This window comes from Carassius gibelio, chromosome B17 (genome assembly GCF_023724105.1).
Source record: "Carassius gibelio isolate Cgi1373 ecotype wild population from Czech Republic chromosome B17, carGib1.2-hapl.c, whole genome shotgun sequence".
NCBI classification, from domain to species: domain Eukaryota; kingdom Metazoa; phylum Chordata; class Actinopteri; order Cypriniformes; family Cyprinidae; genus Carassius; species Carassius gibelio.
Genome location: NC_068412.1, coordinates 11,428,755 through 11,500,843, shown reverse-complemented (window position 1 = coordinate 11,500,843; position 72,089 = coordinate 11,428,755). Strand labels below are relative to the sequence as shown.

General features: G+C 36.2%; 4 protein-coding genes across 9 annotated transcripts in view; 2 read left to right on the top strand and 2 right to left on the bottom strand.

Annotated features, from left to right (window-relative positions):
- Positions 1 to 12,228: 12,228 nt before the first annotated feature.
- LOC127976016 (doublecortin domain-containing protein 2C) lies at positions 12,229 to 31,449 on the bottom strand. Its single transcript, XM_052580109.1, has 13 exons — positions 31,181 to 31,449; positions 30,775 to 30,823; positions 29,107 to 29,183; positions 28,697 to 28,828; positions 28,472 to 28,618; positions 27,709 to 27,763; positions 22,042 to 22,135; positions 18,117 to 18,217; positions 17,822 to 17,926; positions 17,616 to 17,714; positions 14,221 to 14,290; positions 13,012 to 13,062; positions 12,229 to 12,820 (listed from the first exon to the last, which is right to left on the bottom strand). The coding sequence occupies exons 1-12, from the start codon at positions 31,447 to 31,449 to the stop codon at positions 13,019 to 13,021; spliced, it is 1,242 nt and encodes a 413-aa protein (XP_052436069.1). The 3' UTR covers positions 12,229 to 12,820; positions 13,012 to 13,018.
- Positions 31,450 to 33,605: 2,156 nt separating this feature from the next.
- Positions 33,606 to 37,233, bottom strand: LOC127975965 (collectin-11). Of its 3 annotated transcripts, none has more exons than XM_052580030.1 (7): positions 37,090 to 37,233; positions 36,516 to 36,646; positions 35,805 to 35,876; positions 35,356 to 35,427; positions 35,212 to 35,265; positions 34,992 to 35,087; positions 33,606 to 34,773 (listed from the first exon to the last, which is right to left on the bottom strand). In XM_052580030.1, exons 2-7 carry the CDS (start codon positions 36,643 to 36,645, stop codon positions 34,349 to 34,351), a joined length of 849 nt encoding a protein of 282 aa, XP_052435990.1. In that variant the 5' UTR covers position 36,646; positions 37,090 to 37,233; the 3' UTR covers positions 33,606 to 34,348. The 3 variants fall into 3 exon arrangements, with proteins under 3 accessions (XP_052435990.1, XP_052435991.1, XP_052435992.1); XM_052580031.1 differs by having other exon boundaries at positions 33,606 to 34,758; XM_052580032.1 differs by having other exon boundaries at positions 33,606 to 34,740.
- Positions 37,234 to 52,367: 15,134 nt separating this feature from the next.
- On the top strand, positions 52,368 to 55,109 carry LOC127976031 (5-hydroxytryptamine receptor 1B-like). Its single transcript, XM_052580127.1, has one exon. It carries the CDS (start codon positions 52,746 to 52,748, stop codon positions 53,901 to 53,903), a length of 1,158 nt encoding a protein of 385 aa, XP_052436087.1. The 5' UTR covers positions 52,368 to 52,745; the 3' UTR covers positions 53,904 to 55,109.
- An 11,281-nt stretch (positions 55,110 to 66,390) lies between these two features.
- LOC127976419 (interphotoreceptor matrix proteoglycan 1-like) overlaps positions 66,391 to 72,089 on the top strand; it is a 23,998-nt gene continuing 18,299 nt past the window's right edge. The window contains exons 1-6 of one of the 4 annotated variants that reach the window (XM_052580825.1): positions 66,391 to 66,938; positions 70,326 to 70,550; positions 71,248 to 71,414; positions 71,543 to 71,571; positions 71,966 to 71,994; positions 72,078 to 72,089. The exon at positions 72,078 to 72,089 is cut by the window's right edge and continues 32 nt beyond it. In XM_052580825.1, coding sequence (XP_052436785.1) covers positions 66,872 to 66,938; positions 70,326 to 70,550; positions 71,248 to 71,414; positions 71,543 to 71,571; positions 71,966 to 71,994; positions 72,078 to 72,089 — 529 coding nt within the window. In that variant the 5' untranslated portion in view covers positions 66,391 to 66,871. The remainder of the gene's footprint in view (positions 66,939 to 70,325; positions 70,551 to 71,247; positions 71,415 to 71,542; positions 71,572 to 71,965; positions 71,995 to 72,077) is intronic. The other 3 variants (XM_052580824.1, XM_052580822.1, XM_052580823.1) reach the window with 3 other exon arrangements.

The following is a 72,089-nucleotide window of genomic DNA, read 5'->3' as shown; positions in this document are numbered from 1 at the left end:
AACAAGTTAACTACTTGAATTGCCACTTTACCTCCAATGTTATTGGGCTGTCAGAGGGACCGTAGCAGAATATGATGAGTCAATGATCATATCCATGGAAATAATAACAGCCTTTGGTTTCAGCCAGGCACCAGCGGAAGCATTTCCCACAGTGCAAACGAATCATTTCTCATTACAGTTGCTGGAAAGAAACACTCTGCACCCTAAAACACTATCCCTTGAACTCCTATAACAGGTCCAGAAGGAGTTTGACGCTGACAGGGGCTTATTTTAATGGAGTGACTCCAGGAAGCCCAGTGATAGAGTGCTCAGCATTGCACCCTTGAGGGGAAAGGTAAATTTGTGGAGTTAATCACTTAATGAGGCCAATTAAACATGGAGAGCTCAGGTGTAATGAGTGCCACCTCTGAGCCTGCAGCAAATGAGTCCGATTACTCTCTCTGGGCAAAAGGACAACAGCAGGGTCTTCTCTGTTATCTGCCCCACAACCAAGAATGACCCACTTAGGTCATTCAAATAAAGATCCTAAGCAGTAATAGGATATGCCAGTGTGTTTTGTCCAAAAGTGGGCCTTCAGGCCACAGAATCATGCATAAAACAGCAACACATGGTTATCATCACTCAGACATTCACGTATTTTAAAAGAATTGTACTGAATACTAACGCTGGGCTAACGTTAAAATCTAAACAAAAAACTAACTTTTCAAGTTCACCTACATCATGTCATTTTGTCTTGCTATGCTGTATTATTTGTAGAAAGGCTTAAATAATTATGTAGACTATACAGGTCCTTCTCAAAAAATTAGCGTGTTGTGATAAAAGTTCATTATTTTCCATAATGTAATGATAAAAATTAAACTTTCATATATTTTAGATTCATCGCACACCAACTGAAATATTTCAGGTCTTTTATTGTTCTAATACTGATGATTTTGGCATACAGCTCATGAAAACCCAAAATTCCTATCTCAAAAAATTAGCATATCATGAAAAGGTTCTCTAAACGAACTCCCAGCCTGGTTCATTACTCAAAACTGCAATCATGGGTAAGACTGCCGACCTGACTGCTGTCCAGAAGGCCATCATTGACACCCTCAAGCGAGAGGGTAAGACACAGAAAGAAATTTCTGAACGAATAGGCTGTTCCCAGAGTGCTGTATCAAGGCACCTCAGTGGGAAGTCTGTGGGAAGGAAAAAGTGTGGCAAAAAACGCTGCACAACGAGAAGAGGTGACCGGACCCTGAGGATGATTGTGGAGAAGGACCGATTCCAGGCCTTGGGGGACCTGCGGAAGCAGTGGACGGAGTCTGGAGTAGAAACATCCAGAGCCACCGTGCACAGGCATGTGCAGGAAAAGTTACTTCTTATGTTTAATAAAAGCTATTTTGTACTTTATCATGGGCTATTATTTACCATATTATATGATCTCAATCATAGCATCAAGTACATTTTGATAAAGATGAAAAAAAATTTAATTGAGTCACCCATAATGCATTTCAAACAGAGAGGGTTTTTTCATCCGATGATAATACATCCTAAATTCATCCTAAAATACAGGCTGTGACTAAAATACATCTTTGATTTACTCTTATTTTATTATTAGCCTGTCTTTGAAGGGACCCGAAAGCACTCGCTAACTCTCCTCATTACACAGACAGAAATTAAGCTCTATAGCTGTAGAGGACTTTGATGTTTCCCGACACCCATGAACCTGGGAACAAAACATTGTACTCTCTTACATCAGATACAGTGTTCGTCCTTTAGGGCAGTACATTCATTAAATAGGAACAGATAAAAGACAATGTCCTTCTCCTTGTCAAGATTAGGTTGAGGCATTGGGTCATGTTGCAGGGCGACTAAGACTGAGATTTTACAGACCGAAACATACCTTGAGTATATTCACAAATGCATAAGCTGCAGTTATTGACATTGCTGCTGTCTGATGAGATTTATTAGTCTGCGATTTGCTTGATTCTGACAGATCTCAGAAACAGGGCATTATGCGTGGCAGGTAAATGATGGCCTTCATAAAACATTATATTACTGCAATGAAATGGCATAAATCTTTCATAACATGGGTCATCATTATATGCAAAACAGATTCCACCCTGGCAGGATGTTCAGAGGAAGGGCAGGACTTGGACATGTAGAGACATCAGTCTATACTAAATGCACTAAAAGTATAGTATGTCCTTTTCGCAGCTTTGTAGAACCAGTAATTCTCTGTTTGTATAATTTTGCTGATCAGCTACACAATTTTGTTATGAAGCTATAATTTGGGACAAACAACAAAACAAAAAGTCTAAATAATACAAAACAAAAACAGATAAAAAAAAAATACAATTACAATTAAAACACATTTTAAAATGTAAAAACATAAAAACTATAATTACAACTATAAAAAAAACCAATAATAATAATAACTAGAATTAAAAGTTAGTGAACTAACTTTGATGTTGGCTTGGCCATCTTGGCCATGGAGCAAAAGAGCCACAGTACTTGTGTGCCCTACATTCTTGAGTTGCCCTGCTGCAAAAAATTAAAAAAATAATACCATAAAAAATACACCTGCAACAGTCTTTTTCCATGGTCCCTTGCTGTTTTCTTTTTTAATAAAAAGCCTGGGCTATGATAACAGCTACGACAGGGTTGTCTAGCTGGATGTGAAATAAGTCATGCCTATTTTTCTCGTGTATGTATTTCACAGTCCTGTCACCGTCGCGTTGTGGGCAACGACACACTCGATAACTGAAACAATGCATTTTAAATCAAGGAGATCAAAAGGGGTCCAAGCACAATGGTGTGTATAGATGATGCAGTTACACAATGGACATGTATCTTTTCAAGTAAATTATGAGTCCTTTTGTTAGTACTATTATATGCACAACATGAAAATAGATAACTATCAGTGTCCCTTCTTCACTTTTTCAGTAATGTGTGATAACTTGATAAAAATATTGGCAATACTATTAAAATATGTTAAAATTTAATGATATCTAGGAGATGATGTTCAAGTCTTTGAACAGATGAGGTGTGCTATATTTTTTCTAACTTATTGGACTTACGGTTTTAATAAAAATAAATATTAAAAATCATAAAAATCCCATAGACTTTAATTGTCAGGATGTTCAGATGAGCCAAGCTCCAAATCCCATTAGACTCAATCAAAGTTAGCTTCTATGAACTATTTCTAATCAATTTAAACTCATTCAAACTCGTGTAATATTTCAAATTTATTTATGTGCATAAATAAAACATTTATAAATATTCATTATAATTTTTTATAAACTTCAATAAGGCCCAATATAGTAATAATGCTAAAACTATAATCTCCTAAATACCATTCAATTTGACTCTATTTTCACGTTGTGCATATAATAGTACTCATAGAAGGAATCATAATTTACTTGAAAATAGGATATTTATGTATTTATTTGTAAGAACTGCTTTGTCTCTAAATATATCTTGAAGTATTTAGTATTTATCCTGTGGCGCCATCGTGTGGACAACATACTGAAAGCAGCTGGTGAATGCAATCTCTTTTAATATTCAATCCAGCATCAATACCTATTTTGCACACATACACAGCTCAAAAACACCTGAATTCTGCTCTTCTTGTGTTCTAATGGGTGGATTGTGTGAGACATAATTTATTAATGAGATCTGACCCGATAATAATAACATATGTTGGTTTAGCTTGTCAGTGTGAATGAAATGTGTATTTATTTGTCCGATCTCGCCCCAAAACACGGCTGTCATGTAACTTTTTTTCCCTTCACAATGTCAAATATTGCGTTTTGCACACATACACGGCTCAAAAACCCCTGGATTTTGCTCTCGTTGTGTTCTAAAGGGTGGATTGTGTGCATTCTGAATATATATTTTATTTTAAGATGCTCTTAAAAAATATATATAAATGACTTTACCACAGGGAACTACACTAACTTTTTCCACTGGTGGCTCTTATCAGTCACCACTTTTTCAGTTACTGGCACAAAACATGATTTGGTCGCCCAAATTATTTATAGTAATTACTGGATAAAAATCAACAATAATGAAACTGTATTGCATACAGATGTGCTTTTTGTTTTACTTGCCATCTTTTAAACCACATGCCTTGTTCTATTTCTTACAGTAGACACAGTGCATTGCTCTGTCTTGTAGCTGGGGTTAGAGTTGTACAGAAAGAAAGTATACTTGTAAAGAAAGAAACACTTAATCAAAACATGGTCAGGTCCCTAATTATTATTATTTTTTTAATAAATTTCACTGGTAGCCTACAGTATAAAGAATTTTTGGGTATAATATTTCACAGATTTCACACACTATTTTGCCATACTCACTTACATAAATGAACTAGTGGCCTGCACCCACTAGTAAAACAATTCTATCTGATTTTTGGATTGACTTTGGATAAATTCTTGTACTACAAGGTAATTCAATCAAGAGCAGTGAGTGATTTACTTTCATTTTCGTACATTAAAGAAACTGCAGCAGAGCTAGTGAATTAGGCGCGGTCACCTTAAGAGACAAACGCATCCATTATAATGATACACATCCGGTTTTTTTGCAACTCTTTACTTTGACTTAAGACATAAACACATAATCTTTCGAACACATTTTCCAACACGGGTATTTCGACATATTTTGTATGTACTTGTTGTCGGTACAAAAGCAAGAAGACTTTGAGACGAGTCTCTGCTTGCTCCCTGAACACCAGAACACCGCGCTGCTGAATTGAGCTCTTTCGCTTTTCGCTCTTTTTTTCTGTTTATTTATACTGCGATTCGTATTTGTTCGTTCAGGTGCAGGAGGACGTGAACGTCCTGAACGAGAGCTCTGTTCAGTGTTAATGTCCGTGAGACGCGGCTCTCTCTCGCACCTAACACAGCGCGAGTCACCAGCTGCTCAGTTCAGCTTTCCCGCAGCGCGGGGCTGAAGCCAACTCGATGTGTTGAATGCTCGGAGCACGTTATAAAACGTATTCTTAAAATACACATTTCTGTTTTAATAAATGCTCATATTAAATCATAGCATAACACATAAGTAGGTACAAAAATAATCAGTGATGCAAATGCTGATGCATTTTTGCAATGATGCAAAAAAACATTTTTGTCGCAGTGTAGCTCTGCTTTACCATGTTATGCAACGCTGAGCATCGCAGACTTTCAGTCTGACAGAGAAATCTCACAAGCACATATAAACACTCATTTTCATGTGTATAATATATTCTTCTAATTGTTTTGTGCCGTTTCGCTGCAGTGTTTTCATGTGAAGGCTGTAAATGTGGACTTCAAGTGTTCATACATCGCGAGCTCCCGGACATTTGGCTGCCGCGAAAATATCATGTTATTACTTTAAACAGTTCAGAAACATCTGAATTTAGCTCTTGGTGTGTTTTAACGGGTAGATTGCGTGCAATCGCCGATATAATTTAATAATAAAAGGTCTTAAATAAGAATAAATTCGCTCGTTGTGAGCTCCGTGGAGACAGCCTGAGCTGAGCAGCAGCTGATTCTTCTCTCGTCTTTCTGATTGATCTCTGCCCAGAAATAAATTATTAATGAGCCCTAACCCCTGTAATAATCAGATATGTTGGTTTAGCTTGTCAGTTTGAGGGAAATTGTATTATTTACTTGTATTTTTAACCGGTTTAAAAGTGAAACGAAACCCGACTCCGCCCCTAAATCTCATTGCAACTGTAGGGGCGCAATTTTTCTCAGACAATGTAAGTCTATGGGTAATGAATTTTGACATTTAAAAATTAATTAAAAAAAAACTTTAAGTCTGATCAGTCTGAAAAGATATAGCACACACCACCGCTCTACCCCGCAGGTGTCTGCCGAGTTTGGGGCTTGTGGCTTTAAAGCCCTAGGAGGAGTAGCGTACAGAATTTCTGTCAGAAAAATAATAATAAGAAAAAGAAGAAGTTTAAATAGCATAACAGTATGTTGGCTTGTTGCCAAGCCAACATAATAAGTTTAAATAGAATATCAGTAAGTTGGCTCTCTCAAGCCAACTTAATTAAAAGTTAGTGAACTAACTTTGATGTTGGCTTGGCCATCTTGGCCATGGAGCAAAAGAGCCAAAGTACTTGTGTGCCCAACATTGAGTTGCCCCGCTGCAAAATTAATACACATAATAATGCCATAAAAAAATACACCTGCAACAGTCTTTTTCCATGCTCCCTTGCTGTTTTCTTTTTTTAATAAAAAGCCTGGGCTATGATAACAGCTATGACAGGGTTGTCTAGCTGGATGTGAAATAAGTCATGCCTATTTTTCTCGTGTATGTATTTCACAGTCCTGCCACCGTTGCGTTGTGGGCAACGACACACAAGATTACTGAAACAATGCATTTTAAATCAAGGAGATCATAAGGGGTCCAAGCACAATGGTTTGTATAGATGATGCAGTTACACACTGTTTAAAATTGTTTAATTTGTACTGTATGTTCATTCTATTTATTTATTTGTGCTATTTACATAATGTTTACTTTTTTTAAGTTTGTTTTTGTTAATGTAAAATAGCACTGCATAGTCTTCACTGTAAGATAAAATACACAATCAAACCAAAATGTATTCAGACACCTTCAACATTTCTCACATAATAACAGTTTATTTGCTGTAGTTTAGAAACTGGTAATAATATATGACAATAACTCAGAACAAATTCATCTTGATAACTTCGGATAACTTTGATAAAAAGATATGTAATGGAATCAACCAAAACTTCAGACTGTCAGTATGACAATATTTACACAACTATCAATACTTTGTTGAACAGTTACCAAGCAAGAAATGCTTAATTTGGTTCAGTCTGTGGTGTGAAAAGGTTGCATTAACAATTAAAGAAAGAAACACTTAAGCAAAACATGGGCAGGTCCTTAATTATTATTTTTTTAAATCAATTTCACTGGTAGCCTACTGTATGAAGAATTAGTGGGTATAATATTTCACAGATCACTATTTTGCCATACTCACTTACATAAATGAACTAGTGGCCTGCACCCACTAGTAAAACAATTCTATCTTATTTTTGGATTGACTTTGGATAAATTCTTGTACTACAAGGTAATTCAGTCAAGAGCAGTAAGTGATTTACTTTCATTTTCATACATTAAAGACTCTGACAGCAGAGCTAGTAAATTAGGCGCGGTCCCTTTAAGAGACAAACGCATCCATTATGATGATACACATCCGATTTGTTTTTTGCAAATCTTTACTTTCACTTAAGACATAACCACATACTTATTCGAACACACTTTCCAACACGGGTATTTCGACATATTTTGTATGTATTTGTTGTCGGTACAAAAGCAAGAAGACTTTGAGACGCGTCTCTGCTTGCTCCCTGAACAACACCGCGCTGCTGAATTGAGCTCTTTTGCTTTTCGCTCTTTTTTCTGTTTATTTAAACTGCGATTTGAATTTGTTCGTTCAGGTCCAGGAGGAAGTGAACGTCCTGAACGACAGCTCTGTTCAGTGTTGCTGTCCCTGTCCGCGATACGCGCGGCTCTCTCTCGTGCACACGCGCCATCAGCGGCTCAGTTCAGTTTCCCGCAGCGCGGGGCTGAAGCCAACTTGATGTGTTGAATGCTCGGAGCACGTTATAAAACGTATTCTTAAAATACACATTTCTGTTTTAATAAATGGTCATATTAAATCATAGCATAACACATAAGTAGGTACAAAAATAATCAGTGATGCATGCGACACTTTTGGTCTCAGTGTAGCTCCCTGCTTTACCATGTTATGCAACGCTGAGCAATTGCTGCGACGTTAAGCCTGACAGAGAAATCTCACAAGCACATATAAACACTCATTTTCATATGTGTAATATATTCTTCTAATTGTTTTGTGCCGTTTCGCTGCAGTGTTTTAATGTGAAAGCCTGTAAATGTGTACTTCAAGTGTTCAGATAAATACATCGCGAGCTCATCTGTGACGTTCAGCATGATGATTCAGTTAGAAACCAGCTAAGACCAGCGTGACAGTGGCCAAAACTACTTTAAAACCATATAATATATTATTCTAATTGTTTTGTGCCGTTTCGCTGCAGTGTTTTAATGCGAAAGGCTGTAAATTCTCTGTGGACTTCAAGTGTTCAGAGAAATACATCGCCAGCTCGCGAGCAGTTGGCTGCCGCGAATATATAATGTTATTACTTTAAACAGTTCAGAAACATCTGAATTTAGCTCTTGGTGTGTTCTAACGTGTGGATTGCGTGTAATCGCGTTTTTAAAAGGTCTTAAATAAGAATGAATTCGCTAGTTCTCGGCTCCGTGTAGACAGCCTGGGCTGAGCAGCAGTATTTTTAACCAGTTTAAAAGTGAAACGAAACCCGACTCCGCCCCTAAATGTCATTGCAACTGTAGGGGCGCAATTTTTCTCAGACAATGTAAGTCTATGGGTAATGTATTTTGACATTTAAAAATTAATAAAAAAAAAACTTTAAGTCTGATCAGTCTGAAAAGATATAGCACACACCACCGCTCTATCCCGCAGGTGTCTGCCGAGTTTGGGGCTTGTGGCTTTAAAGCCCTAGGAGGAGTTGCGTTCAGAATTTCTGTCAGAAAAATAATAAGAAGAAAAAGAAGAAGTTTAAATAGCATAACAGTATGTTGGCTTGTTGCCAAGCCAACATAATAATAATTAAAACAAATAAAACAATACAAACAAAATATAGTCATAAAATAACAATAAAACCAAAATAAAAACAGAAACAAAAATAATATAAAATAAACCAAAAGAAAACTAACAAAAATACAACAAAACAAATTATCAAAACCAACTAAACAATACAAATACAGAACAAAATGAAGACAAAAACAAAAAAATTACAACAATAAATCAAACCTAAAAACAAACAATAAAACAAATCAAATGCAGCAATCAAAAAAATCTACACAATACAAATACAAGCATGGCAATTAAATAAATAAATACATTAATTAATTAATTAAAATGTCTCAATATTTATAATGCAGGATTACATTAGCTAATTCAACTATGTAAAGATAATTTTCATGCAAAGAGGAGCATAAACACTACACTGTATTCCACTAAAATTATATACTAACGTTTGCAATAACACTCAAAAACTTCAGAATTTAAAATTTAAGAGGCATTAACATTCAAATTAGTGGAATGCATAAAAATGCTTGTTCCTATAGAAAAAATGTATTGAAAGCAGTCCTGAGGGTTGCACTCCTACACATGTTTGTGTTCAGGATTCACCCTCTAACATTAAGCATGAGAAGCAGCGTGGCCATCCATGCAGCTAAGCAGTAAAGCTCAAATGCAAATGGACGCTCTGCTCCAGTGCTGCCTCATCAGTTCTGACACCCTGCTGGAGTGGTAATCTGTGAGCCATATGCATAGCAAAGCATCATGGCCATCTGCCCTGGGAACACACACATCCATCTTCCTAAGGATACAGGTTTGTATACATGTAGGTCCGGGGCATGTTGGGAGGGTGAGAAAGACAAAACAGAGAGTGAGTTTAAATACCACTGGCTCCCTGTACTGTGCTAAATACTCTTCACTAATAACAATTAACAATTAATAAATTCATTTTTAAAGGTGTCAACATGCTCCATACCAAATGTCTACTTGACAATGATGCAGTAAACCTTACCAGACCAAGCTAAGAATGATATCATCACAGACCAATCTGTTCTCTTTTATTTTTAGAATATTTCCTCAGAGCATCTAATCAGTGCACAAACCCCAGCAACACCAATGTCTCCCTGCCTAGCATCTTATCATACACTAGGGGCTTTTATCCCTTCTTCTAGTCATTAACAAGAAATAAGTGGATGGCAGTCTGGAAAAAACAAACAAAACAAAAACAAAGCCATTCTAGTGGTTCTGCATGAGGTCAGCATTTTCAGAAAGAGAGACTTGTACATTTCCAACAGTTCCGAGACTCATGGTGTTTCAATCAAGAAAGGAGATTCTGTTAACCAAAGGAACAGGGTCCTTTCAGTTCAGCTGGGATCAATTTAAGAACTTGCATAACTCTAAAAATGTCTGGTTTCAAAGACTCTGCTCAAGGTGAAGGAACATAAACTGGGTTTTGATACTTTGGGTTGAACATTTAATTAACTGAAAGTGAAGCTGTAAAGTAGGTTTAAGATGACAGCTACACAATGCTCTGAGACAGGTTGTCTGAACTCCTGCTAATAAGTGGCAAATATATCCCAAAGGTGTGTGACATGATCCTGTACCATCTGGCAGTCATCATAATAAAACTTTTAGGGCAAACTTGTGAATTTAAAATTTTGAAATGTGAGGTATTTTATTATTTCATTACTGAAAACATTTTTAGACACATATTATGGCTACTTATGAATGGACATCAATGGAAAAAGATGCTTTTTCGCTGTCAGATCCCATCAAGGGCTAACAAGGCCATGCAACCATGTCAGACTTTTGATTTGGGCAAATTTGGATTGAGAGATAAGTATCTGTTGTCTGACCAATGGCAGAGGCAGTATTTGAGGAAACCTGTTTGAAAACACTCATTATAAGTATTAGAGATGGGGACCAAAAACCATTCTATAACCTTTTCTTGAAAATAAATAAATAAATAAAAAATAAGCTTATGCTGGCATTTGGGATTAGTTAGATTTTTTTTTTCATATGCTCACCAAAGCTACATTCACCAATAATACAGTAAAAATAATAGTAATACTGTGTAAATTTTCTTATTATTATCAATGTTATGCCTAATAATTTGTGGAAGCAGATCAATTTTAGGATTCTTTAATGCATTGGAAATCTAAAAAGCATCACTTATTTGAAATAAAAATCTTTGTAACAATGTAAAACTTTTGAACAATTTAATGAATCTTTGCTGAAATTAAACATCTTTAAAAATAAAATAAATGGAAACCTACCGACCACAATGGTAAAGAAAACATCCTTTAAATACATTTACCAAACACAGAACTACATGAGGTGTATTTTATGACAATTTGAGTTACAAAAACTCAACGGCAATTTAAAAGTTAACACATTTTGCAAGAATACATTTAAATTAACAACTTATTGATTTATTTTCAATTGGTAATAAAATTACTTTTTTCACATATTTATTACTTAAAAGTTCTAAAATAATTGTTAATTGATCCACTAAGGAACTGCAATCATTAAAGAGTAATCAGACTCAGAACAAGAAATAAATCTTAAAATAGTATATTATCTGAGAGCATGATGTTCAAAATACTAAAAGCATCAGACCAATAACTTGATGCAAAGCTATTTTAATGTCTTAAAGACCCAACCAAGACATGCATGTCAATTTAAATTAAATATGTCTTTGTGCATTATGATATCATTCTCAATAACCATTGATCTTAGAGCAGAGGGCAGACTATATGTGACATATAATAATGTATGTTGTCCTTGCAGTGCCAATGCAGAGCTTGTATGATGTCATCGGCCACTCTGACAATGATGTGATGGTACATTTTATCAATCACAGAGTAAGTTATCTATACCACTATCTCACAAATGAACAAAGCGAATTAAACCTCGGCTTCTTGTCCATTAACACAGGGGTTATCCCAAGGATTTAGGAAAGGATGTGTGTTCCTACACTTCATCAAAGTGCTTTTAATAAGAGCATTCGGTTGAAGGCCAAGCATTGTTCTTCTAAAAGTGCCACATTTACATAGTGGACAATTACAAAACCAAGAGCCGAGGCAGCCCGAGAAATGATTTTACATTCCCCATTGTGAACAAAGATATAAACCATAACCTGCAGGTCAATCATTAGTCCATGTTCTATACTTGTCTGATACTTTGCAAGCCACGTGTTTAATTTGTTGATTCATGGCACAGTGGCAGTCCATCCAAGGGATTAAAACCTTAAGCAATAACCCGTTATTAAAATACTGGTTTCATAGACTTATAACCTCCCACCCTCCACAAAAAGTTCATGCGATTAAAAACTAATTGCGTAAAATAATTGATCAAAAGCGCCACGATGGTTCCTACTCAAGACCTTTGCTTCTTAATTATTAATTCCCACAATTAGGCAACTCACTATGTACTGAGTGTGAGGGCCCATGCAATATTAATAGTGATGCATAATTATGTAATACAATCCAGACGTAAGAAGATATATATCCACAGCGGGCTTCGTTGAGATAAAGACATTTTTATTTGCTTTATAAGACTGTTTCATCTCCAAGAGGGTCTTGGTGGATAAAAGAGCCACAACTGCAGGGGTTTTAGTGACCTCTCATATTACTTCTATCAAGTTTAAGACACACGAACATTAGGGAAATATTTCAACACAACAGGCAGTCTTGCTATCAAAGTGCACAGAATGCATCAAAGGCTTACCTCAAAGAAAAAAATATGGATGAACCACAGAGTCTGTCAACAAGGGAACAAATAGTGCCCCTGAATTAGGCTGTAGAACGCAGTGCATTGTGTGATAAATTATATATTATGTTCATGCCAGTATTGGAGGATTATTGAAGGTCTTCATTGTGCCTGAAGCAAATATGGAATCCCAACTACAATGGACTCGCTGGAGAAGTTTGGCTTTCATCTCGAGATATGCTTCAAAGCTCACTTCGAACAGAGCAAACTGGCAATCAAACTAATGTGTAACCGGGCAGTTGTGCACTTCACAAAGCCCATCATCAGAACCGCAGCTGAGATCACACAGAGACAGTGCTGTCTCCTCATACAAGGTCTTCCGAACATTATGTTTTTCCATGTTAGAAGCTATGGCGAGATGCTTTGAAAATCTTTAATGTCTTGCTTGTGGCTTGCCAGTGAACATCCTCATCGACCAGAAATCTTCATATATATGAATAAAACAGAAAGCTTCAGAATAACTCTTCATGTTCAGATCTTCATTATGGATTTCTAATTTGTAAGGACAGCACATAACTCTTTGATAACATTATATATTCACATCTTATCTCACATTAAATAGAACAAACTGAATATACTTCTAAATGCTCAACTACTTTTCGTTAAGTACATACCTGATACTTAAACGCCATTAGGTCCACAGTTCAAGGTTACTTTTTTCTTTTCTGAATAAATGCAACAAAAAAAATTGACATGAATTAGAAAATACAATATTATTAATTCAGAGCGACAAGTTCAGATTGAGCTTGACATAGCAACCCACTCCACGGGCTGTAATATATTACAGTAATATTACCATACTTCTCCAGTTAATTGAATATATTAAGAGTGGAAAACATTTATTTTTATTACAAGTTTTCTAAAATGTTATGTTTAAATATGCAAGTCTATCTAATTAAATATGTACTAATCTGCATCAATTTCCAGAACAGAAATCTGAATATTGGATAAAGCAAGATTCAAAATGTTTCATCGCTACTGAAGTGGAGATTTGTGGCTCAGTGCAGGAGAAAAAAACTTGCTCCTTTAAAGATGTGGATTGAATGCAAAGAATGAGTCTAATAAAATACACTCTTGTATTTTGGATGTTCTCTTTCCTCTAGTCTGAAACATCATGTTATGTACTGTAAATCCAAATACCCCTAAATCTCAAATCTGACTAGTATATGAAAAAAATAATAATAATAATACGTTTTTCCTAGTGTCTTATCTAAAATGGGAATAAAGAAAGTTAAACGGTTCAAAAATCATTTTGTGGAAACTGTTTGATAGGACATTGAAAGTGACACAATAACATATGATACACCCACACATTACACAACTACTGCATATTACATGATTGATGTTCATTATTCCTGTAGTATGAAAGAAGATACACAGTGGTGAGGTGCACATTGCAGATAATGTAATACTACACAAAATGAGCGCTAGGCCCCAGCCTCAATCACAATCCAAAGAAAACATGGATGTACTTTTACATCTGTGAAGAGTTTCCTGTTTCCAATGGACACTGGAGGGCTGCCATCTATTTTGAGGTCTGGTATGGGTTAGACATTTTGATATTAAACAGGCAGGTTTCAGAAGTCTTCCTCTTGAGTACAATGCTAGATTTATTTTAGAGCCAAAAAGAAAGAACTTAAATAAACTAAAGTATTTGAAATACAAGAAATCACAGCTGTGAAATTCAGATGTTTAGGTCCCCATATCTAGTGCAGAACTTGCCATGAAAACATCTAAATTACTTTATCTCTTCCAGTTATTTCATGAGAGATAAAGCTATTAAGAGAATTGGAAACAGTTTTAGCAGTTGTTTAGGAACTTACCCTTTAAAAACTTAGACGTATGCGATCGTATTCCATACTTCTTTGAGGATATCTCCTCCCCCTTGGTGTCCTGAAAACATAAATCAGATTCTCATCCTTTGATCTAATTATGTTTCAATGCAGTACGATCCTCATTTAGTGAAGCTGTCAAGTAACACCTTAAAATGATATATTAAAGTCAGGCTAATGCCTCTTGAAGTGAAAAGAAAGAAATATGGCTTTTACTCATGCACTGCCACATGAGTACTACATAAATGATAATCAGCTCAATTAGGATGCTTAAAGTGGTTTGTGTTTCTTCAATTTCGCTTGCATTTTATGAATGCATTATGAGTATATCTTTAGAGACTAAGTGTAGATTGTTCATCAGAACATATTTGGAGAAATTTAACATCACTTGCTTACCAGTGGATTTTATGAAGCTACACTTTTTTCGCACAAAAATAACTTTATTGCCCAATTTCTTCTCTTCCGTATCAGTTGTTTTCTTAAGTGGTCCAATGGCCCATTGGACAAAACTTGTGCATCTCCATCTAATTAATGACTATTCACTGGCTTATAAACAGTAATTGTATGGTCTACTGCAGAGGCCTTGAAATCCTCGGAGAGCCACTCGCAGCCCATGCTATCGTCTGGGGTTGATTATGGTTGACCTTGTGTGAAGCACACTTTGAAACAGTGAGTCTAAGCTGGGGAACTGTAGCCAGAGAGCAAAGCAGAAGATAAATGAGCAGATACTGTATTGACACTGCAAAAGGAGATCAATAATGTGATCAATATCTATTTGATTTTTATCACAAAACTCTGTGGAGGAGGAAGACAATTGATCAAACGTGCCAGGACACATTGGCATATCTAACAATATTAATTAAGAAAAACTGCTTTGGTGACTGATTGCTAAATCAGTCAATATTGTTCAAATCAAAACAAATGATTTCTGCTTTCAATGTATAGCCTAATTCTTTCTCAGGATGGATTTACTGTAAGCTTTGTACTACAGTAATTGTCTTAACATGCTAAATGAGTCCTTAGACATGGTTATTATGATAAGAGTTCATAGAAGTTTGAATAATTAAATATGTTATAAATTAAATATAAATATAATATAAATATAAAAGAAAGTTTTTTATTGTTATTTGTTCCTAAAACAAATTGTCATTCTAAATAGCATTTGAAAGCACAAATACATAGTACACACCCAGGGTTGAAACTTTATTTCACTAATTGCAATAAACAAAACAAAATTTTAATATTTGATGAAAAAAACTTAAACTTGCCTTAATGAAATACTAAATAAAACTAAATGAAATACACAAGTTCGAGTTAAAGTGCTAAAATGAATTTACTAATATTAAAACTGAAATAAATAAAAACTAAAATAAATATATATAATACAAATAAAACTAATATAAATGACAAAAGCACATAACAAAATTACTAAAAGTTCAATTAGATGTAAGCTAATTCAAAATATTAATAAATGACACAGTAGTATAATGCTAAAATAATTGTTCACATCCATAGAAAAGTTATATATATATATATATATATATATATATATATATATATATATATAATAAATAATTCCATAATGAGGACTGATTTTTTTTCTCTTTTCCCATCTCCCAGTCACAAAACATACTTCAGCAGATTTATTTGTGATTTATCTGTAAGCAAATTCTATATAAATACTAAATCATTGCATACACTTTACTGTAAACAATAACTGCAAACAATCTTGATGTCTTTATGACAGCTCAGCTTTTTTTTTATCTATGTGCTGGGGTTCAGTGTGTCGTAATGCAAATCAAAAATGGCATCATTTCTGTTAAGGATGCTGCTGACTAAAACACTATCATATAATTAAATCTGTTCATCAATAAAAAGCGCAACTCTAGTAACAGTAGCAGGCGATATAATTCAAAGGCGCGTCAACGATGAGGTCATATTTATTTTGAAGTATGACTCATATATAGTGAATGAAATGTTTTAAGAAGCTTTCAAACATATCAAGCTTTTAAGAAGCCTTCTTAAATTACATGCTTTTAAACATCAGAGGGTCTATGGATATGAGCAATTTCTCAACAAAGCAGCATTTTAACATTATGATTGCTTGCCTACTTATCTCAGGTTCTGTTGCAACAACAAATTTGTTATGCTTTGTTCTCATGCGAACACAGTAAGGCTGCCGTTGTAAAATATATCAATTCAGTGACAGCAGATTAAAACCGTCACCTCGATATGAAATGCACAGCAGCTTCATAATAACTCATTATCACAAAATATCTAGGCCATAATGTACACGTTACTGTCAGAATCTTATGAAATAGATCTGTTCGAGGGTCATAAGCAAGCGTTACGATGCTGGATAATAAACACGGCCGGACAGGAAAAGAATTGCATGCAGCTATGTGTGCAATGGGAATACAAGCCTTCAGTGTGTGAATATTTATTGGACATTGTTGAGTGCTGGGGAACATGGTTAATGGTTAACATTACGCAGTCCTTCTGAGCAAGTCCTGCAAGATTAGCACTTACATGTCTTTAGTGCCGACACAGTGAACGGTCATAAAAAGAAGCCCTCATCCGCTCTTGTAAATCAAATCAGGTTTTGAGCGGTGATGATGATTCTGCCAATTAGTTGAGGCTGGACTGGTGAGAATTACTACTCACTATTACACATGGTCCATTCCCGAGATCTATAGCCACCCTCGATTTGGCAATCTCCTACAGGACTAAATGTGATAAGGAATGAATTATACTATTGATGAGGTCCTTAACAAGGTAATAACCGGGCTCCCCAGTCAATAATTATTCCGATAAGAATATCTTTATTATAAAAATGCAGACTACGGCAGAAAGTCGCAGCACCAAAACAATACCCAGAGGTGTAATTGCCTTTGTCTGAAATTATAGTTTTCATTAAATGGAATGCTGCATGTTATTGATTGTTTAAATAAGACTCGATATCTTCCGGTTTCAAAGCACTTGTGAAATTGCATGGCATTGTAATATTCCAAAGCGCTGTTGTGTCTGTTCATCAATGTTATGAGATTCACACTATAACGAGTCAAGGACTATTGGCCACAATAACTGCTGTATCTAAATGGGCTAATTTTATGGGGTTAGATCACAGACCAAAAAAAAGCGAATCACTGCCTCTCTCCTTATGACCTCATCTACTTTGTGAACAGAATAGAGAGGGAATATGACAGTCTTGTGCTGTGTTCCATGCAAGGTAAATGTGGGATATTCCCACTGATTGTTTATTATTAATAAATATTATCATTTTGTTTTGTGGCAGACAAAAGTTTTAGCATATTAAAAAAAGGTACAAATTAGATATATTTTATGTTTCATATGTTCAGTTGCATTTGCAGTTGTGAGCTTCATACTTTTGGTTCTTGTTGATCTAATGACTGGTCCTTGCTCTCTCCATGGCTGTTGGGTTGGAGGTCTCTTGACTCCTTCATACTCGAGGTATATTCTGAGATCTGTTGAAAGGCATTGTGATTAAACTAACTACATTGCAGTCTAAGAGAAACATTGGTCAAAGCACAGTAAATAAGACACAAAGTGACACATGTTAAGTTTATTTTACCTTATTGGTTCTAGAAGGGGATGACCTTGTTGATAAAGCTGCATTTTGATGGTTTTTGAAGTCATTGTAGGAGTTTGGTTCCTCCTCAACTTCTCTTACTTCCATCTGTGGGAGAAGAAAGCATTCAGTTTTTTTCCTAATTTTGGTATTCAATAATCTTCATGACTGAAATGTGATATGATGTATATTGCTTGTTAGGTAAAAAAAAAAAAGTTAGCCTGAATACACTGTAAGGCGCTAGGGTAAAAGCGTCTGCTAAATGCAAAAATGTAAATGTAAATGCTTTTGTTTTCACCTGTTCAATCGGAAGATCAACCTTCATATTTTCATCTTCCAGTACTTCAGATGCTACTACTGCCTCCTTCGTTTTGTTTGTGGCTCTGAAGACACTTTTTTCTGGAGAGGGCAATAAATCCTAATTACATGCTGACCGTATGTTCGATGCATCCATTAGTACAGAAAATTCTCTTCGTTTTCAAAAGCATCCAAAGTTTCATATTAAGAAAAAAATGAGGACTGCAGCAACTATCATTGTAAAAATTTTATCTAAAGCAACCATTAAAGGAATACTCCACTATTTTTGAATATAGGCTAATTCTCCAACTCCCCTATAGTAAAAAAAAAGTTGAGTTTTACCATTTTCTAATCCATTCAGCTGATATCCGGGTCTGGTAGCAGCACTTTAGCTGTAGCTTAGCATAGATGATTGAATCTGATTAGACCAAATGACCAAATAGTTTCAATATTTTTCCTACTTAAAACTTGAATTTTCTGTAGTTACATCGTGTACCAAAACTGACGGAATATGAAAAGTAGTTTTTTTATTAAGTTGATGATATTACACAGCGCCTAAAAATACGCTACCGTTGAAAGATATTTTCAGGCACTGCATATATTATTGCGCCTGATGCACCTATGGAACAGCCGCAAAGTTCTTTGATTATTAGACTGTAATATCACAATTTTTGTCGGTATTAGTACGCAATGTAACTACAGAAGAGTCAAGTTTTAAATATGAAAAATATAGAAACTCTTTGGTCATTTTTGAGCGAGATGCTCAACGTTCTAATAAGATTAAATGATCTTTACTAAGCTACAGCTAAAGTGCTGTAAAACGCTCAATATCTTTTCTCAAAACATAGGCTATTAACACAGACAAAAAAAAAACCTGTCTAGAGATGAAACGTCTTGTTTCAGCAGACAAGACATGAGGGTTAAAGTGATAAACACCCTTCAGCATTACACAGAACACTTCACCTCACATCAAATCAAGTCCGTCCAAGCTCAGCACTTCACTGAGCATTTAATGGGCTTTCTTGATCCTGAGATGCAAACTGCATTCACCAGTGCCTTTGACATTCAAAGGTAAGACAATCTTGGCTAATGATAGGCTGACAGCAAATGCATTCCTGCTCCAGTAGGTGATGGGAATGGCTCTCGCAGTCATGGCATGTTTGATTACCCCTCCGCAGCGACTGATGTAGTTAAAAGGAGGTTTCTTGTTTTATTTATTTTTTTCTGTTTCTGCCATTAGGAGTGGCATTATGTGGATCTTCTGTCCCATGGGACATGATCAAGTGTCCAGAGTAGGTATGAGCCTTCATTGAGGGGCTTTTATAAGCATGGCTGCAGACATACCGTCCAAGGCTAATGCAAGATCTGCATGAGTGAGGGAAACTCAACTCCATCACAAGGACTGCTGGCTCGGCTCTTATGAGCAAAGTGATGGCAGCTCCGGAGCGCCTACAATTACTCACTGAATGACCTCATGGCATGTAAAAGACACAAGGCACTTGCTCAGTCAAAGTCTTGTTCGGTTAATCCAGTGCACAAAAAGTGTTAATCTCATTCATGTGTGCCACCTCAGATTTGTGAGCAAAATGGATTTTGAATACAACAAAATATATACACATATAAACAACAAATAAGAACAAAAACAAAAAAATACAAAGTTGCACAAATTTTGTAAAGAAATAATAAATGATTTAAAATATATAACATAAAATGAATCATTTAAATGTTATTGTATATTAATATATTAGATTATCATTCAAAATATTTGTTTTATCTTTCTAAGGGCCTGGGACACACAAGACAGTTTTAAAATCTTATCCAAACCAAGACAGTGAACTGAAAACAGCACACAACATCCGGTTGGTGATGCTTGCTCACTCTCATTGGCTGTGTCACATCAGAGGCAGCCCGACCAAGAATCATAAATATCAAACATTTGAGTTTCAAACAGGAGCAGTTAAATACCTGGATTATTTGGACAGAAAATAATTTACAACAAGCCACAAATCAGTCGTTTGGGGGTGTAAATCTGTCTTAAAATCATCCCTAACATTTCAAGCCTTATGCTCACCAAAACTGTGTTAATTTAATCAACAGACTGTTCAAAAGAAACACAAATATTTAAAGCATAAATGTTTTTCAACATTATAAATTTCTTTACTATAACTTTTGATAAATTTCATGCATCCACGCATACTGAATAAAAGAAATAATTTCTTTAAAAAAAATGGCTGACCCCAAAATATGATATTATAATGTATGAGCAATCACACGAGTAGCAGTGCAATATGGCTGTGTAAACTGTAGGCACAGCTGTGATTTGGGTCGAGTGCCATAGGTAATCACAGTGTACCGATATACAGCCATATTGCATGGCTATGAGTGCGATACTGCATTTATATACAACTTTTCGACAGCACAAGTGTGTAAATACATAAGAAACAACAATGAAGTGTCTTTGAAAACCCTCTTTTGTGCAGAACCACTTCCTTCCACCATGGATTCAAATCTCAAATTTATAGCTGAGCCCAAGCCTCTGTTACTAATTCGAAAACATCACTAGTAACAAAAGAATGTCAAGTTCTTTCATCGAAAGCTCCTTGTATGCCTGTATTAAAAGCGCTCTTTATTATGTAGAGTATTATGAGAGAGATGTACTGAGAGAGTGTGATTACCTGCATCTGATACAGCATTCTTTCTTCAGCTCAATCTCATATTCACAATTAAACAAATCCACTGAGGAAAGCGTTATCTTTGTCGCACTATCCTTTAATCTGGAAGTGAGCCCTGGAGCTAATATCTCCTTAAAAAAAAGTCAAAGCAAATTTTTCAAATGGACATTATCTTTATTTACTAACTGCATATTTGAAGACTAAAAAAAGTACTTTGTATTTCTTGTACTTCGTGAAAAAAACAGCATTATTTATAAAATGAATGTATTATTAGATTATTATTAGAAAATTTGGGAATCCGCCATGACACTCGCTGTGAGAAATACCGTAAGCGAAGAGATACAAAGGGTGAAACAGTTGGAGTTCCGATATCATTAGAATATCACTCTCCTCTCAGCCAATCAGATTCGAGGACAAGAAAAAGCAGTTGTATATATTATATTATATTATATTATATTATATTATATTAAACAGTTAGAATATGAATTTGCATGCCACCTTAAAAACACTGGTGAGTAACGACCATGTATAAAATATTACGCAATAATGGTATCGAAAACGGTAGTTATGATGTAAGTCTTTATACGCAACAGAGTGAGAGGAACTTGGTGAATGAAAGCGAAAGAACAGAAACTAATATAGAGAACCAATAAAGAAAAATCTGAGAGAATGAGAGAGAGAAATTTCTCATGAATAACTTATGAACATTTTGTTTACTTATCAGAAAAAAATGGAAACATTTTGTTTTCCCTGGCATAGCTAACAAGACACTTGCATACATTTTAAACAAAATGTCCTGATTGAATTTATCTATGATTTAAAGCCCTCTGCAGCATTTGAATCCATGCTGAGCTTTAATATTCCTCTCACAGGACGGCATTCTATCCAAGAATGAAAGCGTATTTCCCTAATGTAGGTGGGCTTTAGAGAACAGCCTGTCAATTCAAAGCAATTTGTGGTGCACACACACCCTCGCTCACTGTATTGCACCGCACACATGCAAGAGTACAAGATCCCTCTTTTTTTGCCACTCTCTTTCACTCCCTTAATCATAAATGCTTCACAATCACACAGCAGAGATGGTATAAGAGAAAGACTGAGTGCAGAGAGCCAGAAAATAAGGCTACTACTAAAACAACAGCCACAGTGCCTATCAGCAATTATGTAAAACGCCTGTATATGGCGAAGGAAGAGGCGGGAAACAGAGCTCTAGGGAGACAGAAGGAAAATCGTATCACATCTTGCCACACTCACCCGCCGTAGCAAAGAGATCTGGGATTTTCCATCCCTGCCTGGGCTGTTTGGCGTAAAAAACGGAGCCGGTGCTGTCCACTCCTGGTTTTGCAAACTATGAGGGTACAAAAAGCAATCTTCAAATAAAGACCATACATGGCTTTGATTCGATCTGATGCTTAAAGTGTGTCTACAATCCTTTGATAACAAGAAACAACTGTGTTTCAAGCACAGCTCGTTCTTCCTCTTTTACTCTCTTTTTCACATTTTCCATTGACCTCAATTTTTCATGAGCTGATATGCTTTGTGGCTCCCCAGCGACCGGCACGGTATTGAATTCATCTGGTTCCAATACATCCCATGCACAACCTATCAATCACCAGAGAGCACAGCAAACTAATCATTTATTGATGAAACAGGGCAGCCATGAATTTCTAACTGCAATAGTCTTATTTATCAAGCCAGATCAAACAATGAGGATCCAAACAAGCTTTAAAAAAGAGACTTGGAGGGAATAACTTATTCTTCAGCAGACTGCAGACAGTTATTGATGATGAAAAGAGAAGACTGGGGCACTGGAGACACAGAGAGAGACAGAGCAGTGGGAAGAGGAGTTTAGAGTGATGCTTTGACAGCAGGATGCATGTCTGAATTAATACTCCCACAAAAGGTAATTTTCTTCCAGCAGTCAGTGCATACCGGATTTACCATTGGGAGCAAGGTGAGCCATTTCTGGCACAGTGAGGGAAAGAGAAGGCTTAATACATTTTTCTCCAGCTCTTGCCACTGTTAGTTGGCTCCATAGAGAGGCAGCATGGGGGTACTTCACTGATCTCCGTCTTCCACTGGTACACACTTCGGGCAATGGTGTTTGCAAGCCCACTAACATGGGGCCTGGGGAATAGCTGGATATTTGTTCTACTCACTTGCTTTTTTAAAGCAAACTCTGCCTGACATGTCTTTGAATTTGAACAGACTTTGGTGGGCAACGGAGTAATAAAACAACAGAATGGCCAAAAGTTCTGCAGGAATATCCGATTCATATAGTTTGAATTCATTCAGAATTCAAGTTCATAAATGACACTTTCAGGATGAACGTGCCAAATTCACAATATAAAAACTAAAAGGCATAAACTCAAGAAGAAGATGTTAATGTATTACAATATTAATGAGAGTAAGTGAGTGTCTGAGTAGTTCAAGATCGCTTTTAATTCAGTCCAAGTTGCAGACAGCCTCCCGGTGGACCATTCGCAGTCCATCCACTGATTATTTGACTCATGCTGCACAGAACTGGCAACACTTCTTGAAAATTTCCAATCTGACTGGGTGGTTGTTCAATTTGACTATAGGCTGTTGTGATTCACAGGTCCGCCTGTAAACAGATGCACATTCAGAAGGTGCTTGGTTAATACAATCAGTTAGAACTAATCACTGGATTTGGCTGGATGTGATGCCAGGATAATGCCACCCAATCACTGAAAACATTTGGCTTTTCTACACCCTTTAATTATTGTGTTATCTATGTATCTATTTCAAACAAAACCACTCCTAAACAGCATGTAAAAACAAAAACTCCGGATGGTCACTTTTTATGTCATTATGAGGATTCTCTTCCCATCGAATTAGGCATCTTGACCAGAACGCCTTGTGCTAAAAGTTCCTACATTTTGTAATTATAAGTTTATCGGGTTCACGTACCTTGGCAGAAAAAATACGAATTATGGAGGATACCAGGTACATTCTTGACTATTTCTAGGGGAAATCGTATTAAAGCCAAAATGGAAAGTGAACATCAAATGGATATTTAATCAAAATTTATGTGGCATTTTTTGACAACCATATAAACATTAACCACACTAGTGTATACATTCACTGCACTAGGAATGCACACGGCATCTAGGAATTTCGGTCAAATAAATGCTGTTTGCACAATGGAAAATACATACAATATGCATCAAATAGTTATACACATATATAAATGACTGCAACAGCAAGACTGTAACTGTAACTGTTACAACTGTATCTGTTGTAACGGTATGTAACTGTAATAAAACGTAACAGTCACTACAGCAATAGTTCTCTCTTCCACCATGTCTAAAATTTACGGCCTGTTGAAATCAGAAACTCAGGTATCAAATACCGGGCTTACATTTTTGGTATTAAGATGTGTTTCATCAAGATGATCACATGTGGACGACTATAAACACAAATGTAAACAGGGTCTAAAATGGTTTGCGCTTGTCCAAAATTGTCTGAGTTTCCCAGTCGTAAATACAACTTGAGGGGTCATTAATGTGCACTGTTCAACTATTACTGATAGCAAGCTACAATTTGGACCAGACTTTATGTTGACAGTTAAGTCTGGCTAAGTGAAACAAGTTCTCATTTAACCAAGGCATTTGGAGGTGGAAAGTCTGAGTTCAGTTTATTAAATTCTTCTATAAAAAAAGTAAAAAACATAAAAAAAGAGGTTTTTAGGAGCCAATTAAGACATTTTCCAATAATCACTAATTTAAGGTCCATTATTACTCCTTTTATTAACATCAGTTTTGGTGTATCATTTCAGGACCAAATACAACACCAAATACAGGTGTTAATAAAGTACAATGCTTTTTGCATGATAGTTGCAATAAAATCAATGTGTCTTATCTGACCACTTCTGATGGAATCCCCTATCTCAACACCAGATCTACACTGGACCTAAGAAAGGGTTGTAGTGTCCTTTACACTAACTCAAGCATGGAAGAACGTCGAAAGCTGGGGGATGGTAACTTCAATCCAGTGCAACGTGATAATGATTCTAAAAACAGGCATGGAAGACCCCCCGCTGTATTAGCGAACCACTCCTCCTGCCTTTACAGGACAGGCCTGACAGAGAGCAGCTGGATGGGTGTCTTCACCAATCCCCTAGAGAAACCAATGCTTTTCCAAAACAGGAAGCCACTGCAGCAGGTCTGACATGAGCAAGTCATGGGAGTTATGAGGGGACAGGTACACCCTACAGTGCAACGGAGAGGGTCTGAACAGCTTTACTGCCTCTGCATGTCACAGTCATGGATGTGTGGCCTCTAGTACAAAAGGGTGTGATCGTCTCTGTCCCTGCTGCACTTTTCCACCCGTGTCAACTTTGCTGACACCTCGCTCAACATCTGTTAGGCCAGTAGGAGAATAAACACCTAATGCTGTGCTACTGCTTTCATCTGCCAGTACAGTGCCAGCTCTGTCACATGAAAAAAAAGAGAGAGAGAGAGAGAGAGATTTCTAATAATACACTGGCCTGTCCAAGCAGTTTACATGACAATAAAAATATAGGTTTAAGTATACTGTATTGATTTCTAGGGGAAGATGAGAACAATTCTGTAATTCAATTTCTTTATCGAAATGTTTACAATGAAATGACATCATTGGATAATGTAACCAGTGAGCCAGAGAAAAAGAAGGTGTTTTGGAAGAGGAGCTTGGTGCAGGCCATAGCTGAATCTTTGTCTCCCTCATGTGATGAATACCAGAACTAAAGAAATAACGGTTTGAGATGGAAAAATCCTGCGATGGATTAAAAGAAAACACACATAACATGCTATGTACTTGTTTTTTTTACAAATACCTTTTTATGCTTCATTTAATTTTTTAGTACAAATGAATACAAGCAATTTATTAATTTTGAATTAATCATGTCCTTTCACATGTTCCTGTCAGAAATCATTCATTCTGATTTGGTGCTTAAGTTCTTGTGATTATCAAACTGAACACTTTTTTTCCCCCGAACTCTTCAATGAATAGAATGTTCCAAAAATAAAAACATTTAACTGAAATAGAAAACTTTTTTTTTTTTAAGATTTAGAAGTATCAATGCCAATTTTTTTTTTTCATTTAATTCTTGCAGAATAAAAATATTAATTTCTTTAAAAAAAAAATACTCCAAATTTATGAACAGAAGTGTAATTAAATTCATTAAATCACAATTATATTAAATAATCTGTAATTTAATATTTTTTTATATGAATGATACTTAACATAATTAATAATAATAGTAAATGTACTGTATGTGAAATATATTATGTATTAATGTATTAATTAAATTTTATGCACACACACACACACACACACACACACACACACTTTTGTTTCTGTAAATTGTAGGGACTTTCCATAGACTTCTATTACTTTTATACTAACCAAATAATATCTTTTATCCTTTAACCTAAACCTACCCCTTACAGAAAACCTGATTGCATTGTTACACTTTCAGGTAATTTACTAATTTTCACAGGCCGGTCCTTACAATGTCAAAAATATTAGGTTTTACTATCCTTGTGGGGACTTTTGGTGAAGCATAAACAAATACACACACACACACTCATACATATATAATAATAATTGTATATATATATATGTAATGTGTATAAATGTTTATTAAATATTAGTTTGTAAAGAAGTTCAAATTTATAATATAAACATTAACATAATCCTTCTGATCTAAATCAAGAATCTCAAGCAAGATTGTGAGAAACAAATATAACAACATTTGTCAAAACATTTTTCTGGTATTGTAAAGCGTTGAATTACTACTACAGATTCTCTGCAGGGAAAACAAATACGTGATTGTTTAAAAGTGTTTGTTCTCCTCTCAACAAACACAGATTAGAGGTAAATGTAAACAGATTATGGAACGGCACCTTGGAATTTAATGACACTTTGATGAGACTTTGATTGCTATTCCATCTTCATTGTATCAAAGATAATTGGCCACTTTCTTCAAATTATTTCCTCGACTCAATGAAGCTGATGAAGCATGAGAAATCAATAAGAGAACAACAGACATGGAACAACCACAGGAGCTTTCCCTTCTAACATCAACAGGCAAATGGTTTACCATAATTTTTCTTATTCACAATAACCAAATGTCTCAAACTTTACTTTGGAGAGCTCCGGGTCCCAGTCCACTAAGTGTGTGTGTTTTTTTTTCTCCATCACTTATTTGCCAGGTCTAGCTCTTGTTTTAGTCTGGACCATCCCAAAGCATTAAGTGAACACGCGCACTATCACAAAACAATTTATCCTCATTCCGTGGGTACAGGGGAGGGTTTCAGCGCCTTCCCCCGGTGAGGGAGTTCGGCTCTCACTTGATCAAGTAACACAAACTATGAGTGCTGGGACAGTTTGAAAAAGGAGAGGTGAGAAGAACTCAATACCTCCTCCAGACATTGATTGATGAGGGGAATGTACCCACTCCCAACTCACACTGCCACATATCAGCCTGATTGGAGACATTGAGATCCTGTGACAGTAACATTTTTCTCAACTATCTGATCTTCAACACTAATAAACAGTAGCAAATTTATATCTGGGCCAAATTGAAGTTTTTTCTCGCTAACTGGTTTCGGTCCGAGGGGAAAGGGAAGGGTGCTGATCAAGATCGGTGTCTTGTAAACTAATTCATGACATTAGCTCTGCGCAGTTTAATCTCCATATTACAGTTCAAGAACAGAGCAAATAAGAGTAATATTGCATTCCACAGCGCAAAAACAGGCTCATTTGCTTGTGTTCATGCCTGCCTTCTGAATAATTAGCCTATTAGTCTTTGACCATGCAAAATCAATACCAGCATTTCCATTAAATATTTACTTAATGTAATCACCATTTTATCTGTTAAATAGTTTATTAAAGAATTTTTTTCATTATCCTTACCAAAGTTCGGTCTTCTTTATCTTTTTTTAGAACTGGATGAATGCCATTGTTGACCCTAAGAAAAAGAGGAAGACAAAGAAATAATTTAATAATTAAAAATAAAAATCTGTTATCATGTACTCTGCTTGTTCCAAACCTGACTGCTTTCTTTATTCTGTGAAGGACATGTTTCGAAACCAAAAATCTTTTTTTCTTATGACAGTTCTGGCAATGTATTATTCATTCTATAAATAAAAACAAACAATATAAATTTAGCTTATTGTATTGTCTCATTATTTTATATTTAATATACCATACCAATCATTCAGTTAAGGGCCAGTGTATGTATGTATATATATATATTTTTTTTTTTAAGCAGCAAACCAGATTATTAGAATAATTTCTGAAGGATCATGTGACACTAAAGACTGGAGTAATGGCCACTGAAAATTCAGCTTTGGCATAACAAGAATAAATGACATTTTAAAATATATTACACTACATTTAAAATACTTTCAAATAATTTTAATAATAAGTTATAGTATTACTGTTTTATTGTATTTGTGACTTCTTTCAAAAAATATTTAAACTTTTTAACAGTAATGCAACTTTTTCACATTTCTTTTGTTCTCCATGGAAGAAAGAAATCATACAGGTTTTGAATGGCAAAAAAATTTAGTTAATAATGGCAATTAAACTAGAGTATAAGAAAGTTCAACAAAAGGGCATTATACATCTGTTAATTACTGTATTTGCAATTATCATGTCTTATAATCTTTCTCACACATCGGCAATATCGTGGATTACTCCCTGGCTTGGGGCCAGATGATATGGCAAAGACCGGAACCTCTCTCTCCCTACAGCAACATAATAGTGGTTGTTCTGCAGATCATACGATCCACGTACAGGCCTCCCATTCAGCATGCACAATCTGAAAGATAATGAGATCACTCAGCATTAACTATATGTACATTTTACATATGTTCCTTTGTATAGATATAGCTCATACCTGTGCACAGCTCCAGTGCGAAGGTGAACTCTCTCGGTCACCATGGCCAACACGTTTTCCCAGCTACCAAGCGTGTGTTTGGGAATCAGCACCCGTGCTGGAGGAACCAAGATATCTCCATTGGTAAAGATACTACAAGATATAATCAAATTTAGCACTTAGGACCTCACTCCACACATGTATGCTTACAAATATGTTTTGTTATCAGAAACAAAGCCAATATACACTGATAATTAACAACATGAGGATATTAGATGCCATTAGAAATAAACAATTAAATAAAGCAAAGGACATCGGCCTGATTTTATACCATTAGACAGTATTACAGTTTTAAAGAATTAGACTTTGCCGTAGCCTGAGGCTTTGCCATTGAAGATTTCCAATAGGGACACATTAAAAGCAGGGCTCACTTGATGATGCACGACTCATTACTGATTCTCTTCCATCGAGCTGGGACAATTATTCTGCTGTGAACTACAGGTTGGATCTGCAGTGGAGAAAAATGAACAGGACCCCGCTGAGCATCACTGACAATAACTGTTCCACTGCTCATTTAGGGCACTTACACATCTGGTTTTCCTCAATCAGCCATCTTAAATGCTACGTTGGTTGCTGTTCAGATGGAAACAAGGAGCTAAAAGGGTGACAGACAGTGACATATACTGCCATAACCTCAAGCAAAGTCGCTCTAAGTGGCCATTTTTATGATTATGGCTCTATTATGGTCCATTGCATGTTGGTCTCTGTCCTCAGTTGCAAAAACAATTAGCTTAATACGTCACTTAAAATAGTCTAAACTTGAAATAATACGAAGCCGGAATCTTTTGACTCCTTATTTGAATCCTATGCAAAACAGATCATGTGACACCGAAGAATAAAGTAACAGCTGCCGGAAAATGCAGCTTTGAAAATTACATTCAAAAACAAAACAAAACAATTAGTTTAAGAAGCAATAATATTTCACAGTATTATTGTTTTTATTCTATTTTTAGATATCAAATAGTATAGTATTCTGGTAAAGTTGTGCTTATATTGTGCTACTGCTGAATAGTTCACAATCCTGCAGAGTTTAGCTCCAACTTTAACGAAAAACACCTGAAGCAGATCATTGGGGTGTGCGTGAAAATTATAGACAGGTGTGTGAGCAGGAGAGGAACTGACTCCAGAGCAGGGCTTTAACCAGATGTTTTTTTATTGTTCATATTTTAATACATGATATAAATGGTCTCTGCATTTGAAACAACTAGGTATACGAGTGAAAATAACAATATGGCTGCATCTGAAAGTGACATATTGCCATGTTGCCCTATGAGGAATTGAATTTGTAAACAGCATTTTTTCACAAAGACAAAACTGATTTGAGACAGGCTTCTGAGGCAGCAAAAAGATTTAATGGTCTACATCAAGTCTTCATTGGTGATAACTAAACTAATATACAGGCTAATAGAGTTCTTGTGAGTAAAGGAAGGAAGGAAGTTTTTTAATTTGCTATTATTTTACTGTATACACTAAAAACAATGACAGAAATTAGAGGTAGGAGTCTTTAATAAGTAACACAAAGCCGCATTCGTGCAGTACTTGCATTGAATGCTGATTAATAACCTAAAATAATTTTATGAGCAGTCAGAAAACACCCCTAGTATACAGAGACTGTCCTACACATAGACTACCTGATAGTTTGAAATGAAGAGAAACAGCTGACTCAAATGGAGATTTTATAGTGAAATCAATACACATGTGCACTTCATGTTCTTTCACAACAAGGGGAATAAAATCAGTCATCCGCTACAGTCTGAGTAAACCCTACACGGATATTCTGCTGGAGAGATGTATCAGTCAATAACAGAAAAATGTAGGATGAAGAACATCAGTGATAATCATACTGAAAACATGCTATGATTTACCATGGACACTTTTTCCTCTTGACCTTACTCATGTACAAAACATTCTCACAAATCCACACATACAGAATAAAGTTGCCTCCATTTATTTATTTATTTTTTCATGTCTTGAATGAGTAAAGGTTTTATGCTCTTTTATCATTCTATCAAAAATGATGTAGTAACTGTGACTCTTACCGGTTCACTTTTCTTTTTTGGAGGTTTCTGTGTTGTTATGTGACGATAGCTATCAAAGAAAAAAGAAGAAAGAAAGTATAAAGTCAATATAATATAACATAAGCATATTATTTTGATGGTTTTGCATTGCAATGTAAAATGTATATAAATAATAATAATAGTAATAATAATAATAATAATAATAATAATAATAATAATAATTCAGTTAAAATGTATTTCTGAACACATTAATGTAAGCCTATTAGGCTATTCTACCCTGTATTAGGCTGCTAATGTTTTACATTAATTTAATTCATAATCAATAGTTTTCTAAAAATCAACATAATACAACAGCAGTGTAGCTACTCTCTTGTAAATAACGTAAACTGCACCGTTACCATAATGTGGATGAATAAACTTAACTTACTCCATCTGTTTGAGTCTCTCTGCTCCGGCTGCCACATATATCTCTCCATGCACCAGCTTCTCCAGATTCGCCACCCTGTGACCCTTGTTAGGGGTGTAAATATTTCGCACTGCCCCAAAGTGAGCTGTGATGCCTCGAGTGACAGTGTTCAGAAAGCTTTCAAAAGTGTATGACTGGCGTTGATTGATAACAAACTTTCGGCCGGGGTAAAAAGCATCTCCGTTCCTGAACACAATGACCGTTTTGGGCGGCGGAGGATGCGCATACATCATGAACTAAAATAACTCTTCGGTAATCCACGGGGAGGTGCTGACAACACCTAATTAAATATATAAATAAAACACAATTTTAGTAACCGCAACCAAAATGTTTGAATCGTTGTCTTCCGCGTTACTGGAGGCAGCCAGATGTTGTTTGGTCGAGTTTCCACAGTAACGGAGTGAAACGCTAAGAAATGGCAAGAGTGCTACAAAACTATTTGAGCAAACAAAATCGGTTGTATCGATTTATTTTTATTTTAATAGCTTGGGTAAAACAAATACATACATTTTAAAAAATAAATAATAATAAAAGAGTTTTGTTCTAATTTAGTCCGTGCTCTGAGGTAACTGGAGATTTAGTTGCCGCGGTCGGCTTATTTTAGTCAACCGTCAAACAATAGATTAAATTTTAATCAGTGTATTGTTTACTCCTGTCTCGGAGACAGTGTTTTGTAGGTCAGCTTTTCAAAAATATCAAATACATCAACAGGTGTCAACGTGATTTGTCCATTTTTGTTTTAGAGGTTAATAGTCTTTGCAATGGACGTTTTTTATTACTATTATTTTTATTTGTTAATGCTGCCTTCAAACTCGTACTGTAGTACTTACTTGAAGGCGGCATAAAACTACAGCCTACACTTACTAAAGCTTCTTTTTTTTCAATACTTTGCAAGAGGAAATCATGCACCTTTGAACGCCATCTTCTTCCCATGAACTTTAACCTTTTCCTGAACTTTTCCAGAAACTTTCTAGTATTAGCAAAAGTGACTTGAAAAGCAAGACTCGGAATTTGACTTGAAATAATGGGACAAATGCATGTGAATGAAGGGAAAAAATAAATAGGCCTACATAAACTAAAAAAGAGGTAAATAAGAATTTTGTCTTATTTACCCCTTTTTTTAGTTTATTTAGGCCTATTTCTTGTCCTGCATATGGACAAGAAAGTTATAGGGTAAATTATATTCATTCAAATTATTGTTATTATTATTATTATTATTATTATTATTATTATTGCTATTATTATTATTAATAAAGCTGAATCATTATGTATAATTTAATGAAACATTAAAAGATAGCAACCTAAAAATGGTAACATCATAAATTACATATTCATGACAAATGAAATGTAACATCACCGAATCAACCAAAATATATTAATTCATATTAACAAAACTCTTTTCTATGATGAAATAAGGTAGAAATCAAAGGTAATGCAGGTTTCTTGTAAACCAGAGACAGTTTTAAAGGTTTTAAAGGACTTTGTGTAAACTCACCACAGGTTTTACAGCACAGAGTGACACATTTTGTAGGCCTATTTATTTATTTGTTTTGTTTTTTATTAAATAACATTTATAAAAATAAAATGTATTAATATATATATATGAAAATATTTATATAAAATCAATAATGTATATATATATATATATATATATATATATATATATATATATATATATATATATATATATATACATACATACATACATACATATATATATATATATATATATGTATATATATATATATATATATATATATACATATACACACACATATATATATATATATATATATATATATATATATATATATATATTCATTCACTAAAAGGTCTAATGAAAATGTCAAGATACTTTAATAAAGACAATTTGCCAGTGCCACTAGTCTATTACTGATGAATAGCAGATTTATTGTTTGAGTATATAGTTTCTTATGCCATTGTCTGTTTGGTGTAAGGCCAGTGTAGAATAACAGATCAGTTTACACAAGCAGGTCGCTTGATTATGTTTGTAAAGTTCATTCTAAAGACCCATTATGAAATTCAAGTATCCTCCATTTTTAAAGATCTATCAGATTCAGAAAAATACTGTTATACATGCAACGGAGGTGCACAGATTGCCACCTTGCCCCAAATTAATCAGATTTCCTGCCTGCTGTAATATTTTCATGCTTAGTTAATTCCAGGACGGCTTGACCTCGTCAGCCAATACAGTAAGCGAAAATCATCAGTGTGTAGAGCCACACATGACCACCAGAGAGCGACAGGTCACTACTTTAACATAGGCCTACTCACTGAGAAACCTTGCAAGAGTGATGGAATTTTATTAATGCTTCAGAAAAAGAAATACTATAAACGGACGATGAATGACTTCAGACAAAGCCTGTTGATCAAGATATACAAATATTTATTGATTAATTACTTAAAATACTAAGATCACATAAAGTACATGTACTGTAGTATAATGAATCCTTCGAATATCTATCATGCTTTAGAAATAATTTACCATATTTACTACCATTACACAGAATTAATAGGAGCAGTTAGTAGGAACAAAAAAAAAGTACATTCTCATTAAACCAAATAACTGTATTATGTCTGATATTAGCAATATGGGGGCAACTGCTATGGGATGGGATGACAAAAATCATTTCATAGGACAGTTCATATCACATTTATAACCTCAAAACATGCTAAGGTTATTAAATGATTTAATATGATGGATAGTATACAATAAATACCATCTACTGATCCTTATGTGAGCTTGACTCTGTTCCATTCTGCTAATAATGTATTCACTAAATGGGATGATGACGTACTACTGATAAACTAGAACAGCTATTTCAATCATTTTTCGGGGGAGAATAAAATGTTTGACCATTAAAAAAAAAATTAACCTCTAGAAGACTGATATGTAAAAGTTTGAACTGCAGTGTATAATAATAATATTAAATGTTGTTTTAAACAGTTTTACATGACCCCTAGCATGTCTCACTGCTGTCACCGTTGCCAAAGATGACAAAATGTAGAAGTGCGTCACCTTGTTATTGAGATTTCAGCCTTCTTCAATGCCGGAGTATTTTAAACATGTCTTAAATGACTTTTCCACCTATAGATTGGCAGTGAGGCTCATATTTTGTCCTTGTCAAACTCACACACAAAGTACATAGTGAGATGGCAAGCCACATCAATCCACTCGCCTGAAGACACCATCTCAACGCAATCCTCGTCATCGTAAGCGTTGTTTGGCTCGCCCTCCCTCCACTTGCTGAAAGTAGTCATGGGTGAGCGCTCCACATACACAAAGTGGCCTTCTCGCTCCAGGTCATTAATGCCGATATACACTCTACTGAGGCCAGCTTCAGTGACGTAGCCAGCGATGGCTCTGTTAGCCGCCGCGTCTTTAGGCATAGCCAGGTGTCCACCTCGCCCCTGACAAAACACCTCCGCGTCCCTGTAGCGTTTTTCCTCCTTCACCAGCAGATAGACCTTGCTGTCTGTCTCTTTGATGCCGGCGACAGCTGCGGGGGAGGGCAGGGCTGAAAAATGAGGATCTGAATTTCTATAATCACACGGCAGCAGCCAGCGTTCACACAAGTGCATTCTGACAGTCAAACAAAAGAGCTTCTGGCTTATGGGTAAATACTTTTGTCTGTGTGCAATCACCCTGCATATCAAAATGAACAACTGTGTGAATCAACTTGACAACATCACATTATTGTAATCTCATAAACATTGGCAGACTGATTCATCCTTTTTCTTTTGGACATACCATTTTTAATGAACTTCAGCTCATTGGTTAATTGCGCCACTTGAATATCCATTTCACCAATCATTTTCCGTAAGGGTGCGCACTCACAGGGGACGCCTGAGGAGATAAATTAAATACGAGACCATTCACATGAGCAGTCCAAGCATTAAACTGGTTCCTAATGAGTTCAAACCAATTATCAACTGATATGGACTGAATTCTATTTCGGATAGGCCTATACCTGGCTCTCCATTTGGGCCCTTGGGTCCTGGATCTCCCATATCACCTTTTATACCTAGAAAAAAAGAAGTCTATTGCATTATTAAACCGTTAGACAAAACAAGCCTGATTACTTTCAGAACTACAATTTCTTTCTCAAGCTTACCTTTGAGTCCAGCGGGACCCATCTTCCCGTGATGTCCAGTGCTACCTTTTTGGCCTTTGTCTCCGAGGGGACCTGTAAAATAACGTATAAGCTTAATATGTAATAAGCATGGATATAAACCAAATAATGCAGTAATTCCCAGAAGGAGTTTAATTTAGTTGTTTATCAGTATGGTGAGGCATTTATAAACACAATGATTGGTCAACACTGGCTCAGATGAACTCAGCTTTCTAAATGCAAGATAAGGGGAGTTTTAGGGGAACTTTTAAATGTACACATTTGGCAGCTCCCTGTGTGGTCACTTGGATTGAAAGTTTCGTAATTCTTTTAACACCTAAAACACCTTTACAGGTTCGTAAAAAAGAGTCATGTTTCACCATGTAAGTGGATAGTAATTAAAAAGCATTGTTGGAATTGGAATAAGCACTCAAAAAAGGGTTTCGTGTTACCTGGCTCTCCAGGTGGCCCTACTTTCCCAGGTCTTCCAGGTGCTCCTTTCTCTCCTTTCTCTCCTGGTTCACCTATATGAATACACAGTCATAGACTTGCACAGACAATGCTTTTCAGAATAACATGTATTTACTTTTACTGCAGTATGAGTATATTGTGGATATTTTCTGTTTAAAGGATTTTCTGTTGTATTTTTACATTTAAACAAAGCTTTATATGTCAAATTACAATATATACCCTCAGTACAGGCTACCATTCAAAGGTGGTCAGTAAGAATTTTTTTATTCTGTTTAGCAAGGATGCATGAAATGTATCAAAAATGACTGTAAGTGAATTTATAATGTTACAAAAATCTATTTCAAATAAATGGTCTTCTATTGAGCTCTCTAATATATATATATATATATATATATAAAAAAAAGGTATCATGGCAGGGTTGCCAGATTTAAAAAAAAAAAAAAAAAAAAAACACAATTGCTACTCAAAACTAGCCCAAAAGTAACTCAATGGCTTTTATTGGTGGTCCTGTCGGGGGAAATTCCATTCTGTGGGTAAAGATACACATTTTGGCAAGGATCTCTTAGTAAAATTTGCATTTGCAGGGGATATTATAGTTTTACTGTATTTTTTTATCACATAAACACACATTAAAGTGAGTGAGCATAACATTAGTGTGTATGACATAATGTGGTGAAGTTTGTTTGCAGTACCTTTGAGTCCAGGGACGAGGATCTGGACTGAGCACGCTTCTTCTGGCATGTGCTGACCATAAACTGACCTCATTAGTGTCAGACTTAACACAGTGACCAACATGCAAGCCACCAGCTTTTCTCCACCCATACTGGAAACACACCACAATATTTATAAGTTCATCTACAATCAAATACCAACATATTTCAATGCCACGTTGAACGGAAAGCATAGTAGCAGCTGTTATTATGTAGATCCGCTAAGACTTCAGTGTTCATATAATGCAACAAAAACCATATTAGGGGATTCAGTGACAGAAACGTCACCATAGTCAACTGGCCTTGTGACGTACAAGCACAAGCAATCATAGTCAACACCATTTGCAAAGCAAATACACAAAAGCACACAGTAGGGTGTATCCATCTTTCTCCAAAACGATCCCACCGTCCACTTTCATTTCAAAGTCGATACTAGAAAGTAAACAATCACACTGTGATGTCTCCTATAACCACAGACTTTAAAGGTGACATATGAGTTGTCTCGTTGTTTTCTGTGCCACCTGCCGGAAACAGTATTGCTATGAAATGGACTTACCTTGTGTTGAATTTCAAAGCCCACTATATGCAGCAGACTCGGCCTGTATATGGGTCCAAGTGAGTTAATGGTGGTTTCCTCACTGGTGGTCTCTCTGAAATTGTTCATTTCACACGCCCTGCAAGAGACAGGCCTGAGAGTGAGCAAGTACATGTAAACACAAAGATAAGAGCGGCTCTGCAACGCTCCTCTCTGATAACTCGATGGGAAACATCAGGGTCAGTGACAGCACGACTCTTAACACATGCCTCACTATTACACATCAAAAGCATTCCCAACATTCACAAGTTTTAGTTAAGATAATGTTGAAGAGCTGAGGTAGAAAGGGGAATTAATATATATTGTTTTTCTATAGGTTTAAGATGCTAAAGCAAATTTAATCTTCACATGCTGCAATGTACTGCATTATAAATTAGCAGAAAACATGGAGGTTACATACGAACTCATTTAATTTTGAGGTCATCCAGGATGAGAAAAACTTCTGAACAGAAATGCTGCAGTTTGTGCATCGGTGCACAAGGTGGCAGTAAATATTTGCCGGAATTTCATCTGGAAAAATCCAGAAAACTATATTTTTCCTGTATAATGAGATTTTTTTTTTTAATATAAAAATCAAATGCATTTTGCTAATTTTTTTTAAATATTATATTATATTATATTATATTATATTATATTATATTATATTATATTATATTATATTATATTATATTAATTATATTATATTATATTATATTATATTATATTATATTATATTATATTATATTATATTATATTATATTGTATTATATTGTGGTTGTAATGTTCTCATTTCTTAGTGTTGTAATTATTTCGTTTTCATTTATTTGCAACTGCAATTCATTTTGTTTTTAGTAAATAAGTTTGGATTTAAATGAAACAACCTGAATTATGAAATGTTTTAATGTTTTGCTCTAGAAACCCTACAATTAATTTCCCCTAATTGTATTGTACTTACAAATGAGTCACATGACAGTAACCGACAATGAGGATCAGATCTACATGCAATGCTATTCATATTCACAGTAATAAACAAGCTTAATAAAACCATTAAGGTGTCATTCATCTCCAGAGCTCTGGGGCTCTTCTTGTGTGTTGCTAAGGAATATCCTTCCCTTGGTAACAAAAACTAACACGATAAGGGAATGAGAGAAAAAAAAATCAATTCCTTGAAATTTAAATAGTGCTGCCGCACAGATCTCAGTCTGACAGCTCTTCAGCAGAGCCACAGCATGCTCAAGACAATGATCTTATATCTGTATGTATGGGGCCACATGTAAATGTGCCAAAATATCCCATAGTGACTAAATAAACTGCAAATATACTACTATTAAAAATGCTGGGTCAGTAAGATTTTTTTACTGTTTTTGAAAAATGTCTCTTTATGCTCACCAAGACTGAATTTCAGTTTTTTTATATATATTGTAAAATGTCATTTATTCCTACGACAAAGCTGAATTTTTAGCATAGCATAGTTTCCCCAGTCTTCAGTGTCACCTGTTCCTTTCAGAAATCACTCTAATATACTGATTTGATACACACAAAACATTTCTTATTATGATCAATGTTGAAAATAGTGGTGCTGCTCAATATATTTTCAGGATTCATTGATGAATAGAAAGTTCAAATAAACTCAAATAAAATAATAATAATAGAACAAAAAAAATATATATATATATATATATATATATATATATATATATATATATATATATATATATATATATATATATATATATATATATATATATATATATTGCAACATTAGAAGTCTTTACTGTAACTTTAGGGTATTAATTTATTTAAAAATAAAAAACAAACAAAACAACAAATAATGCTGCTACTAATAATAATAAAAGTGGATTGAAATAATCACTGTTTCCTCAGACTGTGACATTTAGAGAATACTCACCTATAATATGCGTATAATGCATGTAAAAAAAATCAAGAAAGAAAGAAATGTACTATTATATCTTTAAATCCTGAAAATAGATTGAAATTCTAATGGAATAGAGTAAATGAAATAAAAATGGTTAACCTTTTTGTTTTCCATCAACGATAGCTTAACCCCCTCTGTTTTGTCTGACATTGTCCTGTCTCTGAACCAGAGAGGACGAGGATAAAGTCTGAATTTAAAAAGTGTGCTGTTTTGCTCCTGCATTCTGCTCCACTAAGGCTAAAAGCACTCTGTGGATCAGAGCCCGGAGAGGACGAAGCCTTGACCACCGGAGCATGACAGCCACGGAGGCCTGTCTGACTTAAGGGCACCTTCAGAAGGATGGCACTGTGTGCTGTGTCAGGATCAGGAGGTTGGCAGGCGGCCGTCGGACGTAACACCCATTCAACCATCTCAGCTCATTAAAGGCACATATTTTGTGAAAGATGAGTGAATAAATCACGCCGTGCAAGGGTGCCAACTCCTACTTGTTAATCAAGGGACGGTTCAAATAAATCCCAGTGACCTGGACGTCATGCTTTTAGAAGCCCTGTTTTGATAGAAGTAGGATGGAAAATATTTTTCTTATGCCTTATATAAGTTATTAATCCTCAACATATTTTAAGTTTACTTTTTAATACAGACAAAAGACTTTACATGTAGCTTATATGAAATACATATGCATGATAGAATGTTGACTAAGAATTAAATCATTAATAAAGCATGAATTAACTGCTAGATACGAGTATCATTAAGTTCCTTGGCACATCTACATGTTTCTCTTTCCTACACCTCCACATTACGCTGGTCTCTTCATCACAATATGCCTTGTGTTCACAGTCAGACGTGTATAATATGTGCTGTGAGGGCTATTTCAAGCACAAGAGAGAAACAAAAGCCATTATGAAAGACAGTGAGCAATAATACAATAACACTTATAGCTATTAATACATGACATCATATTGCCCCAGATGTGTCAAGCTAAAGTAGATTAATTGTTTACATAAGACTAGTTATTTCATAATATGTCTGTGGTTCAGTTAGGGTAAAATATTTATAAATTATAAGTACTAATAATTATGAAAATATAGCGCGTGTTTGTACATACAGTAAGATTGTATTATTATATTCATACAATTTAGATAAATGAAAGTGAAAGATATGACACACTCGTCCACCATAATAGCTCTATTAAAGCTGTCCTTTATTTTTTTATTATGATTGTATTTTAATAACCCACTTTTGCCATGGGGTTATTAAATATTCCATGTACTATTTCAACTGTATACACAGATCCTCGTCGTGTCATCAACTACCAATAAAACTACCCATAAATATGAGCTTTTTCTCTTCAGATCTTCTTTGTCTTATTTTGATGCATCGCTATGATGTGCACTGGCATGTGAAACACTTTAAGACATGTGTAAGTGTGTGTGTGGTCACTGGTGTGTGTGTGTGTGTGTGTTCACTGAAAGCGCTGTATTTTGATATAGAACATGATTACTCACTGACTGCATTTTCATATTACTCAGACGCAGCGGAAAAATCATCAGAATATCAATGAAGTCAGAGTCCTACAACCTCACACCAGCCACAATGCGAGCCACGAGCCATTACATGCTCACACAGAAACATCCATTTATTTGAAGGAACGGAAAGGACTCTTTCATCTGAAAGTGTTACCTCAGAGGCATGCCCTCTCGTTCATGAAAACGGCATGCGGTGAATTTTGATGCCTTGAAGAATTGCTCATCAGCTCAAAGTTTATTTCCCTCCGACGTGGTAATGGTGTTTTATTGTTGCATTGTAAACTTTTCATTTCAGACCTTAGCGCTTATCTTACATCTGATGACTCGACACAAAATTACTTTGCAGTGTAGACACAATACCTAAATCTGGAGCCAGGATATTAGCTGCTGGTGAGCCGCGACAGATCTGGGGGACCATGCGTTTGATATATCATTTCTGCAAAAACCTTCAGGTGAAGCTGTGCCTTGATGAGTCATCATATAAATAAAGAATAGAGAAAGAACAAGGGAGAGGGATGGAAAAAGAAAAGGGGCAAACAGCAGGGACAGTGAACATATGGAAAAGATGACTTTCAGATTCTGGGTTGAATACGAGTTATGCTCAATCAGCAGCATTTACGGCAAAATGTTCCCTCGTAACACAAGGTCACGATGAGGCACTTACAATGGAAGTAAATGGGACCAATTTATGGACAATTTAACAGCAGAAATGCGAAGCTTATCATTTTGAAAAAGCACTTACATTAATTAATCTGTTAAAGCTGTATTATTTGAGCTGTAAAGCTGGTTTCATGGCCATTTTAGGGTTATACGAATTGTGTTGCCCTGGCAACAAAGTCATAAATTGGATAGAATTACACAGAAAGGGTTAACACTAAAAACATGTTAACATGTTTATTTACATCTTGTGTCTGTACAATGGATGAAAAGGGTGATGAAAAAAAATTCAATGGGAGGGAAAATGTATATTTAAATGCTTTTGTGTTCTCTTAAATTCACTCACAAAACTTGTGAAGTTTCTCATTAGAGAAGTGCTTTTGGCCCAGTAGTGCACAACACAATGGAAACAAGCAACAACACAAAGGAAACAAGTCGCAACATGACAAAATTAGCACAACAAAATGGAAACAAGCCCCAACACAAAGGAAACAAGTCGCAAAACAATGGAAACAAGCTATAACACAACTAAATTATCACAACACAATGGAAACAAGCCACAGCACAATGAAATTAGTCATCTGCATTGTGGTGATTTCGATTTACTAGCCCATTGTAGCTTTCTCTAGTGAACGAAAGTTTCTCAGGGAAACGCAATAGTTTTTTAAAGGAATGCCAATGTTTACTTCGGAATGATATGCTTTTCTGAGAGTAAAAAGTTTCTTGGGAGGACACAACGCAAGGGAAATGCAAAATTTCAATTAAGTTGATAAGGGGAAATTAATTTTCTTAATTCTATTAACTGAGCTTTTACTGAACCCGAAATATTCTAAAAGGCAAATGTCCATTTCCCAACTCAAACGGCCATTAAATCAGCAGTGTGACATCTCAGTCAGAAAATAACCAGGCCAGCCGCCATCAATCACTGCTGACATGTACCAGGAAAACAGACCTATAGGAACCCTAAGTGCCACCGAGGTGAATAAACATCATTAAAACATTAAAATGGGAGCACCGTGTAAATAAAAACCGTCTACTCTATTTCACCTGGAAGGGGTTTATCTAGATCATCATCTGGCATCCAGTGGAGTGCTATCCGAACCCCAAACCCTATCATTGGCTCTGTATCTGTAATCTCCCCTCCAGAGGTAACAATTTTAGCAAGAGGATTGGATATGAGTGGCTGACCCAGTATCAGCTGTCCTCCATGTCTTTTCTTCACTCACGTGTCAAAGCAGCGACCAGCGCTCTATTAACATGAATCTTTCCAGCGTCGTGCATCACCGCTCCGACTGCGAGAGATCATTCCTCTTACGGAGCGGCACATATTGCAGATTACGGTTGCCAGGTTACTTCACACCAACATTCTAAATGTGGGCACATGCTTCAACCCAGAAATAGAGAAAAATATCTCAGATGCAGTCTAGTTAGACATCACTTCTTTGACGGAGAAAACATATCGTAATGGATCGGCAGGGAGGGGGCAGTGATGCAGAACTCTTCGCAGTTATATAGGTCACCACCCTGAGGATGGCTTTTACAACTTGGTGAAATACATATAGTATCACGAGGGTCATCCAAAAGTACATCGCTTTAAAAAACTTTGGTTATGTAACCACTTCCAACTGAGATCCACATTTCCCTATATCCTGCTTTGATCTAAGAAGACTATCAGCAGATGAAATAATGTGGTGCTGCTAATAAAGTTTGCAACCAGTTGAATGAGAAAATTGAAACAATTGACATTTTTGCCATTGCGCTTCACAGGGCTTTAAGATTTTCCATTGTAATGTGCAAACTGAAGCCAGATAATATGGATCCTCTGGCCCTTCTTTTGCAAGCTCTCAGTGGAAAGTGGCAGAGACGGAGGGGGGTGGACACTGGAATCTGTTCAGTGGCTTGTGGGAGCTTGGGATTTCTCTCCTTAGCTTGAGGCTGGTTGGGTGGTGGTGGAATATTATCCACTCCAGAAGGCTGGCAACGCTCTGAGCTCAGTGTAGGCATCGAATCTACAATCTAACAGATCTAGGACTGACTCACAAACACAAGCGGGAGTGAAATCTTTCACGTCGCATGGTGGAGAATGCGGGCAGTGCCAATGGCTCGCAAACCGCCATTTGTATCCAACACAGTAAAACGATTCAATGTAGTTTTTCACAAAACAGCTTTATCCAATTTGTGGAGAATCTGTTGAAGCCAATGGCCGGCGGAAGAGCCTCGCTCGATGGGTTAACTAATACATCCAAATTGAATTCCACTCTCCGAACAATGTTAAAGCCAGGAACAGATCAGAATTCCATCTGATCAGTTAACGCATAATTCATTTAAGTCTCTCCATCCTATGGAGCTTTACTTAGTCTGTGGAGGGCATTCTCCAGCTAATGCATCCATCTGAGAGTGCTTTGACATGATGGATCAGACAGGTGCTGATAGCCTATTTTCCAAACAGAACTAAACTAAATTTACTGTATGTGCATTTAAATTATAACTCACCGTTGCTGATTTTCAAACAAAACAATGTCAAGACAACTGTTTTCTAACAAAATGCAGTTTTACAAGACGTTAGGTTTGACTTTGAACCAGATGGTAATAAATCAAATGTTTCTTTAAATATGAAAAATTTCCCAGAAAAATAAAATATGTCATCAGATACGAATACGTTTTCTCTCCAAACCACAATATGTTAAGCGTCTAATCCACACTATGAGTTATTAAAGAAACAAACTGTCAAAACAAGCTGTTCAGTCGTCTAAAAACTGCAACTGGCAAAGACACTTATTGCTTGGTACTCGCATTATGCCATATGGATTTTGTTGTGTTTTAATAAGCACCACATGTATTCACACATAAACTTCTGGAAAATAAACTGCTTTGAAAACGGAGTAGCCTGAGGTCACCCAGAGGGTTTCCGGCACTGAGCTGTCATGATTGGATAAAGCAATATTGTACGCAAAAATGAAAATTCTGTCATTATTTATTCACCCTCGGGTCATTTCTATATCTTTTTTTTTCTTCTGAGGAACACAATAATACATTTTTTTTTTCTTCGTACAACAGGGTTTCCCACATTGGGGTTTGTGAGGGAATTGTATTTGTTTACCTGTGTGCTATTTGACCATTAAGAAACATCAAAGAGATGTGAACATGCAAATGTGTTGTTAAATTATTGAAATATTAGCTTAAAATCACAGGGGGTACACAGTAAATATTTTGGGCCAAAACTGTTTGGTTGTCCAATAATTTGGAGAATTGTTGCCATACACTGTCAGTTTATAGTGACCCTGCCGGCTACTGCAAAAAAAAAAAAAACGGCATTATATCATAACAGTAGCAAAACTGACTAATGTACTATATTTCAAATCCTCTGAAGCAAAACAAGTCTAAATTTAAGGTTCTCTAGGACATTCAAGGGAAAGATGATCAATGAATGTTGTTGTGTGAACAAATTATATTATATTATATTATATTATATTATATTATATTATATTATATTATATTATATTATATTATGTTATATAATATTATATTATATTATATTATATTATATTATATTATATTATATTATATTATATTATATTATATTATATTATATTATATTATATTATATTATATATTTTTTACATTTATTTTCCATGAATGTAAAATCATGGAACATGATCATAAGTAAGTAATGACAGAAGATTGATTGTATGGGGGAATTATTCATTTAATGTTTTTTTTTTTAATGTAGCTGCACATTTCTTATGGCAATATATAAATATGAAGACACGTCCTACCTCGGGTCGATATCTCTGCATTACATATAGCAGACAGATGGACAGGTGTGAAGTCCATGTGTGCCAAAACAAAAACATGTATGAGTGCAATGTTGTTAGTTAGAAACAGCCTGAAGGTGGAAATGGCAAGAGGAGGATGAGGAGATGGGGAAGGAGACTGCATTGTCTGATGGCATCATTCTTACACCACTATGGTGGATGGAATAGTTTATAATGGATCCCAGTTTCCCAACATCCTCTTTTCTGCTACTCCAGAGAGTCTAGGTTACACCGCTTCCATATTACCATGTTATCTGTCCATTTAAATTTGCTGTACTTCCAGTCACTCTCACTGAACCTTGTGTTTTAGTGTTTCCCTATACTGAAGAAAATTCTCTGAGGACTACCAACAAAGTGTCACATACGTTTGCCCTCAATATATTCATAGTGAAACACCTGTGGAAAACAATATGACACCTTGAAAAAGTGTTGGGAAAAGTAGATCTGTGCTTACTTGTGATAACATTCCCAAGCATGTGAATGAAAATCACATTCATATATAAATGTCCCGACACCAGCTTCTTGCTCACTTTGATTAAGTCCAAATGGTCAGATAGCTGCAGGCGCTTTAAAATGGTCTGGATGATCTCTTGAATTTTGATAAACTTCATATATTTAAATGCAAAGTACACTGATCTTTGCTAAAGATGACTTCCCTAATGCAGGCCAGATATAATCTTTGTTTGGGAAACTTTCATGGCTGTTTTCCCAGATGCAAATTAGCCAATGTCCTAGGTTAAGTTTTACTGACAATAGTGATTCGTCATTCATGGTTTTCAGCAGTCCAGGACAAAGCTTAATCTGTGTCTGGGAAATTGGCCCACATTGTCTAGTCACATAATACCTTATTGGCATCTTCAGAATGAAGTAGAAGTCACTGAAGACTAGTGTTCAGATGTCGTTCTCTCACCCCTTTGAGCCAAGATTCTAAGAGTGTCATTACAGTTGTGCTGACAAAAATGCATCAATCAAGATATCGAGCAGACTTAATTGCCTGCGTTGACAGTAAACTAAACAGAGGCTATTTTCATAATTCATCAGAGCCCATTAATGTCCAAAGAATTACCACTGCCTGATGATTAATGAATCTCTCAGTTCAAGTCATTTTATGGTGTAAACTACTGATGGGAGACCAGTAAATTTGGACCTCCTAGACACATTTCTGCTGCTATTGTACAAAGACAGACACGTTTTCTATGTACTTTCTAGCAGGAGCTTTCAAACTAGGGTCCAGGGACATCCAGCGAGTCAAAAGAGAGAAAATTATTTACTTTAAATGTATTATACACACACCATTCACATTCAAGGGTCTGGGGTACATGTTATTTATTTTTTATAATTTTATTTTTATTTAATTCAGCTTTCCCATCACAGGAATAAAGAACATTTAGAAATATGTTAAAATGGTTGAAATGTAAAATACATAAATAGCAATATTGTAATTTTTATGTAATTTTATTCAAATAATTGCCCCCTTGGTAAGCCTTCTTCAAAAACCTTAATGAGAAAGTACACCCACTCTTCAGAACACAAATTAAGATATTTTCAGTGAAATGCGAAAGCTTCCTGACCCTCCATAGAAAACAACGCAACTACCAAGTTCAAGGTCAAGAAAGGTAGTAAGGACATCATTAAAATAATCCATGTGACATCAATGGATCAACGTGAATTTTATGAAGCTATACAAGAATACTTTTGTGTGCAAAGAAAACTAAAATAAAGACTTGATGAAGATGAATGAAGGTCGTATGGGTTTGGAACAACATGAGAGTGAGTAATTAATGACAGAATTTAAATTTTTGGGTGAACAATGCCTTTAAGCTGTCCCTTGTACATTTGAGTGTCCTTGGCCTGAAAAAGTTTGAAAACCCTTGTTCTGGGAGACATAACGTAAATCTGGTGGTATAAAAACAGACAACTTATAGATACAACAAATCTAAAGTTAGATCATACTGATGCAGCATCTAGAAAGGCATGAATCAATAGGATATACAAGTTTTTCTGCAGACTACTTGATATTTGACTACAGAGGAGAAGGTTTTAGAAAATCAGAAAATCACTGACATGGAAGTGTTTATTTCTGCTGAACCAAACGATTGTGGTGGGTCAGATGTTGAAGGGCACATCAACAAATTGATTTTCAACTTGGACTTTATGTACTTCCGTGACCTTGGGAAAACTATAAGTCTGAGATGCATAAGGCTCTCATGCTGTTTTCCACTCTTAAGACATTTATGCATTTTCTAGATCTTCAGAGGCGTATTCATGATTGAACATCACACGGCAATTTCAATCCTTCAAGCCTACTATTATGTCTCTAGCAGGCTGCAGACAAATTATGAGAAGTGAAAGAATCATTGAAAAAAGTGCGAGGGGATTGTGAAGATGTTAAGTCAAATAGATGTTTGGGAAAAACACATATATTTACACATAGAAACTGTAACTGTGTATTCAATTTTGTCTGTAAGACTGTCGAGGGAAGAACATAGATACATTGTTCAAATTCACAGTGTTGCTGCAGCTGGAATCTGGGACAATAAACTGATAATGTTTCAGCTCTGAACCCAGCCTTCAACCCACTCCAACTGTCCCATAAATACATACGTGATTGCCTGGGTTTTAACTACGGCATGTAATACTTGACCTTCAGGAGCATAGTTTCAATAGGCCATAGGGTAGAATGCTGTCTTTGATGACTGATAATCATATTTCATATTCAGTGACTCCATACGGACATGTAAAGATGCAATCATGTTAACCAGAGGTAGGGAATGAGTAGTGGAAATTTTTATCACGACTATAGTGAAGCAGCATATTAAATGTCAGCCGATGCCTTTCAGAAATAAGATTCACTTCAGTTACACAGCATTTTTATTTAAAAGAGTGCAGCTTTTAGCTGTGACTTGCGCTTTAGGATTCCTATAAAACATCCACCATCTTCAAAAATCTCACTGAATTACTGTCTCAGTGTTCAACATTTAAAGACTGTAAAAAAAGGAAACGATCTTCCGATGGGGAGGTGCGTAATGGGGTGACTGTGAAGGCAAATCCTTAGAAATGGGAACAAGCTCTTTTGTGAAGGGAGTCATAGAGCTTTTAAATTACACCTGGGACTTTTCATAATATACTGAGTACATGTGGCCTAATGTGATATATTCAGTGTATATGCGTATTTATATTATATTATATTATATCATAGATTTATTTTTTTATTTTTTTATTTACAGTATATTAGCCGATATTTGTCCATAATATAATTTTGAATGCCTTAATATATTTTAAAGGAATAGTCACGCAAAAAAGAAATTTTTAATTCTGCTGAACACAAAAAGAAGATATTTTGGATAACGTTGGAAACTAAACACTTTTTGTTCTCATTGACTTCCATTATACAGACAAAAAAAACACAGTTCAAGTCAATACGAATGAAACTGTTTAGTTACCAACATTTCCTAAATATCATATTTTGTGTTCAGTAGAACAAAGAAATGCATACAGGTGTAGAATGACACAAGTCTGAGTAAATAAAGAGTAAATAAAGATGGAAATGTCATTTTTTAGTTCATTTTTTTAATTCAAGTAAATCTTTAAAAACACTCATAATTAAATAGCATTATCAAGTGACAACTTCACATTCGTACATTATAATGTTGTGGTGCCTGTGTTCACATTAATATGAATTTATTTAAAATGACTGATCTAGTTTTTAGTATTTTATTATTCATTTATTTAGACAAAATAGTGTAGAATTTTAATATTAACATTTAGCGATTTTTGGTTAGAGCATAACAATTACTATTGGCTTTCAGTCGTTTTAATTTGACACTTCAACAATAGTACTACATTTTCAAATGTGTTTTTGACCCTACAGTGTATTGCTTTGGTAAGCACATATTTAGTTGGTTTCGCAAGCATATATTTAGACTGCCATCCTTTTTTCACTGTATGCAGACGTTATATAACCAGACAACCTTTGCCTCAGTTGTATAGTATACTTAACTTGCGCCCACATATAGGCACACATTCCAATGTTGAGTGTTGAAAACACTTGAGTTGCGACAAATGTGGATAACTGGCTGCATTAGGTTTTGTACTAGGGAAACCAAAATGAATTTTTTGATGAACCGCCACTGTGCTCAACAGGGCATTGTGGAAAGCAATGAAAAGAACACAAGGAGCTATATATGTACACAAAAGAGAGACATAATTGTGTCTCCTGAAAGTCTTTTCATATGGGAATAAAGTGTGCATCACGTGATCAAATCACAAAATGAGGGGAAATTAGTACAACACAATAGTGTCTGTGGAGAATGAAGGAGAAACTGTATTGACAAAAGTGCTCAATACACTCCTGCTTACTCAGTGATTACATAATGAAGGTCACTTAAGTGTTTGGGTTCACTTCTACTGTAATGTTCTTCTAATGACAGACAGTTGTCGCTCACACGTTGACTGACTAGTTTGATAGTGTATGGTTTACCTTACTTAGCTGATTTAATTATTAGTCATTATCAGAGAAGTCAAACGCATTAATTGTAGTTAAAAAAAAATATTGATTTGCGCTTTGCCTCACGCTTAACACGTGCTCTGTCAAAGATAATTTACTCAAGATATGCGCAGGTTTACATAACTACTTGGAAATCAATAAAGTGATCTAGGAAATTAAAGACATTCACTCAAGTGGCCAGCACTTAACACTTTTTCACATCAAGAAAGCCATATTTCTGGGCTTAAAAAAATGCATACACAGTAATTGTTCTGGTGAAACCAAACCTCAAGAATCTTAACCCTAACCTGTGATGGGAAAATAATTCTATCAGTGTTAAACTCACCCTCACACCGTTCCAAACCTGATTACTGATATCTTTGAAGAATCTTCACACTGATCTTTTCTCATACAAGAACTTCATTGTGAGACATCTGTCAAGCTCTAAAAAATAAACTGTAAATGCATAGAAGTGGTTCATATGACGTGCGATGTAGATTCTAGCCCATATGTTAGATTATTAACAAATAACCAGACGCCACCTGATCTAAATATTCCCTCACAGTTTCATATTATTTATTTCTTCACTGATAAAATAGATAACATCAGAAATACAATAACAAATGTAGATTCTACAGCATCTAGTACTTCAGCTTCATTCATCGCTCCCAAACTGTAGGACAGGAAGAGCTAAATAAACTTATCACTGCATCTAAACCAACAACATGCCTGTTAGATCCTGTATCCAGGACCTGCTTCTTGCGTCAGATCAAGGCTGGATCTCATTTCTAGTTTTCCTTGATCTAAGTGCTGCATTCGACACCATTGATCATGACATACTCATAGATCGATTACAAAACTATACAGACATTCAAGGAGAGGCTCTAAGATGGTTTAGATCCTACCTGTCCGATCGCTACCATTTTGTTTACTTAAATGGGGAGTCATCTCATTTATCACCAGTAAAATATGGAGTGACACAAGGATCCGTCTACTGTAGGTCTTCTGTTATTTTCAATATACACTGTACATGTTGCCCCTTGGTAATATTATTAGAAAATACTGAATTAGTTTCCACTGTTATGCTGATGAAACTAAACTTTATATCTCAACGAGACCAGATGAAACTTCTCAATTATCTAAGCTAACAGAGTGTGTTAAAAATGTAAAAGATTGGATGACCAATCATTTTCTCCTATTAAATTCGGGTAAGAATATTACTTATTGGACCAAAAAACAGTACACAGAATCTCTTGGATGACAATTTGCAACTAGATGGATAAAATGTTACTTCCTCTACAGTCAAAAATCTGGGTGTTATATTAGACAGCAACTTGTCTTTTGAAAATCATATTTCCCAATGTTACAAAAACAGCATTCTTCCATCTTAGAAACATTAGGTTTAGCTCCTGCATACCGAACTAGCCTTATACCACGTTACAATCCATCACGCTCCCTTAGGTCTCAAAACACTGGACTTTTGGTAGTTCCTAGGATAGCAAAGTCCACTAAAGGAGGTAGAGCTTTTTAACATTTGGCTCCCAAACTCTGGAATAGCCTTCCTGATAATGTTTGGGGTTCAGACACACACTCTCTGTTTAAATCTAGATTAAAAACACATCTCTTCAGCCAAGCATTCAAATGATGCATCTCATAATCTAGGGCTGCAGTTATATCTGATCAAAAGCACATTATTATTCTTTAGCTTGGGTTAAATAAATTAATTTTACTTGGTAGGAACAGCAGCTACGCTAATTATGTCTGTATTTGTTTCTGTTTTTGGCACTAGGATTTAGACAAGCTTCAGTCTGGAATCTGGATCCAGAAAACCTGAAAAGAGATGATGCCAACCCCTCAGAGAACCTCAGATGATGCCAACCCTGAAACAATATACAGAACTAACAAATATTGCTATAAGTTGATTGCATTATATAATAATTGCTGGTAATAGTGTTCATCGTCTGTTTGATTATGACTCTAATTGATTTTGCTGTACATTTCTGCCATATGTACATAAACTGACATCGTCACCACTGATAAGCTACTACTAAATATTGTAGAAACTTAATTTTCTGTAAAGTTGCTTTCCAACGATTTGTATAGTAAAAATCGCTATACAAATAAACTTAAATTGAACTGAATTGAATATGATCTGTTTTAACAAATCCAGTTCCTGAACAGTTGAATAGTAATTATTTAAGGCCTTAGGAATACATACGTATTTGTGTAATAGAATTTAATTGCCAAATTGTGGTATATTTTAAATAATACATTTTTAAAACATTTAAAAAGTGTTACATTCACTTTCATAGTCTTTTAGAGTTGGCATTAAGTTTTTCCTTAATAAACCCCAAAAAAGTGCATCTTTAACTACACACTTTCATATGAACATCTATTCAGAAATTACACTGTTTTTTTTTCGCTCACATTTATGTGTGATATATGTTTAAGTCACTAAAATGACTGAACACACCTGATTAGTCATTCATGCAGTTATTCATTTTGATTCTCTAAACAGAGTCTACATTGAATATTCACTAAACTATAGTGATTTGCATAGGGCTGCAAATAGCACAAGAGGGATAGCTACTAACTATATTGCACACTAATGTTGCTTATCAATGTTGCACACTTATCATATTTTGTAAAGCTTTTAGAAATAGAATTCAAAAATAAAAGATAAGAGTTGAATGGTATGGAACAACGTGAGGGTGCGTTTATTTTTTGATGAATTAAAAGGGTGTTAAGAGATAGGAGGCACTAAGACCCAGAGGATAGCATCTTCTCTCAAACTAGAAGATCACGGTTATCAAAGATGCAACTTTTGCATCACAGCCCTATAAAAAGCAAGAACCCTGCGACCGCCTATCAGTGAAACCTATGAAAAATTGCCGCTGCCTGCGGGCAAAGTATCTACCTTTTAAAGGTGACTCGTTTGTGGACGTGAAGCAGGAGGAGCACTGGAGAAGGATGCAGGGATGTTCTTACACAACTTCTGGGATGCTTTATTATATTGTGCATTTGTGCAACTGTCATGCCCGCAGCTGATTTTTATTTTTCTTGGAGACCGAAGTTTGAGCATTAGAATGAAGCAGAAAGAAATCTTTGCATGTCACGGGACGAAAACGTCCACGAGCGATTGTCTGCACCTGATGCTGGAGCTGACAGAAATCATGAAGCGCAGAAAATACTGCTTCATTTTCAAAATATGAAAACATATGTCTGCTGGGATGGAGCGCAGCGGTCATTTCAAACCAACACCTGGCCATTTCGAGGTTTTGAATTCCTCGACCGGACCCAATGTGACTTTAACGCTTAACACGGACGAAAACCAAGAAAGTTTCGCTTTCCAAGTCACCTTAGCGTCAGTTCTCGGTCTCATCACTCTTGCGACTATATTAAGCAATGCGTTTGTCATCGCCACCATCTCCCAGTCCAGAAAGCTCCAGACACCGGCGAACTTCTTGATTGCGTCCCTGGCCGTCACGGACCTTCTTGTGTCGGTGCTCGTGATGCCCATTTGCGTGCTTTACACGGTCACGCATGTGTGGTCGCTTGGGCAGGTAATCTGCGACATCTGGCTGTCCTCAGATATCACCTGTTGCACCGCGTCCATTCTACACCTCTGCGTAATCGCCTTGGATCGATACTGGGCTATAACGGACGCGGTCGAGTATGCCAAGAAACGCACCCAAGCGCGCGCCGCGGCCATGGTGGCGACCGCCTGGATCATCGCCATCTCCATCTCCCTGCCGCCTTTCTTCTGGCGACAGGTGAAGGCGGGGGAGCTCACCACCTGTTCGGTCAACAAGGACCACATCTTCTACACCATCTACTCCACTTTCGGGGCTTTCTACATCCCTACGCTGCTGCTCATCGCCCTGTACGGGCGGATTTACGTGGAGGCGAGGAAGCGCATTTTGAGGCAGTCGCCCAAAAAAGCGGGGAAAAGACTCACTTCGGCACATCTGAGCACGAATTCTCCCGCTTCGGTGGCTTCGACTTCTCCTTTGCATTGTGGAAGGCAAGACCTGTGCTCGGACAGCGGGTCTCTGGGCAGTGACAATCAAATTCGAGTAACTGTGTCCGATTCACTTCTGGAGAAAAAGAGAATCTCGGCAGCGCGCGAGAGGAAAGCCACCAAAACCCTGGGCGTTATTTTAGGAGCCTATATTGTGTGCTGGTTGCCGTTTTTCATTTACACACTGCTGGTTCCCCTCTGTCCATCCTGCTTTTACGCAGAACTCTTTGACTTTTTCAATTGGCTTGGCTATGTCAACTCACTGATCAATCCAATAATATACACCATGTCGAATGATGACTTTAAAAAAGCTTTTCACAAACTCATGAGCTTTAGATGTTGCAGACGACAGTAAAATAGATAAATAAGTATAATAATGGCAGTCAGTCGGTCATAATCGCAAGTGACATCTCGTGCTGTTGAATGCTCGATTCTGATTGGCTGACAGACATTCTAAGGTGTTGATTGTTGTACTGCATCTGTAGGGAGTCCCATATCATTATTCTGTTTTTTGTTTTTTTCTTTTAGCATAGCCTAGATTAGAATATAAAAACAGACAAATCCACGGCCAACTAATAAATGACAGACACCAGGATCAATATGACAAATTATTTCTATTTTGTCTAAACTAATTAATCTAATAGCCTGCTGTCTGTAATTACGTTGCTGCCTATTAACATTGCCGAGAGCCGCGGCAGACGCGCGCGCTCCGTCTAGCTTTCTCTGTCACAAACACAATCTTGGTTACTCCAATGACTGCTTAGAAACAGCCAAATCCTTTGTTACTAGTTCAAAAAGTTACACTTTCGAATTATTAAAGCAAGAAAAAAACAGTGTTTGTCTGAGGTAAACGCATTAAAAACTAACATGGTAGCCATTGTGTAAGCTAAATGATTCAGATTCACGTCGTGCCGCGCAGCCTATGTTGTGTAAAACTAACATGTGAACGCACATTATTCAGCATATTAAAGGGTTACTTTACCAGTGACAGGTAATAGGCTACTGTTTTCCTTAAAAATCCAGCTTTTTCCAGGATTCACATCATCCGAGTTCATAGGAGATTGCTATCTCGATCCTGAGTCCTGATAATGACCGTCTGACTGCATATTATATCACTACTTTCAAAATAAATGAATCATTGAATACATAAATGAGTTAATATTCCATTAGTTTACTTGTAGAGACTACAAATACAAAACCCGAGCACAGATAAGCAGTGTTTCTAGTTGAGTGGTCAATCAGACTGAAAAATCAGAATCAAAACTCCCAGACAGCCATGTAAAAAATGTTGCTATGTGGGTCTCGGTTGACATAGTAGCCTGTGATTATAGGCTACTCTTTCAAAACTGAGCAGAATGTTCTACGATGACTTTGGATTTCGTAATAGTGCTTGTGGTCAACCAGTCGCTAATTAATAACGCAAAATTGTGTAAAAAGCTTCATTGTCTTTATAAAATGTGCAATTCAATTGCTCTAATGTGATCACTGCCTATAGCTGCTGACTGATCCTAAACTTAATAAATAAGTTGGGTAATCCATTTGCTTGTGCTTACATCCAATACGTCTTTCGTCTTGTGTTACAGTTGATTAAATGGTGTGAATATGTGTTTTTTTTTTACAGCAGTGCATGCTTCATAAATAATGAAAACAGACCTACTGATGATAAAGTATTGTACCTTAATCTATTATTGGTGTGGGTCTCCTTGTCCTAGCTCCCAAAATGTGGGTGTTTTGGTGAGAAGTCCTTGTTTGCTGTGGGAATTTATACTGAGGTCAAGTACGCACTATACAAAAATCAGGAGTTCAAGTGCCTCAGATAAAGTTAAACTGACCAACCAGAGGTCCTCAAGATTCAGATGTGTATTGAGACCTACTTCTAACCCAAATTCTACTCTATACACTCATAAGTCGAATTATCTGTCACTTGGCAGTATGAGAGATCACTGAGTAACTGAGAATGACACGTCTACTGCAGGAGGTGAGTAATACGTCAAATACGCAACAGAAAAGGGCTGAGGGGGAGATATCGACCTGTCAAGCCCATATGGAGGTGACAGGGAAAGATCACTGCAAAGACGCAGCATTTTGTGAAAAGGCACATTTGATATTTCGCACAATTCTGCTTTTCCACAATGAGCAAGTGCTTCCTTCAACCCCGTCTTTCTATTTGTAGTCATGGTGGATATTGATTTAGTTATCATGCTGCAAAACCTCCTACAGCAGCCAGTGAAATTGGGGACATTTTTAAGCAAGGGACCAATGGACTAGAAACTGACATGAAAATCATAATGAAAATGAAAATCATGCTGATATTTCTCACCGGTTTTTGGAGCGTAGACCCATTTAATGCCTACGATTTTGATGTGAAGTGAGTTTTAAAGAGCTAATTTTATACTATTACAGCTTGAATGCTTAACGCCATGCAAACACCCGCAATAAGTGTAAGCTGTCCTGTCAGAACCACTTAACAGTGAATCAAAAATTAGCTCTTAGAAAGCAATGGTGGTGGAAAAGCAAGCAACATGATGGCATAAATGTGTTTTTTTTTTCTAACCATATTGGTCTTTTTGGAGTATGCTGATTAATGTCTTTTAACATGAGTAGTATTAGGATAAAATGATTTGGACAGGCTTGGAGGAGCTGTTAATTATTTGTTTGTTGGTTTACTTCATTTGAATTTAATCTTGTCTCTGCCATTTCTCTTTTCTCCTGAACCCATTAAAAGTAGTAGATTTAATACTATGCAAAATAAACCTTGCATTTCTCTCATAAGCCGTTGTTGTAATTAAATGTTTTTCTTTTATAGTTTTTTTTATTATGTAATAAAATTCAAATTTAATTATTTGGCCATAGCACATGAATCATCTTAAATAAAGTTATTTTTCCCCTCTGCATCTATCCTTAATGTCCTCTATGGATGGAACATTAATCATGAGCAAACAGACAAGCACTCATTTGCAGGCATATGATTACCACTTGTCTTTGAAAACATATGACCTTCATAGAATCAACATACAAATCACTCAGGCATATATTACACACATGGCCTACATATACAGTATGCCTGAACATGCAGTCTTACAAAAAACATGCGGTATTACTGCAAGCATTCATTCATCTTTGAACTAATCTTCAAATGTGTTTTTAGATTTGCTGGACATTAACCATTTCGAAAGGTTGCTTTACAATTGAAGACACATCAATCTGCTTTGCAATGAATTGTGCTAAACGGACCACATGTATTTATGTAATGATGTTAACATGTTTACATCTTATTGTTAAAATTATTCTAATCTGATTATGTTATTAATGCACAGTTAAAAGGATAGTTAAAAGTATAGTTAAAAGCATCATTTGCTCATCCGTGTCATTTCAGTTTGTATGGCTCTTTTTACTGCGTAGCAATTTAAAATGAATCCTACAAATAAGATATGAAATAGATACCAATCTGTAGTTACAAACTGGCATTAGAATGTGTACAAATTTCTTTCTTTAACTGAACACTAAAGGAGAGGTTTATCAGCGTGTCCTGGCTGCTCTTTTTCTTACAATTATAAAAGATATGGATAATCAACTTCCCAAAACAACTAAAAAAATTTAAAGTTAAAGATGTGCTTACAACTGCACTACATTCCAAGTTATCTGAAGCCCTTCAATAGCTTTGTGTGATGAACTGACCTCAACATTTTGCTAAAAAATGACTTAAAACCTCAGTCACATTCACGAATTCTATCAAGACACCAGTTCGAATGACGCCAAACCTTATATGTAGGTTGGTTCCTCACACAAAGCTATCATGTTTAGTTCAAAAAGATTATATTTTTAGAGTTATTACAGAGACGAGAGTAAATGACAACAAAGTTGTCCATCAGTGTTTTTTTTTTTTTCTTGAACAAATCTGCATACTTATGGTTCATGAAGTGCAACATCCAGATATAGTTCACAAGTGTAGTTGGAAAGGTTGTACCATCTGAACAGAACAATGTGGCAACAGGCACCAGCACACTGCATTTATGCATAAAATCGGTGCTGAAGTTGAGACTTTGCAAAATACTGTGCAGTACAGCTTATTTTCTGCTTGCTGGGGTAATATTAATGCAAAAAAGCCAAATTTTTTCTTTAAATGCCATCACTTGAGATTGACAGATACCCTTGTTTACTTGTCGGAGTGGCTTATTATCAGCCTTATGCTATTTTATCGCTTTATATCTTTGCTGCGCCTCTGCATTATTCACCTCAGGATTATTAATTTCACAAGAAGACGTATGGAAATATATAGCCTATTCGGTATGTTCGTCTTACGAAGGCTATCCAGATAATGAGTTTAGCATAGACCATTAATCCATTATATTTCTACATGGTCCATAACAGACAGCAATCATCAGTTCAGTAAATGTCAAGACAAAAAGTCATTAATTTTGATCCAAACACTCGCTCAGATTCAGAGGAAACAGACCTCTCTGACAGAGGTCTTCATCTTGACGTCTGACATTCATACGCTTAAGGGAGGAAGTCTGCTCTGTAGCGTCGGCATCTTTGAAGCGAGACGTCGTGAATGCCACGTTATTCAAGCACTTTTAATGACAATTCCACTTTTAAGCATTCAGTATAGCATGCATCTTATCTTTCTCAAGGATATTTTGACATTTGAAATGGCACAATCTTGTCTCAAAGGAGCAGAGACTTCACAAATAATATGTTATATAATCTGCGAGAGTCTAGCTAGCCCGTCTGCTGTCTCACTGTTTAGAGAGATTTTAAAGTCGTTTCAGCTCTTTTAACGAATTAGCTCTTTCTTATGTGATGCCATTAATTAACAGACAATACTGAAAAAGCACATAAGAGATCAAATCTGCTGCGGAAATGCTCACATAGAAAGTCAACATGATGGGTAAATTAATATCTGCTCTTCATTTACAAACATTTACATTTGAATGTAGAAGTCATCCAATAATCACACGACAATCCCTTCACATTGGATGTTCGGTGGCGTCTGCGATTCTGATTGTGCCTGTCAAAATTGTGCATATCAAAGAGACTTGACTTTCAACGTGGTCCGCATAACTGAATGGATCAAATGTGAAATGGCTGTACTCAAAGCTGTAACAACCATAGTCGGAATTCAGATTAGATTTTGACCAGAAGAATATTATTTTGAAAAGGATAGCTCACCAAAAAAATTGAGATAATTTAATTTAGTCATCCTCAAGATGTTCCAAACCTGTACGAATATCTTTTGTCTGTTGAATGCAAAAGAAGATATTTTGAAGAATGTTGGTTGCCATTGACTTTCATGGGTTAAATTATTTTTTTTTTTGTGTAAAAAAAAAAAAAAAAAAAAAAAAAAGATCATACAGATCATTCTAAACTCATACAGGTTTAGAATAATATACATTTTGGGGTGAACTATCCCTTTAAATTCTTACATTTGAACCTAAAGAATTCTGCAATAATGACATCAAGTTATGACAAATGGGATGACATTTGGCACGTTAGACGTCATCAAGGTAGATTAGGTCCATTTTGCAACTTATCTTAAATTTTATTTTATTTTTTCTCCTGCAGGGTTATTTGTTACATAAATCTATGAAATAAAAATGTCTATACTTGCATTGTACAGCAGGAAAAAGTCCCCTAATGCATCTCAATAATTGTAAGCGCTTCTGCAAATCATGTCCATAGGGATATTGTGTTTTCTCTTATCAGAACAAATGATGTGACATTTCATAGATGTGACAACCACATATAATCTCGCAGATTTGAAAATGCTCGTTTATGGAAAGCTGGGTTTTTTGGTCTACCTTAGTAAGCATGCAGTATCAGGGGAAATATATTCCTCCATTAAAGCTCCGATGTGTTGTAGTATCAGTGCTGCAACATAACCAGCAACCCAGCACTGTAATTCTGAGAGCGCTGACTCTTATGCAGGGGTGTAAAGTACTTGAGTAATTGCACTTCATTTATATACTTTTACATTAAGGCATTAAGCAGATGCTCTTATGCAGAATGACTTGCAAGAGTGTTTTAGCGTCGAATATGAGACCATTGTGATCAACAGATGGGAAGCAAACAATTTGGAATGCTATTAGCTAGATAAGAAGTGCTTCCTGGACAAATACAAACAAGCGCTATTAGAATAATAACGCTTTAGGTTTTCAGGGAATTTGTTTTTTTTTTTAATTCATCATCATACACATCATGCACATTACACTGTGCATCATGTATATAAATATATACTCAAATGTGTGTGTGTGTGTGTGTGTGTGTGTGTGTGTGTGTGTGTGTGTGTGTGTGTGTGTCTGTAAATTTAATCATCATACACATTACTCAGTGCATCATATATATATATAAATATATATGTGTGTGTGTGTGTGTGTGTATTGCATAATGTTGTACTTTTTTTATCAAATAAATGCAGCCATGGTGAGCATAAGAACTTTTCTTTAAAAAAAAAAGAAAAGAAAATTATGGTAAGATGTAAATAAATCATTATATGTAATCTGAATATCTTTAAATAAATAAAAAAAATGCAAAAAAATAATCCATGGTAATTTGTCCTTGTAAATAGATTTATCTCACCACTGCTCATTATATGAAACAGTCAGACTATAGAATTGGTTTTAATGTTCACCTGACAGGTGGTTTGCCCTTGAGCTTTACACAGAAGAGTGAGAAAACTGTGATTGAACAGGTTCCTTTTAGTGCATCAAAGTTACTTTTATGTGAAATCTTTACTATCTTAATTTCATCATTCAGCTTCAAATGGCTTTTTATTTTTAAACACCTACATACAAAGCTTTTACTCAAGTATGTTTTGGCTAGATACTTAAAACTGTAATTTCCCATTTACTTTTTAGAAAAACTATCAGTTCCGTTTGACTTTCTAAGCAACCAGAACGATGGCATTAAAATAAATTAAATATGATTGGCTTCGGTAAACGCTCTACTATCATTATGTCACACCAGCATTTGGAAATGTTATTCGGTCAATGACTCTGCATTAGTTTTGAAAATGCTTTCATTTCGACATAACATCAAATCTTCAAGGACACTGTATTCAGTCTGCTCGGAGCGAGAGTCAAATTTGAAATTCTTCTCTTCATAGCACAGAGTCATTACTCTGGTCTGCTGAAGTTTCCTGGGGGCAGCACATCTCGGCTCTTCATAGCACATATAGATTTAGAGTGGCTTCACTGGGCAAAGTCATAAATATACTGCTGGAAAAGCATTTCGCAAGGCCGTGTGATGGCTTGTTTGAAAACAGGGGATTTCGGTGATTTCAGTGCCTACGTTTTGAGTCATGGCAATGTCAGCCTATGGTCACTGTAACAGCATCTATTATGCTTCTCATTTTCACAACAGATGGCCATATTCAGGGCAATTTCCACTGTTTACAATTCACCTTGCATGTACTCTAGACAGCCGGCCATTTATCTAAGCAATCAGAGTTGCTATTCACTAATGGCTTGAGTGAAAGTGCATTTCAATGGCTTCTTTCCACAGATATGACATGAGATTGAATATAATATATCACATATGCACTGTACTCACTGTATGCAGAGCCGCATATATGAATGTATATGTGATGTGTTTATGTAAACTGAACAGAAATAATATTTCTACCATAAATCAACCTGATTGGAGATATACAGCAGGCAGGAATGTATACTGAAGGATTTGTTTTTCTGTTTTATGCATGAACACACATACAAGGTTTAATTTAATTAAAGTTTGCCCCCTGGTGGTTTTAAAGCACACCCAATTATTACAAAACCAGATCTATCCAACTCTCACAATCTTGTGTTCGGTCTGGGAGGTCTTTTTATTGCATGTATGAAATACTGAGCTCAATAACATGATTGATTTTCTTTGCCTCACCCACTTTTGCTGACAAGAAGGGCTCAATCAATCACAGAGTATCTGAAAACACTGCTTGAATGGCATTGCAAAATAAGTAGGTTGAGTTTGATAACTCCAGCCAAAGCAATACCCACGATGACCCATAGGAGAAGCCTGGAGCTGCAAAAGACAGAATCTGCCAGATGTTGATTATGAAACGGCCACATCTGTCAAGAGAAGCTGCCCATCACACTATATAACACAGTTATAATGTAATAATTTTTCATGAAAATAAGCCTGGAGAAGCTTTTCTCATGGTACAGCTGGAGATCATAATTGTACATGCACACATCACCTTAAATCCTAAGCAGCAGATGAAGAACTTGCATGCACTCATAAAGCAAAATGTTAGAGAGAGAGAGAGAGAGAGAGAAACTGAGGCAAAGTCAAAATACAATTTTGTCAAATATGTCAAATGCATAAAGAATGAGTCAAAAATTATCTACACAAAAAAGTTGTCAAATGTGAATGTGTGTTATTCTATATAATATAAAATAATAAATGGTATCATTTTTGTACTTTTATAGTTTATGTGTGTGTGTGTGTGTGTGTGTGTGTGTGTCTGTCTTCCTCTTCACAATACCCCATAGATTTTCTATGAGGTTATGGTCATGCGAGTTTGCTGGCCAGTTAAGAACAGGGATACCATGGTCCTTAAACCAGGTCCTGGAAGCTTTGACACTGTGTGCAGGTGCCAAGTCCTGTTGGAAAATGAAATCTGTATTTCCATAAAGTTGGTTAGCAGTAGGAAGCATGAAGTGCTCTAAAACTTCCTGGTATATGGCTGCGTTGACCTTGGACCTCAGAAAACACAGTGGACCAACACCAGCAGATGCCATGGCACCCCAAACCATCAGTGACTGTGGAAACTTTACACTGGTCCTCAAGCAATGTGGATTGTGGGCCTCTCCTCTCTTCCTCCAGATTCTGGGACCCTGATTTCCAAAGGAAATGCAAAATTTACTTTCATTAGAGAACATAACTTTGGACCACTCAGCAGCAGTCCAGTCCTTTTTGAAGCGAGACGCTTCTGACGCTGTCTGTTGTTCAAGAGTGGCTTGACACAAGGAATGCGACAGCTGAAACCCATGTCTTGCATACGTCTCTGCCTAGTGGTTCTTGAAGCGCTGACTCCAGCTGCAGTCCACTCTTTGTGAATGTCCCCCACATTTTTTGTTTCACAATCCTCTCCAGGGTGCAGTTATCCCTATTCCTTGTACACTTTTTTTCTACCACATCTTTTCCTTCCCTTCGCCTCTGTATTAATGTGCTTGGACACAGAGCTCTGTGAAAAGCCAGTCTCTTTTGCAATGACCTTTTGTGTCTTGCCCTCAATGGTGTCAATGGTCGTCTTTTGGATAACTGTCAAGTCAGCAGTCTTCCCCATGATTGTGTAGCCTACAGAACTAGACTGAGAGACCATTTAAAGGCCTTAACAGGTGATTTGAATTAATTAGCTGATTAGAGTGTGGCACCAGGTGTCTTCAATATTGAATCTTTTCACAATATTCTAATTTTCAGAGATACTGAATTTGGCATGTTCCTTAGTTGTCAGTTATAATCATCAAAATTAAAAGAAATAAACATTTGAAATATATCAGTCTGTGTGTAATGAATGAATATAATATACAAGTTTCACTTTTTGAATGGAATTAGTGAAATAAATCAATTTTTTGATATATTCTAATTATATGACCAGCACCTGTATATACAGTATATATAGGCCACTAGTATTACAAAAGCTTTTTTTAACACATAGTGTGGTCACACCAAATGCTGATTTAATTTAGTTAAGTTAATAGAAGTTAATTAATAAAATCTATGTATGGCATTATTTTTGACGAAATCCTCACTTTACAGAATTTTTCCACAAGTGCCTAATACTTTGCACAGTACTGTAGTTTTGTAGGTTTCTTGAAGCGTTTTGGAGACATTGTCACAGTGCTTCTGGATTTAGTCTGTCTTAGTTTGTTCTGTTTCTTTTACATGGACATGTTTACAAAAGCTCAAAATGTGAACAGTGAAATGTACAGATGAATCTCTATATAAATAAGTTTTTTATTTTATTTCAGTAATTTATTTCAGTAATTCAACTCAATTTGTGAAACTGGTTATTTAATAAATTCAATGCACACAGACTAAAATAGTTTAAGTCTTTGGTTCTTTTAATTGTGATGATTTTGGCTCACATTTAACAAAAACCCACCAATTCACTCTAATTCATCTCAACAAATTAGAATATGGTGACATGCCAATCAGCTAATCAACCCAAAACACCTGCAAATGTTTTCCTGAGCCTTCAAAATGGTATCTGAATTTGGTTCACTAATTGAGGCCACAATTAAAGCAAAAGGAGCCCCTACCAGTACAGTAAATGAACATACTTTCCAGAAGGCCAAAAATTCACTAAAATTTTTAATTAATTATTTTGGTCTCATGAAGTATTCTTATTTGTTGAGATAGTGAATTGGTGGGTTTTTGTTAAATGTGAGCCAAAATCATCACAATTAAAAGAACCAAAGACTTCAGTCTGTGTGCATTGAATTTATATAATACACGAGTTTCACAATTTGAGTTTAATTACTGAAATAAACGTTTCCACAACATTCTAATTTATTGAGATCCACCTCTCTCTCTCTTTTTCCTGGACAGTAACTTGCCAAACCTAGAAAGTTATCTTTTACAAAAATGATCTCATATAAGGGATGTGTGTAGAACAACTTTGGAAGACCTCACAATCAACAAAAAAACGTGTTGACATTTCCCAACACCACAGCACTAATGACTTTATAAACTACTTTACTTCCAAGATCAATACTATTCGAAATATAATTGAAATAATGCATCCATCAGCTACAGTATCGACTTGATTGCACGGATACTATTAAAACTGAACTGAGCTGAATGATTACTTCACTGAATTCAATGATGAACTGCCTTCAAATTAAAATTGAGTGTTTACTATTGTCATTTTGCATTATTGACACTCTTATCCTATTTAATACTATAAAGTTCTTTGACACAATCTGTATTGTTCAAAGCACTTTATAAATAAAGGTGATATGTAAAGATGAACAGATCATATGTACGTCACGCAGCATGGGACAAAATAATGAGAACTGTATCCAGGGATTATGACAGTGACAATTCAGTCAAGTCACTGTCATCCATCAATATAAAGCTCTGTCAGAGGACACATGGAGGAGAGTGTTTTGGAGCAGGAGAGATGTGCTGACTCCAGACAGCTGCCTGGACAGTCACTCACTCCAGGTTAATTGAAGTTCACCCTTTTGATTGGTCAGTGATGGAACTCATTAGCATAGGTGAGAAGGTCAGCCTGCTTTGCATTTGAGCTCATTTTTACAGCTCTTAATAGAATCAGGCTCCTGAAGACAATTAAACTTAGAGAGGTCGGTCGACTCATTTTCCTGACTTTCTTGCATTATTGCTTAAGTATTGCCAGTGCCCTATCCCTGGACTTTTCCTGCCATCTAGACAGATGAATTAACTTAACTATTGAACAGGTGAATTCGAAAGCCGCATTGCAGAGATATGTCACTGAGCTGAGGTTATTAGTCAGAATATGATTTTCCTCTGATTCTGTTTTAAAAGCAGAAAATGAAAGCAGCTGGTAGGGGTGTCCTGAATGTTCAAAATATGGAGTCTAATTTTAAAATTAAACGGATTCAAAACCTGATTTAAACCAGGAAATAAGAGGTTTTAAAAAATGAAGAATGTTTATTCTTCGAACTTCCATTGAAGACTAATATGTTCTTTAGATCATTCTCAAATAATTTTGGAACATCAGGTTTTACCATTCAACTTGGGGAGTTCATAGTGGAGTTCATACTGTTATTAGAAAAAAGAGAGATACCAAAGACATTCTGAAAAATCCATCATTGTTGTCCTGAATATATAATGTGTGGTGAAAAATCAGAAGAAGAAAAAAAAAGAGAGAAAAAAGTATATTTATTAGTGGTCTCAGAATTTTGGAACATTACCAGGAAAATTTTGATGGCAAAATAATAATGTTGGCACAAAAATTATAATCTACTCTATAAATAAGCAAATCAACATTAAAGATTAAAAAAAAAAAGTAAAATGGTTACAAAAGCTTACACACACACAAAAACAAATTGGTTCTTCAGCAGTTCTTCAGTGTGGTTGAGCTGCATATAACATCCCTACCACATAAAGAGCCCATTAAGCCCCTGTATAGTTATTTAAAGGCTCTCTTACTCTCTCTTAGTCACTTAGTTTAACTAGGGAGAGGATTAAAAAAACAACATTAAATTACTCTGTATTTCCTAAAGATAGCATGATTTTCAACCTTTTTGTCCCCAAGGCCCCCTATAAGGGTCCCCCAGACAGATATGAAACTTCTTGACCTCAGAAAAGTATAAAAGTGATTAAAAACAGCTTTTGTCATTGTATCAAATTCCCATTCATAGCAAACATATGAGAGTGACAATATCTAAAATGGTTCTACATACAGTAACAGGGACTGTATAAAGTGGTTCCTCTATGGAGCCCTAAATAGGTTAAAAAATTTTATTAAAAATGTATTAATTAAATTTAAATTCTCATTTCCAGAGGGATTTCTGCTGGTTACAAACGGCCACCAGCCTGTTCTCATTATCTCTTGAAAGTTCAAAGTGTACACTCCAGCGCCGTGGAAGGTCTTGAATGGATTTTGAGCTGAGGAGACTTATTTATGGCTGTGAAATGTAATAATGCAGGGTGTTTGTAATCCTCTTCCCAGCTCAAGCAGTAGGCCTGGGGACTAACATGCACCACATGCACCACAACAACACACGCTCAGTACACAGATCTGGCCCCATGATCAGAGAAAGGGCAGAGCTTGCTCTCCCAAACGGGGCGAGTAGAATACAGCGTTTCAGCTTGGCAGCCACAAAAGCTGGCAGAGGGCTGAGAAACTTGTGTTGAGTGGGCCAGACTGAGAGAGACAAGCATCGGGTGTACTGGAAACAGAGTAAGTAGGCAAGTCGAGTGGCTTGTGAACGAACCAAGGAGGCTAGCAGCTGCTGGTCAAGAAGGCTACTAACAGGATGAAGATAGTCCACCACGTGGGTCCACGGGGATTAGGAGTCAGAGAGAGGTAAACAGATTAAGCCAGAAAAAGAGCCAGCGTTTTTAACCTCATCATTCCCCTTACACCCTGCAGAGCATCTTCCACCCACTCGCACACTTCAGACCAAGTGTGTGCCCAAGAATCTGCACCATCTGTCAGGAATACCACCCAACCTACAGTAGTGCACACAAACAGCCCCTTCCATGGATGCCTGGACACATAGTCGATGGAAATTAACTCTGTCGAACTCAGACGTGAGTTAAGTCAATACGGACTGTCGTTTCTTTCCAAATGAGCGACTTTACATCCAAAAGGACATAATCTACTGCAACATGCCATTGAAAACAGGATTATTCCTCATTCTGTTCTTGTTTACCCTCCAAGCCAATAGAATCAAAGGTAAGCCGGTGTTTGAACGCCATTCTAATGCTGTTTTATTTAAACAAAGTCTTATAATTCAGCAAAAACAGGACTTCTGGTAACATACAACGCCTTAGAGTGACTACAGCCTGCGTGATTCCTCACACAATAGCATCTTTCCGCCCTCGGTGATCGAATGAGTTTTTAAATATTTTAAGAGCCAATTTGCAAGGACATGAAAGAAGCCCAAAGATTTTTCTTATGCAAAATGAAGCCTGATGACAAATCATTTGATAACATTTTTGTGGCAAGCACGCCATTAGCGCTTCCTTTTTGGTACAATATGCTAGAAAAGCACGTTTCGCTAACATTTCATGCGAGTTCTGAATGCCTCTAGTCTGGCTACAGCGTTCAGAAGCTCCATTCATTAGCAGGGAGAAACAAAAGGCATTCTGTTCGTGGCCGTGTGGAACGCTAATCTTTTCTGGCTTGTAGCTTTGCTGTGGGGCTTCGCTCAACGCTTCAGAAGTACAGCTCAATTAGCATCGCCGCCCCTCATGTCTGCACATGTGCTCGGCGGGCTCATAGACGGCAGCGGGACACATGATCGAATCAGTCACCCTGGTTTATCTTTGAGAAATTGCACCACTGGCCCTACATCTGCTCATTTGCTAATTAACAGATGTGGTCAGATGGTTTGTGACCTAGAAACACATTGTTGGGACCCCTGTATCTCTGTGTGATCTGCTCAATGTTTTCCACTGCAAACATCTCTAAATAGGGCCACATGTGGCACTAGAACAGGGCGTCTTTTGTTTGTGATCAAAATAATTAGACTGAAGGTCCAATCTGATTGGACAACAGGGCTTGAGAAGAATTACAACAATGGTGTAATTGTTACAGATTCAACACTAATAACCATATAGTAGTCTACATCAATCTATAGTAAATGACTGACCATACTGTACTAAAACAGTATCCATTACCATTATAATGCAGTTAATGGTAGAATTTGCTAAAGAGTCTCATTAGAAAAGCATTTTAAATGCTATAAATGCAGCTTGCAATTGAAATTAACAGTAAAACTCACACTTTTATCCTTTTCATACAAACTAGCAAAATACTAGTGTTCACAGTTCATGATTTGCAAAAACTACAATTTTTATGCTTGCATCACATAACCATTTCTGCTGTAGTAAACTTGCTTGGTAGCGCACCTTGTACAGCACTGCACTTGTGATTTGGAGCATAGTGAATCACATAAAACATGAGTCATGATGGAAATTGCATAAAATTGCATAAGGTTGCATCAGCAAAGGTTTTTATCTCGCATCTGCTTTTGTTAACACTATTGGATAGGTTTAGAGGACAGTCTGGTGTATGCTGTACATACCTTTCAAACTTGATAAAGCAGTATACGTTTAGTGTCGTTTCATTTCTGAACTGCAGCAATAAATATTACAACCAAAGTAATGAAATGTTACCAGATTCACGTTAATCTTGTTTGTATTAAACTGAATGCACAGGCAATCACTTTTCAAAGTGTTGCGATGGAGACACGTAATATCTTTTTGAAGAAATGTCGCCAAAGGCATTTTTTTTTTTTCACTGAGTCTGAGTTGATATTGTTAGCTACTGAATGCAATTGTTCTGTTGGTATCTAAATTAGTTTTAGCCCAGGCTATTTTATGCCATTTAAGTGCTGGTGTACAGTTATGCAATTAACCAAAGGATAAGCCTGGTCAGCAAAGGACATCAGCATCCAAAACACAATATAACTAACTATTCTTTGCAGAGAAATCTGCATGTACACAGGAAATCCTGTCTTAATGTGATCTGATTGCATGTTGTATGAGATTCTGTTAAGCAGGATTACTCAGTTGGTTTTAAAAGTTACCAGTAGAACATTAAAAACAAAGGTATGTGTTTATCTTCCACTGTAGCTGCACTTATATCGCTAACGCTACTGCTTGTCTGCTAACTAAGCTTAAACTAATCTGCAAGTAGTGAACAGAGGTCCGGTGAAGTCTGAGGGACCCCCTTTGCTGAGCCAGGCTTAATGTTTTAAGAAGCTCTCTGAAGTTTACCAGCTGGTCACACAATACTCCATTTTGAAAACATTTAGCCAATTGTAATTGAGGCCTAATAGAGGTCCTAATAGAGACCTAATGTGATCTTTCAATTTCTAAAGAGGTCTTGGAGTGGCTCAGATCTTACGTGGAGGGGACACACGATTTGTCTGTTTTTAATGGATCTGTGAGTGTTGCAACTAAGAGGAAATTATAAAGATTGCACCATCAGCTGAAGGGCCAAGCTATTAAACTAGTCAGGACTGTTGTCATTTGATGTAAAAACCTCCAGATGCACTTTGATATGAGCTGTTAACTGTATAATTGTTTGATGCTTCATTACTGAAGTAGGTAATTAAATGCATCGCTGCCATTTTGCAGTACATATGTTCACTATGACAATGACTTGAACTGAAGTTAATGAAGTGAAATCTGCTGTCATTGTAATACCTGAACAATTCATCCTGAACTTCTCTAGTCTGTAAATACCAGTAAAACACCAGGTCTAAGTCTATTACGCCAATGACCGCAGGTGCTGGTTAACTCCAACAGCTATCTCTGGCCACAACCGATTATGTAACAGGTCAGAAGGTGGGTCACCTTGAGTAGAAATACTCTTAGATGTCAGAATGGGTTAGGGTCTCTGGCAGGTAAGAACTTTTAATGACACATCACTGTAAAATTTAACCTCTACAATTGATCATTATAAGAGCTAGTTCATGCAAAAAATAAAAATAAAATAATAATAATAATATTGATGATAATTTAATGACCTTCATGTTGTTCCTGTGTCATTCTGTGGATCATAAAAGGAGATGTTTTGAAAAAAAAAATTATGTTTTGTTTTATTAGACCCCATTGATTGCCATTATATGGACAAGACACAGTTGAACTTTCTTGATTGCTGACATTAAACTGAGTTAAACTTTAAAAATATATATATATATTTAATTACATATTGAATAAATGGAAAACAACAATATAATGACTACATTTATAAGAAGGACTTCATTTAAAAAATCTCGAAGACTTTTTCAGCTTGGTCTTTATGTTAAAATTCTTTGCTTTCAGTCAAACACGATTAAGATTACTACCACTGGAGAGCAGAGGCCTTTTTAACTCTTATCTAGTGAACGCGCTTAACATCTGCCGTGATAACCGACTGCTTGACTTAGGCCTAATCCAATTAATGTTCATTCAGCATACTAATCATAGACTTAAAGGGTTTCAAATGGTCTCTGAGTGAGAGTAATTACATGAAGTGTAATTATATGATCCGTCGGCTTACTGTTCTCAGGTAAAGTTGCTCCTGCTCTTCTGAAACTATGAACGCATGCTGTTGTTGTGACATTTGCAGAACTCACTGCTGACGACTTGATTCTCAGGATCAGAAATGTGAAGTACAGGCACTTCCTGGAGACTCCACGGCCAATGAAACAGTTGACAGATGGCAGAGATTCACTTTCTCTGGATGCGCATCGAGCAAAGAGATCAGCGCTGTTTAATACGGGGGTGAAAGTCTGTCCTCAGGAGAGCATAGCGGAGGTCGTCACCAGCCATAAAGCCTACTACAAACTAAGAGGTAGGACAACATCTACCCTAAATGCCACAAGGGACGGAGCCTTAAGCATCAGTGCCAAATTTGGCAACAACCCCTCAGATCCTCATAAATCATAATTAACTTCCCAATCATTCGAATCCTTCTGAGAGATGAAGGATCATGCCAAGCCACAAAAAAAGAAGTGGCTCTGAGCCAAGTATAGATAAAAGTAGTGTACTTTTTTTAGGCTTACCTTCTTTGAGTCTTATAGAATGGATTTTTGCTGTTACAATGAATATGGGCAGAAAATGATTATAAAATTAATCCACAGACATGAGAGATAGTATATGATGACAACATTGTCAATTTGGGATGAAGTTTCTCTTTAAGTAATTTTTTTGGCTTGAATAAAACCAAATAATTTTGATAATTCCACATGAGCCACCTGACAAAATTTTTTACACTGAAGCAGATAGCATGATTTTAAATTACTGGTACAAACAAGCTAAAGGTGAAGCACATTTAGCTGTCAGATTCAGTTATGAGATACTCTTAATTAAATGTCCATAATAACCGTGTTGGCAAAATGAGATAATGGCTGCAAATGACTGCATGCTAAACACTATTAAGTATGTTACACCTCTGTCAGTGGTGCAGATAATTAATTTGAAGTGTCCCGGCATGTTTTATCAGGTCTTTGCTGTTAGTTCTCTCTCAATTTTTCCATGATGTTTAACAGTTTGTCAAGAAGCTGTGTGGGAGGCTTTCCGGATCTTTCTTGACAGAGTTCCTGACACCATGGAGTACCAGCAGTGGGTGTACGCCTGTCAGAGAGACTCACTTTGCATGGAGGATCTGGCCCAAAATTTTAGTAGCACGCAGGAGCATCTTGACATGGTAGCCAGTGTGAGTAGCTGCTCGTGTCCATTTCCAATTTAGTCCATTTGTCTTGCCAGTACAGCATAAATGTGCCAATATTTTTCAATTGAAAAAGGCTTTTTCGTAAATTCTCAGAGGCTTTATATCATTTACAGAGAGTGAAAGCTCAAGATGATCAGAAGAGGTAAGAATCCTGAAGATGATCTTGAAATCAAGGGCTTCTTGGTTTCAGTATTCATGGTATGGCAAGTTACTTCAAGTCTTCATTTTGGGCTCGAACCCTTCAGAATATCTAGAATGAGGTCACCTCACTAGTGGGAAATGAGAAAATCGCAGCCTGACCTTTAAAAAACAAAGTTTGTTCATATTCGGTGGCCTAGCTAAACATTGCTCTCTGACCTGATCCACTTTAATAAGAGGGATCTGTGCCCAGACATATTACGCTTGGGTGTTAGAGCCACACAAACATACCCGGGCTTACATGCAGTCAACCCCTTTATCGGGGACAATGAATTTTATTGCATTTATCATTCTCGGATTGATTCGTTCCTTCTCGACATGTCTTCAATTATTTTTAGGGCTCTCACACCTGCACCAGGCAAGAAATGTAAGTCCTCACCATCCGAATGAGAAAGAAATACTGGCTGATCTTATAAAAACATGACTGATTGATGGCTTTTTATGCTTCAGGTTCAAAGAGTC

Coding starts and splice junctions, on each gene's coding strand:
- LOC127976016 (XM_052580109.1), bottom strand. CDS start 31,449: ATGTATGCGCATCCTCCGCCGCCCAAAACGGTCATTGTGTTCAGGAAC. Junction 27,764..28,471: donor ATCCACGATATTGCCGATGT/GTGAGAAAGATT, acceptor TCTTTTTCTTAG/GGTCAACAATGGCATTCATC. Junction 17,715..17,821: donor CCCCTTCTAGAACCAATAAG/GTAAAATAAACT, acceptor GCCTTTCAACAG/ATCTCAGAATATACCTCGAG.
- LOC127975965 (XM_052580030.1), bottom strand. CDS start 36,645: ATGGGTGGAGAAAAGCTGGTGGCTTGCATGTTGGTCACTGTGTTAAGT. Junction 35,877..36,515: donor CCTCGTCCCTGGACTCAAAG/GTACTGCAAACA, acceptor GTATTCATATAG/GTGAACCAGGAGAGAAAGGA. Junction 35,428..35,804: donor AGGGCCACCTGGAGAGCCAG/GTAACACGAAAC, acceptor GTTATTTTACAG/GTCCCCTCGGAGACAAAGGC.
- LOC127976031 (XM_052580127.1), top strand. CDS start 52,746: ATGTCTGCTGGGATGGAGCGCAGCGGTCATTTCAAACCAACACCTGGC.